Raw genomic sequence first — 72,089 nt, 5'->3', positions numbered from 1 at the left:
ATCTGGATTTCTTCTTTGGAAAATTGTCTGTTCATATCCTCTGCCATTTTTAATGGGGTTATTTGACTTTTGGGTGTTGAGACATGTGAGATCTTTATATATTTTGGATGCTCACCCCTTGTTGAATATGTCATTTACAGACATATTCTCCCATTCTGTAGGATGCCTTTTTGTTCTGCTGATGGTGTCCTTTGCTGTACAGAAGCTTTTTAGTTTGATGTAGTCCCATTTGTTCATTTTGCTTTTGTTTTCCCTTGCCCGAGGAGATGCGTTCAGGAAAAAGTTGCTCATGTTTATATTCAAGAGATTTCTGCCTATCTTTTCTTCTAAGAGTTTTATGGTTTCATGACTTACATTCAGGTCTTTGATCCATTTTGAGTTTACTTTTGTGTATGGGGTTAGACAATAATCCAGTTTCATTCTCTTGCATGGAGCTGTCCAGTTTTCCCAACACCAGTTGTTGAAGAGGCTATAATTTCCCCATTGTATGTCCATGGCTCCTTTATTGTATATTAATTGACCATGTATGGTTGGATTTATATGTGGGCTCTCTATTCTGTTCCATTGGTCTATGGGTCTGTTCTTGTGCCAGTACCAAATTGTCTTGATTACGGTGGCTTTGTGGTAGAGCTTGAAGTCAAGGAGCATAATTCCCCCCATTTTATTCTTCCTTCTCAGGATTGCTTTGGCTATTTAGGGTCTTTTGTGGTTCCAAATGAATTTTAGAACTATTTGCTCTAGTTCGTTGAAGAATACTGTTGGTATTTTGATAGGGATTGCACTGAATCTGTAGGTTGCTTTAGGCATGATGGCCATTTTGACAATATTAATTCTTCCTATCCATGAGCATCAGATGTGTTTCAATTTACTGGTATCTTGTTTAATTTCTCTCATGAGTGTCTTGTAGTTTTCAGGGTATAGGTTTTTCACTTTCTTTCTTAGGTTTATTTCTAGGTATTTTATTCTTTTTGGTGCAATTGTGAATGGAATTGTTTTCCCGATTTCTCTTTCTGCTAGTTCATCATTAGTGTATAGGAATGCAACTGATTTCTGTGTATTAATTTTGTATCCTGCAACTTTTCTGAATTCAGATATTAGATCTAGTAGTTGCAGAGTGAATTCTTTAGAGTTTTTTATGCACAATATCATGTCATCTGCAAACGGTGACAGTTTAACTTCTTCTTTACCAATCTGGATACCTTTTATTTCCTTTTGTTGTCTGATTGCCATGGTGAGGACCTCCAGAACTCTGTTGAAAAAGTGGGGAGAGTGGATTAATGCATACATTTTAGATTTTAAATACTCCATTTTATTTTCCTTTGGACATTTGCCAAATTTGTGGCAAAAATAGTTCCAGGGTCATCTTATACCTCATCCCTGGAATCAACCATTTTTTTAAGGAATCTTACCAGTTTCCTTTATTTGGGAACATCTTCCAGGTGCTTTCTGTGGGAAGATCTAGGGACTATGTATATATGTGTATATATGCTTACATACACATGTGCATATACAGCTGTATTATCCACATTGATCTATCCATCTGTATCTATCTATCATCCATCTTTTTATTCTCTATCATCATCATCACTGTATTTACGCTATCTATTTTATAAACAAGGAGTTTACACCAATATTTGTAATTCCACATCAATGGATTAGAGTCTATTCTAGTTTTTTAGGTAGTGTTGATCTGTAATAGAAATTCTAGAATAAATAGACCTAAGTATAGACTAATATAAATAAATGATATAATAGAGTAATATAAATTAAAATATATATGGATAGGTAGATATGGAAGAAGTGAAAAATCCCTTTTTCAGAAAAATTTTAAATAATAAATGTAAACAAAGTGAGGAAGATAGAAAATTTACCAGTATGACACCAGAGTGGGTGAAGGAAAAATAGGATATTTTCATGTGCTCAGAGTATCTCCTCTAGAATATCTATTAATTACTATGCTGGTTTTAATGTTTGTGCACCAATTCTTTGATACCCCTCTTAATAAGAAATGAAGCTTAATTCCCCTTAGTTCCCTTTAGTATGGGCAGAATTAGTGTCTGATGACTAACAAATGGTCTAGGGAAAGGGAGAGATAGGAGTTTTACAGTGGAGAAACCTGGCAGACACTACTACACCCAAGCAATGCAGGTTAACATCACCCGTAATAAGTCATGCTAGTGTCATGCATCTTTAATATGTGATGAGTAGGGCACTTTACCTTTGTGGTGTTCTTCCCCTAAATCTATAATGCAAGTCTAACTGTGAGAAAACAGTAGACAAACTGAAACAGAGACATATTGTACAAAATAATTGACCTCTATCCTTCAAAAGTGTCAAAGTCATGAAAGAAAAGGGAAGACTGGTAAACATTTTAGGAGACTAAGGGGTATTACACATTTTCAGAGACTAAGGGGTATTACAACTAACTGCCATATAGTATCCTAGATGGGATTCTGGAATGGAAAAAGACATTAGTAGAAAAACTGGTGAAATCCAAATAAAGTCTATAGTTTAGTTAATGGATATTGTATTGATGCCACTCTTTCTTAGCTTTGATAAAGATACCATGTTTTTATAATATGTTAACTTCAGGGAACTCCAGTGAAAGTATATGGAAGGATTCTGTATTATATTTTCAACTCTATTATAACTAGTCAATTCGAAATATTTTACAAATAAGATGTTAAGTACATAGTTAACCTGTTGCAAATCTGTTCTTAAGTCTGAAGTGGATAGCACTTCCAGTGTGTTATAGTAGTCACATAACGTAGTATTTCTTAGTCTTGTAACTGTTTATGCAAGATAGTTTGCTAGACATCTGCCTGGATTTACAAAATAAAAAAGAATCCTCCCATTTTCTCTATGCTAGTTTTTCTCAGCTTTATATAATTTATAAGGCACAAAAGAGGGAACAGTTTATATAATTTGTAAGAGGCTGTGGTTCCCTCAGTATCCATTTCCTGTTGGGTCACGCAGAATTTTCCAAGGGACACAAAATAGTTTTAGGTATTTACATTTTCATGTAGGAAGTGCAACACAACTTTTGATTGATGAACTGAATGGAAATGCAACAAGACAAAAACACTCTGGAATATTCTAAGCAGAATTAGGACATAGGGTTTCTGGACACCTAAAATTGACACGATTAAAAAAAAGACATAGTCAACATAAAGCAAACAGACAAACTCACTCCCTAAAATGAAAAAAGTACACGATTCAGTACATTTTCTTAATATGCCATAAATGCTTTCCTATGATCCTTTTTTCTTTATACAACAAACAATTATCTAGCTATGGACTGATTCATTAAGTGCACTGCGGAGGGAACATAAGACATTGTCCTATTTGTGCAATGCAATATCCATCAGTAGCATTCATTGTTGGTCCTTGGAATCATGATTTTTTTCATCTTGGAAGATAACTTTTAATGATGTATTTAAAATATACACTAACAAGAATAATTTAAGTCACAGTTATGAAAACATATATGAAATTATGTATTTATGCACAGTAAATGAGAATTCTTCTGACCCATGATGCTTTGCAACCACCAACACTTGTATCTTAAACTAACAAAATTATCACCTTGCAGTTGATTATGTATGTGTAGCAGTACAATGAAATGTATAGCACATACTAAACTTTAGGTGATAGTGGTGTATGAAAACTTCGGGTTCACTTTTAAATAATAATGTTTCCAAAGGAACAGAAGGAAAACACAAACCATGTGAATTATAGTGTTGTTGACCTAAGCAAAATATATTCAAAAACAGTCATGAAATTTCCCTTCTTCCTTTTGCAATAAAACCTACACTGACAAAAATCCTTCTTTCCTCACATTGATAAAATCTATGGCTTTTTTAAAAAAGGATAGTTCATGTTTAATATGGATTCTATTGGATGACTTATGCAACTTCTCCATGGTATTCTGTTGATTTCTCAAGCATTACCTTCTGAAAATTTATTTGCTATAGTAAAAGTGTGACTACATTTCAATGATGTTAATAAGATAAATGGTAATGAGAAATTCTGTCCTGAAACTATTTACAATGAGTTTATCAGTAGAAAGAATATATCCATAACTCTAAATTATCTGATAGTCATGTATAGAACAAATAAAACATAATAGGATCAAATTTGAATTACAGTAGTAGATAAAGGAAAGAATTTGACTCCATCTCTGAGAAACAAGGGAACACACAAATACAGCTAATGAAGAAAGGCAATTGAGAATTGAAGGCACTCCTATTGGACAGGAATCCTTTTGCGGACCTTAGCTAGTCTCCCAGATACCATGGTGATGGTGTTTGCACACATATCTTGAAAAGTTTCTGACATTAAAACGAAACTATAAATTCAATACATTAAAATTACCATTCTGGAAGTAGTATTGTAGAATTAGACCAGTTGATTCAATAGTTTTCACATACGAGTTTTCACCCACAGATACCTAAGAGATTTCTAAACACAAGAATGTTTGCTTTATCAGATATTAAGACATATTGTAGATATAATAAAAACCTCATGATATGTGCATGTGACCAAAAAATCTAGAACAATGTAACAAAATGTTCAGAAAAAAAGTGTTCCATGAATACAGGCGAATTTGGAGTGTGACTGGTATGGGTTAGCAAATTTCTGGGGTAAGGATAGATTGTAGATGAGGTGGGATTTAGAAACTGGCTTCTACTGTAGGAGAAAAAAGATTTTCTGGAACTCCAACTTATATGAAAGTGAGCACTAATTAGATGGATCAAAGACCTCAGTGTGAAAGGTAAAATATAGTGATAACAGAAAAAACAAGAGACTGTTTTTGTTACCATTATGTGAAAGAGTACTGTTAAGGTCCTCAAGGAATGAAATAGATTTACTCATGTTTCTGTTCAGTGAAGGAAACAATAGAGAATGCAGAAAGATGAATTATAGATTGGGAGAAGATGACTGAAACCAAGAAATTAGAACCTAAAATAGAGAGGAACTCTTGCCCATTAATAAGAAAAAGACAGAAGCTAGGGAGAAAACATTCAAAGGATATGCCTTTATTAGAAGAATTAATCTGCTGACTAATCTGTTTATGAGATGTTCTTCACTAAAAATTAAATAATTAAATACAAGTAACTAAAATATTAATATTATAGAGTATTTGCCTAGCATGATCTCTGTTTATGATTGCTCTTTTTGCAATTACTACTATTTCTCTTCTTAACTTAAAAATTCCCCCATTTAGATAGGTAAATTACATATTTTCTTATTAGCAATCATGTTATATGCATGCTAACAAGTCAGTTAAAACCAAGTGTTGGTGAGATTACAGTGAATTGAGAACAGGTTTATCTTGCTGAAGGGAGTGTAATCTGGAAGAGCCATTATGGAGGGCAAACTACCAATCCTTACCAGAAATGTCACGGTGTCTTTCCTATGACACTACAATGCACTACTGAGTGTTTGCCCAAGGGACACTGTCAGTATCCATTATTTTACGATTGTGGTAGTGGGAACCTGGGGTACCTGTGTGTCCATAACAGAAAAATAAAAATGAATTGTAATGGAATACCATGTAGAATTTAGGTCAGAAATGAGATAAACATGCTCATAGATCTTCAAATATAATGTAGAATGTAAAAATTGGAGAAATTTTATTTGTAGGTGAATATAATCTATAAAAAAATTAAAGCACATACACCAAACACCACTTAAAAAATAAGGGTACATGCATATTAAAGACATATGCCAAACACATAAGGGTAGACAGCAATGGGAATAGGGAACAGAGGTAAAAAACAATGGCGAAGGGAAAACAATAAAATATAAATTGAGGAGAGTCTTTGCATAGATGATACTATTGTAGCATGAGATGAAAGGAACAGTTAACTCAGTTCTGTCCCTTACATGATCATAACTCATGTACACATAGAGCTTATATGTACACACAAGATTGGCATTCACATGTATGTGCATGCACATGTTTATGCCATTCAAAATTATGCTATATAAAAAGAATTGTTATGCATTTATTTCCTGTATAACTTAGCAATTAGTTTTCATTTTCATTTTTCTTGACCCTTTATCTTGGAGAATTATAACTACCTAAACAGTCATCTATTTCTTTTCTTTCAATTACTTGAACTATTTCCTTAGTATTTAATTCTTCATTGGATAGATAGGAACAGCCAAACAAAATTACTTTAAATATTTGTTTGAATCAATCCCAAAATTTAAAGAAAAATGTTAGTATGGATATACACAGTGAAATCAGTGAATTACTGTGGAGCAACATTGATCAGATAAAAGAATATACCACTTTTCAATTTACCTTTTGGCAATCTGAATCACTTACTGATATCACCAGCAATGACCCATTTAGGCTGACTCTTTAATAGATTCTTCAAACATTACCTTGGCAATGTTTGCATTTTGGCTTTTCTGAAAAGAAAGAACATAATAAAGAGAAGCAAAATTGTAAAAGTAAAAACTTATTGACATTGGAAAATTTAACTCTAAATTCTGGCAAAGCATACAGAGTATCTTAGATTTTGCTTCATCAATAAAACATGTTTACATAAATAAAATACATTCATTAAGAGATATCTCCACTAATTTTTCTAACATTAACTGATGACCAAGCCCTTGGCTCTCCAAACTGCTTTATAATTATCACCCACATTTTATCCACACAATAGCACCGTGAGTTAATGTTTAGTATGTGTTTAACTAAAGATAATGGTGATCTTAAGCAAAGAGAGATTAAAAATAGGGAATGGTGCTTATGAAACTATGGAAAGGATCAATTATTAAGTTGGACTCCCAAGAATCACTTCCAGCAAAGCACCACAGAACCAGCCCACTGAGTGTTCCATCAGTGACAAACACAAATCTGGGGAATCTGATCACTGATTAGAGAATCACACTACTTTTGTAAGTCTTGGAGCAGGTAATATAACCAGTAGAGTTGATGGCTCTAGGAACCCTGCCTTAACTGGAGTCTAGGAATCAGAAAGCTGTTGACCAATGTTTGGGTTATACTTGGTCTACTAGGGATTTACTTCTTGAATCTAAGTTTCAAGCAAATACACTTCTTTAGAAAAATCTAAGTCACTTCCAGAGACATACTTGCAAGGAATCGGGAAAATGTATCTTTTTTGGTTTCCAGCCTATCTACTTTAGACAAGGATGGAATGTATGTTGAGGAAAGTCAAAGCAGGAATCAGACATGGAAGAGTTAAGTCAGTTGTCAAGGTTACATATTTAATTAATTCCTTGCAATCTAAGCACATGTTCCTATTACTGTCATTTTCACAAAGAATATTTTCAATAGGAGAAAACTTGAATGCAAACCACCAGGCTCTTTAAATTTTTTATTTTTTAAAAACTGAAATTGTAAATCAAAATATAGTTAATATACTGTATTATATTGATCTCAGGTGTACAATATAGTGATTCAACAATTATATACATTATTAAATGCTCACTATGATAAGTGTAGTCACCATATGTCAATATATAAAGATATTACAGTATTATTGATTATATTTCCTATGCTGTACTTTCATCCCTGTAACTAATTTATTTTATAATTGGATGTTGTGCCTCTTTATCCCCTTCATCTAATTCACCCATTCCCACTAGGTCCCATTCCTCACAAACTACCAGTTTTCTAAAAGGGGGCAGAGTTATAAGATAACAAAAAATAAAGCAAATTGACAGTTCTGTTCTTCATATGTAGATGATTAATGAGAAATCAATAATTAATATAAGCTCCTAGTTTCTAAACTAGACAGCATCGAGAACGTCCTAGGTTCTTAAAATACTGTAATATATAGCAGTACTTATATATAAAAATGTGTGATTGCTTATATTTAAAAATAGTTATAAGATGAGATTTTAGAAAGTAATTTTGAGTATTGGCTACATCACTATTTCCTAGTAGTCAAAAATGAGCAAGATAATGTTTTACCTTACTCTTTCCTTTGACTTCCTCAGAGTCCTTTGAAGGCTGGTATCTAACTTGGTTATCTTTCTGCTCCCTTTCCCTAGTATTCTGTCAAAGTAATTTCAATTAAAGTAGCAAATTGCAATACAAGTTTAATTTGAAAACTTGAATCATATATTTAACTTAATAACAATTTATGCATCTGTAAAAATTATTGTCTGAAATAAGATCACTTTCATTAGCTCATTGAGAATAGATTACTATTTCAACCTGACTTTTAAAGAAAAGAATTGTATTTATTTTTAGAAATGTAGAATATAAAAATAGCATAAAGTTGTAATTTTCTTATTCATAATCAATTACATAATGTAGTGACTGAAATTAAAATTCTATTTCTCCATATCTCTATGCCCATATCTTTGTTTATACATATGTGTCTATGTATTTTTCTTTGTCTATCACCATTTTCACTAATATCTTCAGTTCATACCATACCTTACTTTTTAAATGCCATAATTATCATTTTACTGTCTCCATATTAATTACAAGATCTTCCCAGAACATAGTATAACAGCTTTTGTAGCATTTAAAAAATTTTTTAGAAAGTTTGTTCAATTAAAAAATAAATCTATTGTATGGTAGAACTGACTTTGAAACTTCTTTCTATAAGAAAAGTCTGTTTCAGAGATACAATAGAAAACATTGTGGTTCAAGATAAAAAGTTCACATATACTAGGTTCAAGAGGGCAAACACCGATTTAAAGGGAAAGTAAATATGGTTTAAAAACTACAAAACATTACACTGATAAATAGAATTGTAATATATAACTTGTTTTATCTTATTGTTTTATGTATACAGAAAGGCAAAAAATGAAGTGCAATAAGAAATTACTATGGTCAGGAACTCTTAGAGTAATGTAAGGTTTCAATAGTAGAGGCAAACTTATCATTTAATAAAGGTAGCTAGTTTATTTTTCCATAAATAATAGTTTGCCATTTATGAGTAACTTGCAGCACACCTAGATATTTGTAAAAGAAGTTTTAAGAAAATATATTCTTAATAATGATGCTCTCTGTTCTCTCAACAATCCATTCTAAAACACAATATTTTATGAGTAAAACATAATAGGGTCAGGACAAACCAGTTCAGATGATAAATCTATTAACCTGTACACTATATACCTACCTACATTTATATCTACATACTCTACCTATCACAATACTAAGATTTTTAAAAAGTTAGAGTCTTACAAAAACAAACAAAAGAGGTCTTAATAATCATAATACAGTCAATAATGTTTAATTGAAAATTAATAATATACAAGAGAATATAATAACATATATTCATTTACAGTTTTGCCGATAGTTAAGAAACTAAAATTCCCTTAGGTACAGCTATGAGAGTGGTCTTGTTCTGCCCCAACAGGATGTCTTTAGCTTCTGATATTGATCAAGTGTTGCTGATTCCTTTTTGTTTATTCTGTGTTGTTCTTTACACATGCTGACTTGAGTTGCAGTGGCTTGTATATAAATCATTATTTTCAGCAGAAAATACCTAGTATCTACCTTATGGGATTCTCACTATTTTTCAAAGGAGGTTTATTAGTCTACTATTCCAATATATTGTACAAAGCATCTGTTACAAAGCTATGTTAAAAAATTAATAGTTTCTTTCCTACTCATGAGATACTGCACTTTGTCTGTCTGTCTCTCTGCCTTGGTTTCCCTATTCCTGCACATACATTCTGCTTTCTGAATTTTTTGTGACACACATCTCCTCTAGCTTCAATGTTTTCTACCCTTAGGATGAAATGAAAGCAGATGGTCAGAGTTCCTACAGGAAACAGATGGCTTCAATACATTTAGATAAATCAAAAATAGATTATTTTTAAAATGCAATTAGAAAAGGGAGGAGGACACAGGAAGAATGTGGGGATCCAGGTCTAACAGTAGTTTATCTATTAGTACCCCTAAGCCCAAATGTCAGAAGGAGGGAAGAAACTGGAATCCAGAAGAAAGAGAGTCATGATAGAACTGATGACCTTGAGAGGAGCATCTTGATGACCTAAGTGACCTTTACGTGAAGGACAGGGCAACTTCACAAAGGGAGACCTATGGAGTTACAGAGCTGGATATCTTTCCTCCTTTCTCTCCCTACCTTTCTCTTTTTAACCTCTCTCTGTCTTTCTGTGTCTCTTTCACCTCCTGCCCTAAAGATTGAATCTAACACAGAACCAGTATGAATGGCGGTCTTATTGATGTAGTCCACTGAGATTAGCCTCTTGAAGAAATAGAGCGGAATGGAGAAACGAAGTGAAGTGAATTTGGAAGGGCAAAGGTACCCAGCACAGTCTACTCTTTCTTCCTTTCAGCATCCTCTTTTGTCTTCCTTCTATGTGTAAAATTTGTGTCTCCAGTGATAGAAAGCATGAAGTCCAATCAGGTACCTTATCATATAAGGGTGTCATTAATTAATTCTTATTCCTACCTACAGCCTCGAACCTTAATCACTCTTATGTTCTCTATATAAGGTAATAGAGAAAAGAGGGAGAGAAGAACTTATTAAGTAATATAAAAATAAAAATACAGCTACTATAGAAATACCACTAGATCCAGTAATTCCACTTAAAGGAATTTACCTGAAATAGCCAAAATATGGAAACAACCTAAGTGAACATCAATAGATGACTCGATAAAGAACATGTGGTACATATTTACAATGGAATATTCTTCAACCACAAAAATAAAAGAAATCCTGCCATTTGCAACAACATGGATGGATCTAGAGGGTATTATGCTCAGTGAAATAAGCCAGGCAGAGAAAGACAAATACTATATGATCTCACTTAATTGTGGAGTATAATAACAAAGCAAAACAAAATTAACAAAACAGCAGTAGACCCATAAACATTGAGAAGTGATCAAAAGGGGGGTTGCTGAGGCAGATTGGGAGGCAGAGTGAGGGAGATAAAAGGGCACAATAATTTTCAATCAACGATATAATTTGGTCAGGGGAATGGTAGTAAAGCATGGAGAATATAGGCAATGATTCTGTAACATCTTTCTATGTTGATAGACAGTAACCACACTAGAGGGCGTGAGGATTTAATAATATGGGTAACTGTTGAACTACTATGTTATGTATCTGAAACCAATATAAGATTTTATATCAATGATACTTCAATAAAAAGAAATAACTACTATAGTCCACTTTTCTGTCATCATTAATGAGGCCGGGGTGACAATTATAGCTGCTTTCCACCACTAGTCCATCTGTCTCTTATCCTTTGCCGCGGCCTAATGATGCTACATGATGGATGATCCAAACCATTTGCTGAAACTGGGTCCTAACTGACCTTATATCAACTGTGTTCTTACAGTTTTCCATGGATGAACCCTACTGGACATGGGAACACTAAAAGGCACCCAAGGGCATCTGCCTGAAGTTGAGCATAGTTCTCATTGACCCCATTAAATAGGAACAACCCAGTCTTCCCCCAGTAATCAGCATCAATCACCCTGCACAGTACAGTGAGCCTTATTTCCTGCTGTTCACTCAGTGGTAAAGGTGATCAAAATGGCCAGCGACGTTCTCAGCTTCCAGTTCTTTGGAATCATGACCAAATCCATGAAAATATTCTTCTACTGGAAAATAATACCTCTGAATTCGTGGAACTCAGGGTCCTGTCAAAGGAAGATATATAAATTTCAGTGGCTTATTGAACACTGAGAAGGTCATTGCTTTGAAATCACAGATCTGTGCACACTGCCAGTGGAGAATTTGATACTATATATTGGCTACTTATTAATGGCATATTTAACAATGTGTAAAATAGATCCTGGAAGCACCTGGTTTAATCTCCCAGGAATCACTTTAAGTCTTCATCTGGGCATTACCTATCAAGCATATTGCTTCTATGAGATGCAACATACATCAAGCCCAGTAAATTTCATGGGTATGAGCTCATCGCTACACTTCCTTTATCATAAAATCTGCCCCTAGCCTGTGATTGTTTTGTGCAGCATAACAAAATAGTGAACAAAGAATTCTGTAAATCACCAATAGTGGTGATTTCAGAAGCTCTGTAGTTCAAGAAAGCAAATCAATATTCTCATAGGTGTCTATCCATATGAAGATACAAAGAAGAGAAAATAGAATCACTCTGGCATAAGTTATTTATTTATTTATTTATTTATCTTTTTGAGAATGGTTATATCACTTGAACCAAAAACATGCATGTTTCTATAGAAAATACTAACTTTTAATTTCTCTAAGTTAAGGCAACTTTAAAAAATAACCCTTCCACTCGTTTTAGTCACATGAAAAGAAGAATATTTTAACACCTAAAAGGAAGGAAAACAACCTCAAAATAAAAGGTAAATATTTAAAAGGAATAACTTCAGCTTAATGAAAAATTTTCTGTAGTGTTATTAGTGCTCTTATTTTGCTGTGAAGTGTTTTAAAAAAGTCAGAGATCAGCACCAGACTGAAAAATTAAAACCACTGATCTGTAACATTATTCAATATCATAGTTTCTGTTGTCAGTGAATTCCATGGTCATGAGCTCATTGCTACCCTTTATCATAAAAGGGCCTTCCTGTAACTAATAGTTCAGAGATGTTACTGATTCATATTATACCTATAAATAAAGTGTATATTTATGTTGAGTGATATGAGAAAAAGAATTATTTAAAGGGTTACTAAGTCCTGTTAAAGAACCTCAAGTGTTACGGCCACTGTTTCATATCAGTCAATTGTTGGATAATTGATAAATTCTGAAGTCTCCTGTTTATATGACAGGCATCCTAATGGAAGAAGAATAGAAGGTTTTAAATATAAGAAGTTCCTCTAGATTGTCAAGTTATATAAAACTTTTGAATGCCTATACACACTATGGGTAATAACTTTTGTGGGAAAAGTTACATTTCCCAACTTTATTCTGATCTCAATATATCATATTAAGATACCTTTGGAATGAATTTACTTTTCCATTTATGTTCATAAGGGAAGAACCATCAATTTTACTCAATTTACATAGGCAATACTAGGCAAATAGAAAGGATGTTTTTTGGAGGGTTATAGTAATGAAATAAAAGGAGCAATTCCTTGAATTCTAAAGTTAGAACTAAATTTGTGTATATCCCCAAACAGCAGGTTTCTTATATTATGGTAGATTTCTTTGTTTAAAACTCAGAAAGCCTTAGGACAAAAATTATATAGAACATTTAGTCTAGAAATTTTAAATGTTCTATGACATAATAAATGACTATGGATATGAAATTGTGTTGCAAATAAGAACTGTAAGGATATCTGATTTAAAACATATCAAAATAACCTCTGCTTATGTGCCCTCAGAAAACAGCAATCTCATCTTTGAAATTAGCCTTACTTCCTTTGGGATCCAAACTAACTCTCATTCCTTGGATTCTTTGATCAAAAGCAAGGACAATCTGAAATAAAAAATTCAATATCCTGTGAGAGAATTCTTCACAAGCTAGTATAAAGAGTATAGACTTCAGAGTTTGACAGATCTGGGTTTTAATTTTGCCTCCACCACTCAATAATTCTGGGACCTCTGGCAAGTTACGTAAATTCATTGGGACTGAGATTTCTCATCTGTAAAATGAAAACAGTGTCAGGTGTGATGGCTAGCTCTAACATTCTCCAGCTGTGTGACTTTGGTCATGCTACCTCAACAGTCCATGGCTCACGCTTATCAGTAAAATTACGATAATGATAGTACCTCCTCCAGAGGCAGACTATCCAAGTGTCTAGTAAAGAATCTCTCCAAGATCCTGTACATAATTACATAATTATAATTCAACAGTATTTTTTAGCCTCCCATATTAAAAATATTTAGGCCCCCCAAAATTTGAATCCTCTTTGGTCCACTTCCTTGGGAATTTCTGATATTATTATTGTGCTTCACAATTACTATTATTTTTCAGGATTAGATGGCATTACTCATTGCATCTAGATCAGAATAAGTGCTCAGGTAAAGGCAGCTTTAATAATATTAGGAGTTATTGTTGTTATTCTATAAAGACAAAGCCATTTCATCCACTCTGATTTTATAATTTTTATGTTTGCAATTTATGATACTTGAGTGGTTGTTTAATGAAAAGTAGTTCCTAGTCCAGTTAATTCTCATTTGCAAAAATATCCTTTAGATATGCCAGGATATATTTTGATAGTTAATAAAAATAATAATGGTTACTTTTAGCATCATTATAGCTAACACATATAAGGCTTACTTCATGCCAAGCTCTCCCTAAGTGTTACCTATAATAATTGTAGATCATACTAGTAACAGTAATTAGTCCAGGCTGACTACATTTAGAATTATATAATTTTTTAATCTTCATGATGACTTCTATGCAATTAATAATGGAGTGCAATGAGGCACAACTAAATTGTGAAATATGCTCAAAGTTCTACAATTTGAAGAGGTAGAGCTAGGATGTGAGGCAGGTCTGTCTGACTGTAGGCCTATATTATTAAAACACTAATGAATAATGGCTCTTCATATTTATGGAGAACCTCAAAGTGTATCTATGTCAGACAGAAGCATTAATTGAGTTTAGTTAGGAAATGTCCATTGTTTTTTCTTTGCCTGTTCAGTGTTTATTTACCCCTTCTTTGGCAACCCTGGTTACTTTTTCAGGTGTTACTTCATTCTCAACTTGGGTGGTCTTGGTGGGCCTGTGGATAACGATGTTCTGTCCTTTAGGGTCAGTTTAAGAAACTGGTAATGCTGTGGGAACTTTCTCATGGGAAGGGTTCTCTATTCAGTTGAGCAGATTTGTCAACCAAGGACTGGTTGGATATGTGACGGGCACAAAACCAGTCTTTAAACAGCTTTCAATGTGGGTGAACAATACTACATAAACAAAATTTGTGGTGTTAAAGGCAGTACAAAGTAAGATTCATGAGACACCTATTTCTGTTAAAGTATTATTGCTTAAAAAAGTAAAAAGTTCCTCTTGGATGAATGAAAAATCCTATGGTTTTCCTTTACAGTAAAAAAAAAATTATAAAACTAAGACTCTAGAATAAATTCCAGTCAGAAAGTAAAACCTGTCTTACACAGAAGTGAACGCTATCCTCTACAATATCGTATAGTTCATTGAGTCAGCCATGCTTAGGGATACACCCCCTTCCTTTAAGTCCCGCATTGTTAGTCTAGTATACAGCACAAAAACTATACAATAATCTCTGAGAGAGAGCATTATCAACTGGAAACATGTAGAATAAAAAAAGAATTCCTCTAAGCAATCTTAGAGAATTCCTATGTCGTGTCTGGCTGACGCTAATGAGCAGGGAAAGGATTTTAATGAAATTGGGCCATGTGTGAGCTTGGTAATTGCTGTGGTCAAATTCTTAAATCACTTCAAGGCTTCTAAAGGAAAATCCAAATGCCCTTGATTAAAGGAGGCATGCTTCAGCAAATCTGCAAGGAGCACCCCACTGTATGGCATTTCATCACCACTCATGAATTATCTTACAGCACATTGTGTAAAAGATTTAGATAGAATTTCTGCTAAAAATAAATTTTATTTGGTAGTGCACAGTGTTGACTTCTGGAAAGATATTAGCACTTTTCACTCTTTTTTTAAAAAACTGTCTGTAATTTCAATTGATGCAATAAATATCTGAACAATATGTAAAATAGAGCAAATCCTTTTTTTTCACCCCTGAAATATCATGTTCAACACCCAGATTGCTTCTCTATACAATGTTCTACTGGCTTTTAATGACCTGGAGAATGCTCAGAAGTGACTGAAAAGCAAACTGCTTCTGGTAGCCACACCTATAACCAATATCTCTGATAGAATAGACCTAATAAGCAAGTGGTAATCTCCTAATGGTGGCTTTTAAGTGAAAGATGAAAATCTATTTCATGTGTGGCCTCAAATATTTCCTGGGACTCTCGAGATTACTTTCTGATTGTGGTAAATGGCAAGTTAGAGATGGTATTGGAGATATGACACAATAGAATGGAAATCACAGGACACTTGAAGTATTTTATTTTTAAATTTGTCTAAAAATAAACTAACATTTGTTTACCTTATTTGTGCCTTTTCTCTATAATATGTGAGTATATGAGTCAAAACCTAATGGGTTCATCATGAATTTTGGTTTGTGTAATTAATTAATGGACCAAATTTGTAGTAGCCATGCATGATAACAAATGGTGTGAAATATGATATCCTCAAGGAAATATTTTATATTTCTGTATCAAAATATGTACTATCGATATCTATATTTATATATCAACATTGTACTAACTTTTCTCTGATATATTACAAAAAAGTTTACAATTTGAAAGTAATATTTTGTTTTTAGTAATTTCTTGAATGAGGGTTTATTTTGTGACCTTTAATAAATACTACACAGAAAGTTATTTATTTATTTTTCTCAAAAGTTTATTTTTTTAAAAGCTTAAAGTAATACATCTACATGGGAAAAAAACCAACATTTTTAGTAGGATGTTCAGCATACAGGCCCCAGTTTCCTCCGCAGAGCCAACCACAACTATCAGTCTTTGGTAAATTTCCAGAGTTATCACAGGAGGTTATTTGACATATCTTTTTATATGTTAATTATGTTTCTAATTCTCCAGTTGCTCTGGTGTCTTATATATAAGATAGCACTTAGATTTGTGGATGAACTTTACATCTTTGTTGCAGATCCTTTAAGAACTTTCCCTTTAATGGATACTGACTGTATCAGCGTTAAGCCTTCTCAGTACATAAGTGGTTCTAAAAAGAAAAATAAAGAAAACCATATTTCTCTTCTGAGAGGACAAACAGAGCCTCAGTGGAACATTATGAAAGAGAGGAGACTATGTTGTTTTCTGGATATCATGGGTATGAGCTGAGAAAACTAAGTTATAAGATTGTTAGAGATTTGTTTTTTATTTAGTCAGTAAATTCTGACCAAATTGTCCCTACAAGTTATATGATTCAGAGCTTAATTTTTTAATAGTATAGATACCTCAAGGGTTATAAAAGAGATTAAATAAAGCAAAGGTTATTTAAACAATTAGATCGACAACCAATTTATTTCTCTAATGTCAGGTTGTCTAAAAGAAATTTAGTATATTTATGTCTTGCTATCCAGCAAGGTATTGATATCTCAAAAATGGAATTAAAAAAAGACTATTTTTATTTTATGAGTTACTGTCACCCCAAAGTGAGAACTGAAATTTCTGAATATAACAAGGGATAGCAGTCAAAAGCCGAAAGGTCTCAACAGTATTTACTTACAGAGAACATCCATAATAATCCAACTCTTTTATTGGTAAGATCATGTGGCTTCCTGTTGCAACTTCTCAGCGTAGGTGAATTATTCCTGGTTTTGAATTGTGGTAAACACAAATGCAGTGTTGCATCAGTAAGAAAAATGACTGTCAGGGAAGTAATAAGATAAGCCAATAGAATATTCGTAGGAATGGGGGTCAGGAGCAGCCCTCACAGTGATACCAAATGATCATTACTTCCATTTTTCTTCTCCCTTGTTGTTGGATATTAATTTAGGACATTTATTCTTCTTTTCTAAACACGTAAAAGTAGAATTTAAAAGACTGTTGTATGTGTATTTAGCTATTATCCTTAAATTAAAGTGGTAAAAATCTTGGTTTTCGAAGTTTTAGTAGACATTTGGGAGCAGCCAACAGCGAATTTTACTCTGAGGAATAAGTCAATTATTAAAGCTATGTAGGTAGGTTGAGAAACAACTTAATCTTTCTTTCATAATATTCAACCATTGAGGCCAAATTTGCCCTCTCAGGAGAGAAATATGGTTTTCTTTCTTTTTCTTTTTAGAACCACTTATGCACTGAGAAGGCTTAATGTTGATACAATATCCATTAAAGGGAAAATTCTTAAAGGATCTGCGACAGAGATGTAAAGTTCATCCACAAATCTAAGCGCTCTCTTATATGTAGGACACTAGAGCAACTGGAGATACTAGGAACATAGTCGACACACACAAAGACTTGGTCGCTCTGTGAGTCTCCCCTGTCATCCGATGAGAGCGCTCCCGGGATCTGTGAGGCTGTGGGGCCACGGAGCCAGCGGCCAACTGCTTCCTCTCACAGCTGATTCCTCAGCATCTCACGTGGCACCGACCACACACTGCAGCGAACGGTGAGCCCTTAATGCTTCTTGTCTTCATTGCCATCATTACTATCCAAAAATATAAGAGAAAAAGTCCAGAACTTCAGAGATACTTTTCTGTAATAATTGTTTTCTTTCTCTAACCTCTAGAACTTTCTAATACTCTTAGAAACAATAAATTATTTTATTTCCATTTAATTTATTTTTTGCTAAAATTGTTGGGAAAACTCGAGAGAGAATTTGAGTTGTTATGCTCTGCAGAGAATCTCCAAAACGACCAAAGCAAGCCTTAATTTGTAATGTAGCAGCAGGTTCTCAGGGTACTGGGAAATAGGGCCTCACAACTCTGAGTGTATGCACCAGAATAAGAAGAAAAAATGTACTGTTTGAGAGAGCAAGACTTTTTCTTTGTCTGAATAGTGAAATTGTTTTTGAGGTTCAGTTGAAAACACAGTATTGAGTTACATATTTTTATGGTGACAACCTCTGGGAATGCCACATTTTACTAAAACTGTTGGAACAAAATTAAAATTTCTATACTGTAATATTTGTGATTTGGGAACCACCATAGAGATTTATGATGTGGTCATGGGAATACAACGCAAAGAAATTTAATAGAAGCAAAACTTGAACAAGCTTAAGATGTAATCAGCTACACTCAGTTTTTCTTTTTTTGTTGAGATGTTTATTGATTACTGCTTAATCAATGACTAATATTCTGTCATGTATTGATATATTCTATTATTTAATGAAGACTGTGCTTGCCATTAATAGTGTTTGAGGAGGCCTAAATTGTTCTTGTGTTTAAGATCATAGTCATTAAATGATACCTTAATAAAAAAGAAAAAGAGATTGTGTGTCATGATTTAATTGTATGGCTCTCTAGTTTTACTTATTAAAATATGAAAAGCTTTATATTTCATTAGTAATATTGATGGCTATGAACATTATACATTTTCTCAAAATGTTACTTTTAAATAACAGTGAATAATATGAGATGCATGGAGGCACTGGGAGACACAGTGTGTAACAGTAGTAATGAAGACTGAGTACCTTAGGGAGGGATATCTTCTAAAAACAAAGGTTACCAAGAATAAATCAAACAAAAGATGTGCAGGACTCCTAAATTGAAAACATCAAACAATGCTGAGAGAAATTAAAAAGACTTAAGCAAATTAAGCTCATGGATTAAAAGTCTCAATATTATTAAGATGTTAATTCTCCCCCACATTGATATATAGTTTCAGTGCATTTCCAATGAAAATTCTATTATGCTTGTGTGTTTATGTCTTAATTGTAAAATTTTATGGAAAAGCTAAAAACCTCAAATAGCCAAATAGCAAAATGGCTTTGAAAAAGGACAAAACTGGAAAACTTGCTCTACTGCATTAAAAACATACTAAAAGCTATAGTAACTGAGATTTCCAGGTACTGGCAAAGATGAATGAGACAGGATATAGACTCTAGAGATACACACAAACACAAATTACCAGTGGATATTGCAATGAAGGTGCTAAGAAATTTGATGGGAAAAGAAAATACTTTCCAGCAGTGATCTTGAGGATATAATAGTACCTACCTTTCAGAGTTGTTGTGGATGTGTTAGTAGTTACCTATTATTGTGTAACAAATTACTCCAAATACAAAACCATGTTATTTCACACAACTGCTGAGGGTTAGGTGTCCAGGAGTGGCTTAGCTGGGTCCTCTGGCTCTGAGTCACTCAACAATTACAGTCAAGTTGTCAGTTAGGACTACAGTCATCTCATGGCTCAGCCAGGGCTAGAGAACCCACTTAAAATATAACTTACGTGATTATTGTCAGACTCCTGACTCTCTTGTTGTTGACTGGAGGCTTTATTTCTTTTCCTTATAGCCTCTCCATGGGGATGCTGACAACCCTGAACCTTGCATATCTCAGACTGAATGATGAGAGAGGGAGAGAGCCCAAAATGGAAGTCTTAGCTTTTTATGATCTAAGTGGGTGCATGACATACCATCATTTCTTCTGCATGCTACTGGTCACACAGAGCAAAGCTAGTACTGTGTGGGAGGGCATTGCACATGGGTGTGAATACCAGGGGTATGAGGCCACTGGCAGCCGTTCTGGAGACTGGCTTTCTTATGTTCATAAAGGAAATTCAATTCATAAAGTAATCAGAACAGTTCCTGACAAAACAGAAACATTAAACAAATGTTACCTATTCCTATCATGACTATCCCAATTATTTTGATTATTTGGTGACTATAATAACACCTATATTCACAGTATTATTATTGTGTCTGTGACATTCATAATTATGATTTTTTTCTTCTTATATCAGTTAAGGTATAATTAGTACTTAGATGTTGCTCTGAATTTTTAAGTTTACTAAATTGATGTTATTAATGAGGAGAAATCATTTTATTATTTGCTATAAAATTCTTGCTATTTAGATGTTGAATGAATACAGGGATTGTCATTTCTGTGTCTATGAGAATTCAAAGAACTGTCCTCAAAATTACATGCTAACCCTGATTGCAATACTTTCTACATTAAACCTTATTCTTCTAGACTTTGATAGATAATGCTAAGTGGCAGTTTCCAGTTTCAGTGTCAGCAACTAAAGCAAGTGTGCCAGGTGCAAGCTGAGATGATGTTTCAATACATACCGATTTGGATGCAGTGTTAGGGCTTTACTTCATCTGTGTCAGCTCATCTTTCTGACATTGAGCTGTTACTGGCTCAGTGCTCTGGTGATATGAGGTCAAAGTAAATGGAAGTCATGGTGGATGATTCTTGCTGCACACATATCATTGTGCAAAAAGTTGTTTATTTGATTGCTGCTTCATATCTTCCTCTTCAAAGTCAGAATCATGACCTTTTGGAATTTTCATAGGTTGAATGAGTGGATTTGCAGCATCTCTGAATATAATAGATCTATTTATAAAGTGAGGAAGCATAAAACTTTATATTTGAAATAGACAACTAGTCCAAAGTTAAGTGAAATGTCTGTCTCCCTTTGAGCTGTAGCTCTATAGGATTTTAATAACTGTTATATGATGTCATTGGCATTTGTAATTTCCTGATCATCTGCAATCCATGTTTCTTTTACAATGATGTCCTGAAGTCTTTCCAGTAAATTACCTCTCAGGGTGTATTACCCTAAACTCCTTAGAAAACAGAGCCTGAGACAAACTTTTATGCTAATGTTTTATTGGTGAATGTCATTCAAATGAAGAAAACATGGGAGGAAAGGAAATGAGGCAGAGAAGGAGGAAACACACATACAAGTATTTTCAGCTACTAAGAAAACCCAGATGTTGGTTCAGTCATGAAGAATAACCCCAGAGGGTCTGTTTTAAACCACTGTTCATTGAGTAGTCCTATTTCCTGCCTCCCATTAGATCAAGTTCAACCTATACAGTGTTAGGTCCCTCACACTTGAGTTATGTTGACTATGTCCTCTTGACTGTATCTTGGGGAAGACAGTTCCTTCACTGGTTTGGTTTCCCTGTGTGGGTAAACTTGCAGTATTTCCAGAATCTCTCAGCTGGCCTTAGTGCATCTCCATATCAATAGATGTCTCCAAGAGGTGGAGAGAGAAATATCCATCTTCATATCAATAGGTAGTTACGGGGGTGGGGGGAGGGGTTTAAGCGAGTGTGCACCTGCACCAGAGAGATTTGGTGGGGCATTGGCACAAGGGTCACAAGAAACATGGGTGACCAGGAGTAGACGACTGCTTGTAAGCAAGCAATAAACTGGTCTCTCCCACTTTATTTCTTGCTTTGAATGTTTTCAGCTTCAAAGGTTTAAATATCCCAGACTGGGAACATATTTTCCTCTCTGAGTCACACACTGGCACTGGATTTTCTATGACTCTTTCAGTGAGACTTTTAATGTTGGCCATTGGTAAACTGTTCTTCAGCCCCAGCACAGGCTGACATAATGGTATGTATTATCAGACTGTGACTTTATGATTCTGGAGACTGTGAGAGGCTATGTGAGGTTACTGGCTGGGAAGCAGGTCACTGAGAAGACCTAAAGGCATGTGGTGCTGAGTTAATCTGTAGAAGACATAAACTAGGTCCATACACAGGATTTCTACTAAGTCAAATAAACTGTCATCCCATCCCCTTGTTCAACCAGAAACAGCAAAAAAAAAAAAAAAAAAAAATGCCCACCTATCAGGATGGCTTGCTTGTCCACCTATCAGGATTTGCAAAAGACTTCAGAAACTGTATTTGCAGGCCTTGGCTTCTCAGCCACTTGAAGATATAAAAGCTCAGTTGAAATGATTCTCAAGACGGAATTGTAAATTTGCTGTGAGGGGATCATGCTGATCTCTTGCCTCAGATATAATGATAAAGGCTTACATAAGATGACTTGGAGAGTTTGATAGATATCTCTGAAGTTTAGGACGGTTGGAACAAATTCATTTATATTTCCTTGTTTAAGAAAAGTAAAAGACAATTTGTGGCAGTGAAGTAATTGTCTGGGGTGGTTTGGAAAAGGACTCCCACTAATTACCTGTCAAAGGGCTGGGTTCATCCTGAGCTATTAGAGAGGGAGAGAGAGTAAGAGAGATAAGAGCCCAATTAAGAGAGTCAATTTGGACCAGAGGCTGAGGAGGGAATCATAAATGTCCAGGCAGATCTATCTCTATTATACTGTACTGCAGATGAGAGAATTCCACTTAAGAAAGATCCTATTATCATTTATGTCTTCCCCAACTATGGAGTTGTTAGATGGGGTGGGAGGAGAAGCAGGTCTGGCTGGAATATGGAGATCTTAACTTTGACTCTGTCTGAGAGTTTTATTGCATCTGTTTGGGTAGATGAATTACAGAGTGGACTCTTTCAGCACTATAGTGAGCAGGGAAGTTTTATTAACTGAGTGAAAAGCTATGGGGCCTGCCCAGCTTTTATCCTGGGCAGAGATGGAATGATTTCATGTAGTGAGTTTTTAAGCACAGTCTTAAGGAAAAACCTTTAGGTTGTTTTATATTGTGTTATGATTGTTCTGCTTGACTCCTATTCTCTCGGTGTTAATGCAATATTCATTTTCTTCTTTCCTATTTGCAGAAATGAGTTAGGGAGCATTCCTCATTCTTATTCTTTAACAGTAAAACCTCATTCCCACAAAGGGCTATCTGTTACACTTTTTTGCTCCATTATTTCCATTAAAGTCTCTCTGAAAATATTTATTTTTTGTAATTTATTGTAAAGGAAGTCTAAAATTAGAGAAAGGCTATGAGATGTACATAAAAAATAACCTACTCTCTATTATCATCTTGTTTTATCTTTCAATAGATATATTTGTATATGCCATATGAATATCTTATACACGCTACATTTTTAAAGTGATTTTAAACATCACTTCTAGTCATTTTCCCCATCATCAATTTAAGAAAAATTCTATTTATTTCACTGTATGGACATTTCAGTTTCTTTATATTTCCATATTTTGTGGCATTTTAGTTGCTTCCATTTAAAAAAAATAACACAGACATGAATATTCTTGAGGAGAAAATTTACTTTGATTTCCACAGCAATAACTTTTATGGAGTTCATATATTTTTAAATTTCTTGTATTTGATACTCATAATTTTTTTAATTCTTTGTTCATATCCTTGTGGAATATTCTCTGGCTAAATTATTAGTTCAATATATTTTTCCTTACTCATTCTTGGATAAGGAGAAATCTACCTGATGTGGGTGGAGTTGTGCTGGGCCTCATGGCCCCAATAAAACTTGAACGCTTTGGAATTCTCTTAGCTCTTAAATTTAAGGTTCTGCTCTTTTTCCAGTGATTCAGCAAGAGTAGCTACAAGGAAGAAGCTGGAGCTGGAGTATTCCTGAAAGGAAAACTTGACCTATTTTTTTATCTCTGAACTTTAGTATTATGGGTCAAAGGTCTATAACTTGGCCTTGCTTCTCATTAAGAGATGTATATGTTTATGGCCTCTTTCTTCCTCTGCTATTAATATCAAAAACTAAATCAATTCAATTACTAGATTCAATTCAATCAATTCTAGCAATCTATCCAAAAGAATGAGAATCCGGAATGATTCATTTGTTTGCTTGTCTGGTACCAACTTTTAAATAGTTAGAGATAACATTTCAAGATTTTTTATTTTTTCCTTTTTTCCAGTGATACTGTTTTCAAATACGGTATCTTAAACTAGGCGATCTATTCTGAAACTACTAAAGTACCTTAAATAATTTTGATAAGTGTTTCATATATTATAAAATACAATGATGTAATTATTTGCATTAACTACATCATAATCTGGCTTTGTTTTTCATTTCTACCTTTCCTAAAGATAGCTGTTTACTAATACATTGTGAATTACACAGTTATCCTTCCGAATTTTAATAGCCATGTCAACCTGGATTAAGATGCTTGTCAATCACTGATCTTAATTTTACATCTAATGTCTGAGTTCAGTTCACACAAATCACAACTGCAAATTGCATCTTGATAGGGGAGATTTTGATCTCCTTACTTCATACACAGATACTATGGATTATATGGCATGATTCCTAGACAGAAATCTTGGCTTAATTATTTATGTTTATAATATAAATTTATATTATCTTTATAATATGCTTACATTTAATCAACATTTTCCAAAAAGAGGCTTTTTTGAAAACAGAAAATAACAAATTTCAGCTACTTTTTTAGATGAGAATAAATGAGAATTTATCAGATAAATGTGCTAGGGTGAAACATTATTAGCTTAAGTATCACACATAAGGACATATTTATTACTGTAGTTTTACAGACCTACAAGTTAGGAATTTGTTTTTTTCTTATAAGGTATCATTGGCATTATCATCTGAACAATTCATATGATAAAAAAACTGATTAATCTACTTAAAGTGTAAATCATGTTCTTGTAATTTTTATCTCTTCCTGAATGAAGAGAGAAGGAACTCTAACCCTTAAAAGAATAAAAAAGATTTACAGTTATATTTTAATGCAGGAAGTCATAGGAATCTTCCAAAGTTTCAGAGACAGGAAAATTATTTTTAATAAATATGATATAAACAAAACAGTTTCATTGAAGTAAATTCTAGATAACTTAAAGGGATATAGTGAGCTAAATTTTTTAAACATAAAAAATAAAAAATTAAAAAAAAATGGGATATCTAGATTTTTAAAAAATGGTTCTGTTTTTGCAATAAAGATTTTATAGAGTAGCAATATGTAATATCAAAAATGAAGGAAATACCGAAAAATACATAGAGCTAAAATAAAACAGTACACTTATGGACATACATGTTAATTTTGCATGTTTAACTTTGATTAGTAGATAAAAAGAGTTGGTACTAGAGCTAAATAATATTGTATTGTTTTATCTTTGGTTCTTCTTTTCTGTTGCCCTTATTTGAGCAATTTGTCCTTATTCCCTCTTCAAAGCCCAGACCTAATACCTTGGTGTTTCTGTGTGATTTTTTCCCTCTACTCAGTTCTTGCAATATTTTTTTTTCTCTGTTTAGCATCTTTGTCTCTGTAAGCCAGGTTTTAGGCACCTGACATAAGAGTTCTCTGTTTCTGATGTCCTATCTTCTACTATTAGGGTGAACTACTAAAATACTGGTATTATATATATATAATAGGTTTTGGAAGTATGATATGATAATGCTAGTATTGATTATCATAAAGATATTGGATAGATTGCAGTTATACCTGGGTTGGAAACTTTATATTCTGGGAACTCCTGAATGTCTGGTCTCAGATTCTTGGCTAAGATAAGGGCAGTGGGATTTATGATGATTTATTTAAATTTCTAAACTTCTCCTAAAAATCCCCCAAACTTAGTTTCTTTACTGATGGTTTGCAACTAGACTAATTAGTTAAGTCAGCCTGGCTGATTATGTAGCTAGCAAGGCATATAAGCCCTGCTTGAGATCTCTGCTATGAGGTCTCTCAAAGCTATGATTCTTTGCATAGATCTTGGTGGCTTAAGCTGGAGATTTCTGGGGAGCTTGTTCATGTGATGTTTCTTGGAACCCCAATGCTTGCCTGTTACTCTTTCACTTGTTTTTAAACAAAGCGACATGAGTATACTGTGTGGAATATGGCAAGTCTTTCCATATACCTGAGTTTGGGAAATCTGTGCAATACATACTTAGAAATTAAACAAAGCCCTCTCAGAATATTATCCTTATTAAGGAGAATTGGGCTGAAGAAGACTTGACCTAATGGCAGATTGATTGTTTCCTTTATCATTCAGTAGATGTATACCATGTATACCATAAACTACAGAAAGCTATGTATCAGGGAGGTGAAAAAATTATAGTTAGTACGAAGATAAGAAAATATTTATGCTGGTATTATTGTTTGGTTTAGCTCTCTTTTTACTCCCATAACAGACCCAAATATTTGGGTATTACAAATGTTTGGAATCTGTATGTAGGTTTTGATTAGCTCTCTGATTATTATTAGGCAAGTATTGTTGACAGACCAAGAATGAACATATTTTCATAAGAAGGCCTTGACGGTCAATGGGCAGGTTGATAGGGTTGTGAAGATTAGTTTCAGGAGGTCTGGATTTAGCCTTAGCTTTCCTACTGAAATTAGAAACACACATGTATGACATTGCCCTCTGGTCAAGGTATGAAATATATTGATTAATAGTGTTGCTTTGTATCCATGGGTCTGAGTTTTGTGGGGGTTTGTATTAGTTTGTCGGCATTCTTTTTTGATGACAGTGAGATTGATGATTTGAATCTGGGTTCAGTTAGTTCCCAGAGGATCTGCTGTTGAGGCTGGCTGCTTAGCAGGAGTATGTCTACAGGACCAGCACTTGCTAGTACATATCAGGCTTCCGAGTTTTGAGGCATTTTATGTGTATCTTCTATTGTCCGATAATGTTTTCCTTTTGCTCTATCTACGTGAAGTACAGCTCTAGCATCTATTACAGTTCTTTCTTCATGCCAAATTCCTACCCACTTGGACCCCTTTAATAACTTTTCTAAAACCTGTGGATCTATCTGATCTTGAGATCATAACTTTTACTAGGTGAACTTTAAAAGATTTCATCTTATGGAGAACAAAATTGTATTTCTTATAAAACTAACTAGAAAGACAAAAAACTAAATGAAAATATTTGCTCTTTTAAGTTCACTTCTGTGCAATACATAACTTCTTAAAGGTGCCTAGAAGTCATCACCTTTGCTATGTTAAAGCATCTGTATTAATATCAGAAACCAGAACCTTTAGATTTGTAATTAGAGAACTATGTTAACTTGGAATCATATAATTTTAAAGCTGGAAGAACCAGTTGTATTAATTATTGCTAAAGTAGCTACTGTAGTGAATTCATTCAGGATATATTTAAAAAGTTGATCTATAAGTTTGTACCTTTGAATTCCATGAGGAGAAAAGAAGGCCTTCATAAAATTTTATTAAAAAGCTAATAATTGTTTGGCTTAATGAATTCAACAGGGAACATATTCAATGCTTTAAAATTGGTTCACAATACTAAATTTAACTTTATTCTAATATCTGATTTATATTTAATTTAAGTAGATCTGAAAACTTCTATGTACCATCACTTCATGTGAAGAAGTCCTAAATTTGTTTTCATAGCCTTAAAATATACAAAATTTAAATTAATCACAATTAATATATGTAATAGTAAAAATAACTAAAAATAATGTGGGAGTATATTAATGTAAATTTTTTTCATAACAAAGGAAAGATGTTTACATTAATGAAAACATTTTTGAACAGAGTAGGAGAAATGTTTAGTATTGAGCAATTAATTAAAAACATGTTTAAAATTCCCCATAAATGATTTATTTCATTTGAAATCATTTTCCTTCTACTTAGTTAAAACTAAGTAGTTTGATTAAGAAAAAGCAAATGATCAAGTTCTTTTTAAAATTGCATGAGTTAAAATACATTGTCTTTGGTCAAATCTACAGATTAATACCAAATGTAAAAGCCTCTTATTGCAGTTTCAAAGGGAACTGATTTAGGCAATGAGGATAACAAGATAGGTTAGCTTTATTTCATGTTATTCTTAAGAACTAAGTTATATTTTTGCAATTTCCATATTTTCCTACATTTCTCAGACTTATTCCAGTTTCTAAATTCTTAGTAAAGCAAGACTTTTAAGGGCAAATATCTTCAGAATTTTGTTAATTCTTTTATTCAACACATTTCAAAGCATGTAAATTAAAGTTCCCTAATTGACATTTGGAACTATTCAAACCCTTAAGCACATTTTAAAGAAATAGAAAAGGAAATAGAGAACACAGTGAGAGTAAGTAAAACTGGATTATAAGAAAAGAGAATTTTTGAAATTCTAGATGTAGTAGAATTGTGCTATATTTGAATCTCAAATTTATTTCTCCTTAAAGTCCCATATATACTAATACCTATTGCTAAACCCAATCAGTCTGAGTTGCATATTGCACAAACAAGATGAAAAAACTTCTAAAAAAGAAGGCATTTTTGTTTTTCCTTTTACAGATCACACACTAAGCACTATGGATTAGACTTCTGATTCCTCCAGAGAGTGGCCCAGAGTAGCCCCTTCCTGATAATTCTTGCAAACTAAAGGGAGATCCACTCACCCTTCACAGAAACTAGAATACTGAATGGCAATAAATGCATTTCTCTTTTTCCTGTATACTCTGCTATACAGTTTAGGCTAGGAATGATTGCATTTACTTCTCATTTTCCTCCATATCCCCCATCCCTTTCTTTCTTTGCCTCCTACTCTTCTTCCTCTTACTGTTATTAGATATGATTAACCATAATTCAACATAATATTTATTGATTATTAGTATATTAAATCAGTTCTGGCCAATAAATCCATGTTTATTAACAAATAAAAGAACTTGTCACAACCTTACTTTATCTGTTAGAAGATCAAATCATCATTAAAGAATTGAACTTCAATAACTTGAGACCAAATGTTGAAAAAGATTTTAGAATTTTATGTAAACAGTGGGCACTTCATCTATACGGCAAAGAGTAGAACCTTCATTCACTTCTGTATTAACTGCACTATAGTAACTGTTGTGATGTCTCCTTCAGAACTGTCCCTGAGGTTCTTTATAACCTGATACCACCTGGTTAAACACCTTGGTATGGGATTCTTTAGAGTAGGTGTATGTCCAGACATGAGCAGGGAGGGGGAGGGGGAGTGGCTGGTATTTACATTTGGCTAGATGTTTGCTTACATTCTACACACTCCTGTAAGCTGTTCTTGTAGAATGAGGGGAGTGAAAATATAGATAACAGACTAGCCAAACTCAGCTGGTTCCAACATGGAGGAGAAGTTGACCCAAACTTCACCCCAAAATGCATTATACACTCATTAACATAGTGAAAATCACACCCCTTTGTTATTAACATAGTAGAGATCCCTATGCACCCTGCACCATGACTGTTCCTATGAGAACCAAATGTAGCTAAAGATCCTCTGCCTGATGTGAGGATGGAGCTAGCCCGAACTAAAAAACTCCACCTGTTCCCTTTAAAACTTAAACCCCACTTAATGAATATTCACGTTTCTTTAGGTAAAAAAGGCTGCCTATTATTTCTTCAGAACAACTCCCTCTGGGTCTGCCCCTGACCCAGTATGGAGCATGCGCTTTTGCCTGTCTCTGTACTCATATACTCGTATTTTTTTCAAACAAACTTTTAATGCTCAATGGCTTTTTGCATCCATTTTTGAATTTTTTCTCTCAACGAGATCAAGAGCCCATCTCTGGTAACAAGATAAGAAGTATGAACAAGGACAGAGGGAGCTTGAGGATATATTGATTGGCTCTAAGTTCTGTCTGGCATACTGCAGTTTATAAATGTAAATAACTTTAAAGCAATTTAATCTTAAATCATTTTTTGGAAATTTTACTCTCACATTAAAAATGAAACAAAACAGAACAAACCCCCCATGTTTCAAGTGGAATTACACACTAAAAATAGGTAATTGTAGGGTCAAGGGTGGTAGGAGACCAAATCTGAATATCCAAGATAATAATGTTGTAAAAGGAAAAATAAAAATTACAAATGCTTTGATTGTCATTTAGCCATACATGTTTTAATTGTCTAAATTTCATTTTTTCTGCAATGAAAACAGGTATTATAATTTAGTATAAATAAAATAAACTATATTGCTCTTGTTAGATGGAAATTTGTGTTTTCCAAAACACAAATTTTTATCTATGATTTTGATCTTGCTATTTGCTACTTAATTTCCTTGTATGAGAGTCCTCATAATTTAAATAAAAATTTTGGTATCATTTATAGCAGCGGTCTGAGCATTCACTAAAGTAGTATATTAAATCTGTGATTATAAACTACTTTAGGTAAACTTACTTATTTAAATAAGTTACAATAAAGACAACCTTACAAATTTATAATTTATAAAAATTCGAATTTTTCATAAGAAACTGTATTCGTCATCTATATTAATAGGAAGCTGAGAAGCAGTTATTGCAAATAACCCAGCACACTCAGAATATCTTTCCTTTTTGAAAGGCTATAATTGAATTGCTCTTGAAAACAAGGCACTTTTCTATATGCATAAGAAGTTGACTCATTGTCAAATCACTTATACTTATCCATATAGTCCTGAATAGCTTGCAGCTGACTATGGATTTTTATGTTATAATCAGTAAGGATGTATTTTCAAAGCCCACAAGAGGAAATACTCATGATACAACACATTTTTAATTGTGATAGATCCAAATCCATATTAAAGTGAACATTAAGCTTTCATCATGTTTCCAAATCCATATTTAAGAAAAAATTAAGCTTTTATCACATAAATATTACATGTACCCTTCAACACGTCTAATCATAAAAAAGCAAAGGACACCATCAATAGAACAAAAAGGTATCCTACAGTATGGGAGAATATATTCATAAATGACAGATCTGATAAAAATTGACATCCAAAATATATAAAGAGCTCACACACCTCAACAAACAAAAAGCAAATAATCCAATTAAAAAATGGACAGAGGAGCTGAATAGACAGTTCTCTAAAAAAGAAATTAAGATGGCCAACAGGCACATGAAAAGATGCTCCACATCACTAATCATCAGAGAAATGCAAATTAAAACCACAATGAGATATCACCTCACACCAGTAAGGATCGCCATCAGTGAAAAGACAAACAACAACAAATGTTGGCGAGGGTGTGGACAAAGGGTAACCCTCCTACACTGCTGGTGGGAATGTAAATTAATTCAACCATTGTGGAAAGCAGTATGGAGGTTCCTAAGAATCCTCAAATAGAAATACCATTTGACCCAGGAATTCCATTTCTAGGAATTTACCCCAAGAATGCAGCACTCCAGTTTGAAAAAGACAGATGCACCCTTATGTTTATTGCTGCACTATTTACAATAGCCAAGATATGGAAGCAACGTAAATGTCCATCAGTAGATGAATGGATAAAGAAGATGTGGTACATATACACAATGGAATATTACTCAGCCATAAGAAAAAAACAGATCCTACCATTTGCAACAACATGGATGGAGCTAGAGGGTATTATGCTCAGTGAAATAAGCCAGGCAGAGAAATACAAGTACCAAATGATTTCACTCATATGTGGAGTATAAGAACAGAGGAAAACTGAAGGCACAAAACAGCAGCAGAATCACAGAACCCAAGAATGGACTAATAGTTACCAAAGGGAAAGGGACTGGGGACGATGGGTGGGAAGGGAGGGATTAGGGCGGGGATAAAGAAGAGGGCATTACGATTAGCATTTATAGTGCATGAGCGGGGCACGGGGAGGGCTGTGCAACACAGGGAAGACAAGTAGTGATTTTATAGCATCTTACTATGCAGATGGACAGTGACTGTGAAGGGATATATGGAGGGGACTTGGTGAAGGGGGGAACCTAGTAAACATAATGTTCTTTCTGTAATTGTAGATTAATGATACCAAAAAAAAGATATTGTTGAAAAATGGATGGTTGAGATATATTAAAAGAAACAAAATGAATTTTAACATGATTTAAACATTATAAACCATAGAGTCAAGAATAGGTCCTATTTCAAATACACATGTACATATCTTTATAAGCCTTATTCTATGTGTATAGATTCTTGTTTTCCTAAAGATAGCATTTAATAATGTATTTCAAGTACAGTTTGGGGAAAAATGCAATGGCTTTTCTTTTTAAAGAACAGTGCTTACATAACTGTGGTATAATATGTATTTCCCTCTTCATTATAGTTCCTAAGGCTGATTATGCTATAAAGAAATGTCCTAATGGGGTTTGGGTATTAGAAGAGATAGAGTAGGTAGGAATGAAAGAGATTTGAAATTCTTATAGGGTTATTTTCGAAAACAAAACACAGATAGCAAAGAATAATGGCATTTCCCAAGTTATTTTATCAAGTGGTTATTTATTTTAATACAACTTCAGAATCTTACAGGAATTTCCAAAAATGTCAAAAATTTTTATGGAAATATGTTATGCTAAGCGGGCAAATAATTTATTAAAATAATTACTAAAATATATTTGTAACTCCAGGGGGAAAATCCTGGGCAAATACCTTTGAAAATGAAATCAGTCAAAGGGAGAAATAAAGTTTATTTCTTACAAGCAGTCGTCCACATCCGCTCCCCCATGTCTCTTGTGACCGGGCTGTAGAAGAAGAGCCCCCCCACCCAACCTCTCTGGTCCAGATAAGCCCTTGCTCGCCGTTGTAATTACCTATTTAAATGGAGATGGACTACTTCTCTCCACCCCCTGGAAACAACTATTGTATGAAGATGCACTAAAGCCAGGTGGGAGATTCTGGAAATGTTACAGTTTTACCTACAATGTTGAACAATTGCTAGAAGTAAACATGAATGAAATTTCTAGGTATACTAACAACAGTTTGTCTTTAATAATCATATTGGTGACTGTACTGTTGGTTTTATTATTCTGACTGCAGTATATTTTTTCCATAGGATAAAGCATATGTATATATTGGCATCATTGAGAACAAGGATTTCAACATAGAAAGGAGGAGATACAGAGGTAAATTCAATGAGATTAAGAATAGTTCAGGTATTGAATTGGAAGCACAAGTATATTAAAACTAATGTGTGTTCTCTATTTCTGTCTTCTAAAATATACTAAAAATAATGATAAACCCAATAACAATCAGTATACCTATTTATCATGATTGTGCTCACTATGATTTCTCACTAAAAGCACACAACTCTCTGGAGAAATAATTGATTCCAGGTACCAGTACCTATTTCCCTGGACAAAATCCACGAAAGGCTCCATTTGGCCTTGTACCATATTCTGCAGTAGTTCATATATATGGGGCAGTGGCTTATATGTGTGGGAAAGGGAAGAATCTGAGGGGACATAAATGGTCTCTTATGGGTTTCACATGTTCTGTAAGAGGATCTGGATGCATTTTCATTCCCTAAGTAGCAATGGTAGGGTGGGAAGGTTTTGAAGGATGGAACATGGAGCTTCTACAAATATCTGTGGATCTAAAGAATGCTGGAATTAGAATAAGGAGACACAGTATATTCATGGTAGCCTACCCAGGGTTGAATAAATGAATAAATGGTTTACAGTACAATAGAACCATTTGAACCTTATTAGATAGTCAGGAACCTATAAGAAAAACCATTCTGCCACACAGAACCGTGGGGATTCAAGAAGCAGAGTAAATGCTTGGACCCAGAAATCTTTTGGAGAGAAGCAAAAGGAAGGAAAACCACAGTGAGGATTTAACCTGGAGAAACTGTCATAACTGTTTGTTTCATGTTTCTAAACCATAGAGTGGTAATATTGTATGACTAACATTTTAGCCCTTTTGTCATATTTGTTCTGGTTTCTTTCTAGTAAATATTTGCTAAAAAGCAGGCAATCTTTCCAAATGACAAATCTATACATGTCACCTCTCCATTGCAAATTCTATGGTTTTCCCTCTGCTCTTATGATAAATACCAAGATTCTTCAGCTGGCCTACATGGTCCCACAAAAATCCAATCCCTACTTTTATGTCTAATCTCATATTTCACTTTGCTGTGTACCTTCATTTCAGCCACACTGGCCTTTCCTGGCAAGCACTCCTTATATATGCCTACATGAGGTTTTTGCCCATTATGTACCCTCATACTGAAATGCTCTTCTTTTTTTGACTGTTTACTTTTTCATCAAATCTTAATCTTAATCCCTTAATCCCTCTGACATTCAAAATTCATTTATTCATTCTGGTGCCATCATTTTAACCATGTACCATGGCATAACAGTTTTATGATTTGTTTTTCAGTATCTATCAGACATCTGTATTATTTTCTCCTTAAAGATCTCCCCTTTAAATTTCAAAAGTAACTGTTAAATTATTATACAAAAGAAAATTCACTTTCCATGAATAGATATTTTCAAAATATTTTAGAAAACATTACTCGGGCATAAAACACATAGAAAAGTCCATGGAATGGGCTGAGAAGAAAGTAGTATCAATAATCCTCCCATAGATTTAGAAACAAACCCCAAATAAATTCATACTAGTTCCCTGGCACACAAATTTATTCAAGGCCCAATATTTCCTTTGTGATCTATCCCTTATCTAATATTATGTCAATTGCCTTTGCTTCACTTTTATGAAAATTGTCACAAACTGTATTAATGTTATGTTGTTTCCCCTATTTTATTTTATTTTATGAATCTAGTGCTACACTTAGTCTATCTTTATACCTCATACATTGTTGAAGAACTTAGATAATAGATAATGGATATTTAATTATTTTGAGTTAAAAAATTAAAATTACTATTGATTTCAGGTCTTTTGAAGAGAGAAATATAGAATTTTTTTTGCATAAGTAGATACTCATATTTTAACAGCATCTTCATCTCAACCTAAATATCCACCATATAACCAGTGTGGAAAATAGTAAGCATATGATAAACACACACTTAATGAATAAATGGCAATTCATCCCTTGTTTAAATGGGAAATTTATGCAATGGTTGTTAAGATGACTCAAACAATTTCATGATAATCATAAGTCATGTCATTCAAATGTTAAATGGAGAAATGATATTTTGTGGAAGTAATTATAACCATAACAATACTGATTCTACTGATCAAAGTTCATTTGTCTGTTTTTAAATTTTAATACCATTATTACTCTAGTGAAAAATTAGCTTCTATTTCACACAGCATATGCACAATTTTATTGAGTGGGCAATATTCTTATTTGTAATAATATAAATACATACCTAGAATGCCAAATTTTGCAGTAGTTTGTGAAGAATTAATGGTCTATCTGTAAGTCTGATAAATATCAATACCTTTCCTTTATCATTAAAAAAAAGTAGTTTAGTATATACAAGCAGTCCAATGACTTTTTCCTGAATTTTAGCAATGAAAAATGTAATATAAAACCCACCCTTGAAAAAACCGTAAGTCAGCATGTCAAATGTAGTTCCTTACTACTCACATAGTCATTATAATTAAGTATACTTCTTTAGAAACACAGTCTATTAAATACAAACAACAAAGTCTATCAGGAACTGTTTTGTTTTTCCCTTACCTCATATCAAGTTGCATTATTATACCAATACAGATTTATCAGCATATTAATAAATGTAATGAATTTTTAGAACCTAAAGCAAAAGACCAAAAAGGTTTAAAATATATATTCATGCTTAGTAATAAGAGTAAGAAGTATAATTAATAAGTAAACACCTTGAGAACCATGCCTTTAAAAGCTGATTCTGAAACGCTGACTGATTTGACCCAGTTATAATTCTGGAAAGAATCATCTATGTAAAATAAAGAAAGCAAATTTGAAATCAGTACATTATTTAAATGCTTAGAAAGGTAAAAACACCTTAACAACGTAGGTTTCCCCTATAGATTCTAGAATTAAAAAAAGTTATCTCAAAGTTACATAAATGTTGCACATGCAATACAAAGGCCTCCCCCACCTCCATGCCTAAACCATTAGACTAAATTACAGAAGTGAAGTCCTGTCTCCTGAAATACTTATTTGGCAAACAAGAACATTCTCATAAATAACTGTATTACAATCATCAGAAGTAGGAAATTAATATTGATACATTACTATCATCTAAAATCATTCCATTCAGATTTTGCCAAATGTCACAATAATGTCTTTTACAGCAAACTCTCCAGTTCAGAATCACAAATTCATTTTGTCACATATTTTTAATCTCTCTTGGTCTTCTGATTCTTCAGTGTTTCCTTGACTCCTTTAACCTTGACATGTTTGAAGATTACAAGGCATTTCTTGTGTAGAAATGTTCTCTTGGTGTCCCTCTGATGTGTCCCCATATTAGATTAGGTTATTTGGCAAGAATACTATAAAATTAATGCTGTGTTCTCACTGCATTCTATCAGTTGGCACAGACTTTAATTTTTCCTATAATTAATGATTCTGTTTTAGAGCAGGCATTTTTGCCTTACTCCCAAATTTGCAGAGAAAATTTTCATTTCTTCATTATGAGTGGTATTTGAGGATATTTGGATGTACATAATCTGATACCATTAAAAGATCACAGAATTTTCATTCAGTTTATAGTATGCTGAGCACTTTGATTCTGAAAGGATATTGAGTTTTTCAAATACTTATTTTATATTTATTGAGTTGATTCTTCTTCTTCATTCATTTGATGTGGTGAATAATATTGATGGAGTTTTCAAATGCTTGACTACATTTATATTATTGCAGTAATCCCAAGGGTTGCGACCCATTGTCTTCATTTAATGTGTTACTGGATTCAATTTGCTAATTTCTAAAAAAATTTATTTTATTTTATATTATTTTATTTTGTTATAATTAATCTACAATTACATGAAGAACATTATGTTTACAAGGGTCTCCCCTACCCCAAGTCCCCCCCACAAACCCCATTACAGTCACTGTCCATCAACATAGTAAGATGTTGTAGAATCACTACTGGTCTTCTCTGTGTTGCAAAGCCCTCCCCTTTCCCCCACCCCCCACATTATACATGCTAATCATAATACCCCCTTTCTTCTTCCCCACCCTTATTCCTCCCTACCCTCCCATTCTCCCCAGTCCCTTTCCCTTTGGTAACTGTTAGTCCATTCTTGGGTTCTGTGATTCTGCTGCTGTTTTGTTCCTTCAGTTTTCCTCTGTTCTTATACTCCACATATGAGTGAAATCATTTGGTACTTATATTTCTCTGCCTGGCTTATTTCACTGAGCATAATACCCTCTAGCTCCATCCATGTTGTTGCAAATGGTAGGATCTGTTTGTTTCTTATGGCTGAGTAGTATTCCATTGTGTATATGTACCACTTCTTCTTTATCCATTCATCTACTGATGGACATTTAGGTTGCTTCTATATCTAGGCTATTGTAAAAAGTACAGTGATAAACATAGGGGTGCATCTATCTTTTTCAAACAGGAGTGCTGCATTCTTAGGGTAAATTCCTAGAAGTGGAATTCCTGGATCAAATGGTATTTCTATTTTGAGCATTCTGAGGAATCTCCATACTGCTTTCCACAATGGTTGAACTAATTTACATTCCCAGCAGCAGTGTACCCCTTTCTCCACAACCTCGCCAACATTTGTTGTTGTTTGTCTGTTGGATGGTAGCCATTCTTACTGGTGTGAGGTGATATCTCATTGTGGTTTTAATTTGCACTTCTCTGATAACTAGCAATGTGGAGCATCTTTTCATGTGTCTTTTCATGTGTTGGCCATCTGAATTTCTTCTTTGAAGAACTGTCTGTTCAGCTCCTCTGTCCATTTTTTTTTTGAGAGGGCATCTCTCATATTTATTGATCATATGGTTGTTAACAACAATAAAATTCTGTATAGGGAACTCAATGCACAATCATTAATCAACCCCAAGCCTAATTCTCAACAGTCTCCAATCTTCTGAAGCATAACGAACAAGTTCTTACATGGTGAACAAGTTTTTACATGGTGAACAGTGCAAGGGCAGTCATCACAGAAACTTTCGGTTTTGATCACGCATCATGAACTATAAACAATCAGGTCAAATATGATTATTCATTTGATTTTTATACTTGATTTGTATGTGAATCCCACATTTCTTCCTTATTATTGTTATTATATTATTATTTCTAATAAAATGCTGAAGTGGTAGGTAGATGCAAGATAAAGGTAGAAAACATAGTTTAGTGCTGTAAGAGGGCTAATGTAGATGATCAGGTGTGTGCCTATAGACTAAGTATTAATACAAGCTAGGCAAGGTCCTCTGCCCATTTTTTAATTGGATTATTTGCTTTTTGTTTGTTGAGGTCTGTGAGCTCTTTATATATTTTGGATGTCAAGCTTTTATTGGATCAGTTTGCTAATTTTTTATTTAGAATTTTCATTTCAATATTTGTGAGACAGATTGGCCTGATTTTTCTTTTAATCTTCTGGTCAGGTTGTGCTGTCAAGGTTATGTTTGCCTTTTATAGTGAGTTCAGAAGTCTTCCCTCTTTTTCTATTCTGTGGGAGAATTTGTATATGATTAGTAGCATTCACTCATGAAACCAGCCTGGAGTTTTTTGTGAGTTTTTAAATTACAGATCCAAATTACTTGAAACCGTACTGTACTGTTTTCCCTGTGTTGAAAAGGGGGAAAAAAAAGGTGGATCCTGAGACAAAGACTTAGATGAAGGTAATTTGATTAGTTGATATTCCATAAAACAGGAATGTGGACATTAAGGGAGAGAAAGATTTGCATAATCAAGCTGTTAATTACTCTGAAGTCTGGGTTTGATTCCCTGGAACCCAAAATGTATATGTGAAGAACTGTCTGCCTTAGTCCTGGAAATGAGTAATGTTCCTTCATTAGTTATACAACATGAGTCAAGGATCTCCCTGTGAGATGCTGACTTCCTCAAACTTGTACCTCTGAGTTGTATATATTTCATAAAAGTTTAACCAAAAGGAGGTAAGGCAGGGCAGGTGGGTTTAAAACAAACAGTTTTCAGATTTTCTATTTTACCTTGTATCAATTTTGTTATGCTACAAGTAAAAAGCTAAACTTTTTGTATAGTTAATTTTCTCTATTGTATTTACTTGGCTTTTCATTAAGTTCAACTTTCATTTTTATCATTTTTCATTTCCTTCTATTTCATAGTGTTTGGTTTTTGGTTTTCTAAGTCTTGACATAGATAATTAGGTCTAATTTTCAGTTTTCTTTGTTCTCGGATAGTCAGTAAAGGTAACACAATTGTCTTTTATCCTGTATTAATTAGGGTGAGTTGACCATTCTGTTTTTTTCTGTTTTTTTTGTTATCATTAATCTACAATTACATGAAGAACACCATGTTCACTAGGCTGCCCCCCTCATGAAGTCCCGCCCACTCCATTACAGTCACTGTCCATCAGTGTAGTAAGATGCTGTAGAATCACTACTTGTCTTCACTGTGTTGTATGCCTGGATTGCTATATACTTTCCTCTTAAGACTGCTTTCACAGTGTCCCACAGAAGTTGGGGCTTTGTGTTGTTGTTGTCATTTGTTTCCATATATTCCTTGATCTCTATTTTAATTTGTTCATTGATCCATTGATTATTTAGGAGTATGTTGTTAAGCCTCCACGTGTTTCTGAGCCTTTTTGTTTTCTTTGTACAATTTATTTCTAGTTTTATACCTTTGTGGTCTGAAAAGTTGGTTGGTAGAATTTCAATCTATTGGAATTTACTGAGGCTCTTTTTGTGGCCTAGTATGTGGTCTATTCTGGAGAATGTTCCATGCACACTTGAGAAGAATGTGTATCCTGTTGTTTTTTGATGTAGAGTTCCTTAGATGTCTATTAGGTCTATCTGTTCTAGTGTGTTGTTCAGTGCCTCTGTGTCCTTACTTATTTTCTGTCTGGTGCATCTGTCCTTTGGAGTGAGTGGCATGTTGAAGTCTCCTAAAATGAATGCATTGCTTTCTATTTCCTCCTTTAGTTGTGTTAGTATTTGTTTCACGTATGCTGGTGCTCCTGTGTTGGACACATATATATTTATAATGGTTATATCCTCTTGTTGGACTGAGCCCTTTATCATTATGTAGTGATGTAGTGTCCTTCTTTATCTCTTGTTTCTTTCTTTGTTTTGAAGTCTGTTTTGTCTGATATTAGTACTGCAACCCCTGCTTTCTTCTCGCTGTTTGCTTTGCCTGAAATATGTTTTTCCATCCCTTGACTTTCAGCCTATACATGTCTTTGGGTTTGAGGTGAGTTTCTTGTAAGCAGCATATTGATGGGTCTTGCTTTTTTATCCATTTGATGTGAGTCTCTTGTAAGCAGCATATAGATAGGTCTTGCTTTTTTATCCATTCTATTACTCTGTGTCTTTTGATTGGTGTATTTAGTCTATTCACATTTAGGGTGATTATTGCAAGATACGTACTTATTGCCATTGCAGGCTTTAGATTCGTGGTTACCAAAGGTTCAGGTTAGCTGTTTTACTACCTTACTAACTTAACTCATTTATTGAGCTATTATAAACACAGACTGATGTTTATTTCCCTCCCTTCTTATTCCTCCTCCTCCATTCTTTATATGTTGCTTGTTTTATTCTGTGCTCTTTTATATTTCCTTTAACTGCTTTTGTGGGTAGTTGATTTTATTTTTTGTGTTTAGTTAGTATTTGGTTGGTCTGCTTTCTTTGCTGTGATTTTATTTTCCCTGGTGTCATCTTTTTAGTCTTAGGTGTGCTCCCATCTAGAGCAGTCCCTGTAAAATACCCTGTAGAGGTGGTTTGTGGGAGGAAAATTCCCTCAGCTTTTGCTTGTCTGGGAATTGTTTAATCCCTCCTTCATATTTAAATGATAATCATGCTGGATACAGTGTCCTTGATTCAAGGCCCTTCTGTTTCATTGCATTAAATATATCATGCCATTCTCTTCTGGCTTGCAAGGTTTCTGTTGAGAAGTCTGATGGTAGCCTGATGGGTTTTCCTTTGTAGGTGACCTTTTTCCTCTCTCTAGCTGCCTTTAAAACTCTGTCTTTGTCCTTGATCTTTGCTGTTTTAATTATGTGTCTTGGTGTTGTCCTCCTTGGGTGTTGTCCTTCTGTTGGGAGTTCTGTGTACTTCCTTGGTCTGATCGATTATTTCCTCCCTCAGTTTGGGGAAGTTTTCAGCAATTATTTCTTCAAATACACTTTCTATCCCTTTCTCTCTCTCTTCTTCTTCTGGTATCCCAGAAGATTTTTCTGGGATTGTTTCTTTGTTTTTGTTTCTTTGTGATTGGTCACACAGTTCTCTTAATATTGTTTCATTCTTGGAGATCCTTTATCTCTCTCTGCGTCAGCTTCTATGTGTTTCTGTTCTCTGGTTTCTATTCCATCAATGGCCTCTTGCATCTTATCCATTCTGCTTATAAATCCTTCCAGAGATCATTTCATTTCTGTATTCTCCTTCCAGAAATCATCCCTTAGCTCTTGCATATTTCTCTGCATCTCCATCAGCATGGTTATGACCTTTATTTTGAATTGTTTTTCAGGGAGATTGGTTAGGTCTATCCTCCCAGATTCCTTCTCATGGGAGGATGTCTGGGTTAGTCTTGTTTGTATCAAATTCTGCCTTTTCATGGAGATAAAGGGAGTTGTATGGAGCTAAAGGTAGTTGTATGGAGCTGGCACCTGTGTCAGCTGGGAGAATGTCCCATCTTGATGGTTTGTGGCCTTCCTCTCCTGGGAGAACAGCGACCCCTAGCAGCTTGTGCTGGCCAGCTGCGTGCAGATGGAGTCTCTGATTCTTGCCCGGCTGCTGTGGAGCTCCACAGTTGCTGTAGGCCTGGCCTGCCTCAAGCGGCTGCTTGAATATGGCAGAGTCACGTGGAGGGGAAATGGGCAGGATGCTGTTTATTGCTGTGAGGGGTCTCCCAGCTATGCTGCTGCCCAGAGGGTTATGGCACCTGGAGTTCCTTTGGTTTCCAGCTGCTGGTCTAAGTGTCATGGGATGCTTCCATCCCGCTGTGGGGTCACTGTCCCTTTAAGACTTTCAAAATACATTTGCTTTTTTTTGTCCCAGGGGCACCAGCTGTAGGGACCACTCCCAGGTCTTACTGTCCTGTTTCCCTAGTATCCAGCACTCCACGCTGTGTGTCTGTGCTCTGGTGTGGTTGGCTAGGGCTGGGTGTTTAGCAGTTCTGGGCTCCCTCTCCCTCCCTGCTCCGACTCCTCTCTTCCCACTGGGAGCTGGGTTGAAGGGCACTAGGGTCCTGCTGCGCCGCAGCTTGTATCTTTCCCCCTTTGTGAGGCACTTGGTTCTCGTAGGTGTAGATGTAGTCTGGCTGTTGTCCTGTGTCTTCTGGTCTCTCTTTTAGGAATAGTTGTATTTGTTGTATTTTCAAAAATATATATGGTTTTGGGAGATTTCCACTGCTATATTCATGCCACCATCTTGGCTCCACCTCGATCCTTCTGTTTTTTTTTTTTTTTGAGAGGGCATCTCTCATATTTATTGATAGAATGGTTGTTAACAACAATAAAATTCTGTATAGGGGGGTCAATGCTCAATGCACAGTCATTAATCCATCTCAAGCCTAGTTCTCTTCAGTCTCCAATCTTCTGAGGCATAACGAACAAGTTCTTACATGGTGAACGAATTCTTACATAGTGAATAAGTTCTTACACGGTGAACAGTACAAGGGCATTCATCACAGAAACTTTCGGTTTTGATCACGCATTATGAAATATAAACAATCAGGTCAAATATGAATATTTGTTTGATTTTTATACTTGATTTATATGTGAATGCCACATTTCTCTCTTTATTATTATTATTTTTAATAAAATGCTGAAGTGTTAGGTAGATGCAAGATAAAGGTAGAAAACATAGTTTAGTGTCGTAAGAGAGCAATTGTAGATGATCAGGAGTGTGCCTGTAGACTATGTGCTAATCCAAGCTAGACAGGGGCAATAAAACATCCATGGATGCAGAAGATTTCTCTCAGAACAGGGGGAGTGAGGTTCTAAGCCTCACTTCTGTTGATCCCCAATTTCTCACCTGATGGCCCCCCTGCAACTGTGCCTGTCTTAGATTGTTCCTCCCTTAAGGAATCTTACCCATCTCTGGCTAACCAGTCATCTTCCGGGGCCATACAGGGAGATGTAAAGTTGGTAAGTGAGAGAGAAGCCTTATTGTTTGAAAAGGTTAGCTTTTTACTTCTTTGCAGATTTATGCCCTGTGGCTTCTATGCCCAGCACTTGTCTCGAGGTATCTTTACCACCTGGAGGAATTATGATACTCGGTAAATTCGATATGAGGCACGAATTCTATTTAAGGGTTGTAATTAGGAAGGAAGAAGAAAAGCTATAGAGGTAGCATATGGAAGAAAACATGGGAGGATTGGTTATTTCTTTGACATATCTTCTTGTAGAGTACCTTAAGTATGTATAGGTTTTAAACTACTAACTAATTTGCACACACATATTAACATAATAGGAATACGGTGACATAAACAAAGCAAATCTATAATTACCATCCATCTCCAGTGAAGCCAAGAAAACCATTTAGGCACCCTAGGCATTTGTGAAAATTAGCCTATGATATGATGGACATTGTCCAACTGTACTTGAACAGTCTGAGAGAAGTCAGACGAATTAAAGCAGCCCATTTCTGAGATCTCTTCACATCCCATATGTTCTTTTAACCGTAGATAGTCTATAGTCGTATAGGTTTTGGAGCGCTACAACTTGCACCCCTCCCAACTCCTGGTTGAGTTCCAACAGTACAGATCCAGTCAAATTCGTTGTCTCACTGTATGCACATGCCAGTCTAGACATCTTCCTCCTCATTCCAATGGCAAGTCCAGGAAATGGTGGGGTGGACGCAGTTACAACCGCAGCATCACCCGGATCCCTGTGGAGACTTTTTTGATGATCATCCCCCGGCACGAGTCCTCCAGAGAGTGCTGATGCCGGAAGCTCCTCCTCATATTGTATCTTAGTTCATTTTCTGGATATCCAAGTTAGGCCTTGATCTCTGCATGGAAACAAACAGACCCTTTGCCCACACTTTGACATGCCCTCTATACCACTGTGTAGAACTCACTGGAGGTCAGCACACAGGAACTGATTATTTTTTTTAATCTTTAATCTACACTTACATGAAGAATACTATGTTTACTATGCTCTCCCCTATATCAGGTCCCCCCTAAAAACCACATTACGGTCACTGTCCATCAGCATAGCAAAATGTAGAATCACTACTTGTCCTCTCTGTGTTGTACAGCCCTCCCTCCCCTTTCTCCCTCCCCCGACTATGCATGCTAATCTTAATACCCCGCTTCTTCTCCCCTTCCATTCCCCCCCTGCCCACCCATCGTCCCCAATTCCTTTCCCTTTGGTACCTGTTAGTCCATTTTTGGGTTCTGTAATTCTGCTGCTGTTTTGTTCCTACAGTTTTTCCTTTGTTCTTATACTCCTCAGATGAGTGAAATCATTTGGTATTTCTCTTTCTCCACTTGGCTTATTTCACCGAGCATAATACTCTCCAGCTCCATCCATGTTGCTGCAAATGGTAGGATTTTTTCCTCTTCTTATGGCTGAGTAGTATTCCATTGTGTATATGTACCACATCTTCTTTATCCATTCATCTACCGATGGACATTTAGGTTGCTTCCAATTCTTGGCTATTGTAAATAGTGCTGCGATAAACATAGGGGTGCATCTGTCTTTCTCAAACTTGATTGCTGCGTTCTTAGGGTAAATTCCTAGGAGTGGAATTCCTGGGTCAAATGGTAGGTCTGTTTTGAGCATTTTGATAAACCTCCATACTGCTTTCCACAATGGTTGAACTAATTTACATTCCCACCAGCAGTGTAGGAGGGTTCCCCTTTCTCCACAGCCTCGCCAACATTTCTTGTTGTTTGTCTTTTGGATGGCAGCTATCCTTACTGGTGTGAGGTGATACCTCATTGTAGTTTTAATTTGCATTTCTCTGATAATTAGCGATGTGGAGCATCTTTTCATGTGTCTGTTGGCCATCTGTATTTCTTTTTTGGAGAACTCTCTGTTCAGTTCCTCTGCCCATTTTTAATTAGGTTATTTGTTTTTTTGTTTGTTGAGGCATGTGAGCTCTTTATATATTCTGGACGTCAAGCCTTTATCGGATGTGTCATTTTCAAATATATTCTCCCATACTGTAGGGTTCCTTTTTGTTCTATTGATGGTGTCTTTTGCTGTACAGAAACTTTTTAGCTTAATGTAGTCCCACTTGCTCATTTTTGCTGTTGTTTTCCTTGCCCGGGGAGATATGTTCAAGAAGAGTTCACTCATGTTTATGTCTAAGAGGTTTTCGCCTATGTTTTTTTCCAAGAGTTTAATGGTTTCATGACTTACATTCAGGTCTTTGATCCATTTTGAGTTTACCTTTGTATATGGGGTTAGACAATTGTCCAGTTTCATTCTCCTACATGTAGCTGTCCAGTTTTGCCAGCACCATCTGTTGAAGAGACTGTCATTTTGCCATTGTATGTCCATGGCTCCTTTATCAAATATTAATTGACCATATATGTTTGGGTTAATTTCTGGAGTCTCTAATCTGTTCCACTGGTCTGTGGCTCTGTTCTTGTGCCATTACCAAATTGTCTTGATTACTATGGCTTTGTAGTAGAGCTTGAAGTTGGGGAGTGAGATCCCCCCTACTTTATTCTTCTTTCTCAGGATTGTTTTGGCTATTCGGAGTCTTTGGTGTTTCCATATGAATTTTTGAATTATTTGTTCCAATTCATTGAAGTATGTTGCTGGTAATTTGATAGGGATTGCATCAAATCTGTATATTGCTTTAGGCAGGATGGCCATTTGGACGATATTAATTCTTCCTAGCCATGAGCATGGGATGAGTTTCCATTTGTTAGTGTCCCCTTTAATTTCTCTTAAGAGTGACTTGTAGTTTTCAGAGTATAAGTCTTTCACTTCTTTGGTAGGTTTATTCCTAGGTATTTTATTCTTTTTGATGCAATTGTGAATGGAATTGTTTTCCTGATTTCTCTTTCTATTGGCTCATTGTTAGTGTATAGGAAAGCTACAGATTTCTGTGTGTTAATTTTGTATCCTGCAACTTTGCTGTATTCCGATATCAGTTCTAGTAGTTTTGGAGTTTTTTATGAACAGTATCATATCATCTGCAAATAGTGACAGTTTAACTTCTTCTTTACCAATCTGGATTTCTTGTATATCTTTGTTTTGTCTGATTGCCGTGGCTAGGACCTCCAGTACTATGTTAAATAACAGTGGGGAGAGTGGCCATCCCTGTCTGGTTCCTGATCTCAGAGGAAATGCTTTCAGCTTCTCACTGTTCAGTATGATGTTGGCTGTGTGTTTATCATATACGGCCTTTATTATGTTGCGGTACTTGCCCTGTATACCCATTTTGCTGAGAGTTTTTATCATGAATGGATGTTGAATTTTGTCAAATGCTTTTTCCGCATTTATGGAGATGATCATGTGGTTTCTTTCCTTCTTTTTGTTTAGGTGGTAGATGATGTTGATGGATTTTTGAATGTTGTACCATCCTTGCATCCCTGGGATGAATCCCACTTGGTCATGGTGTATGATCCTTTTGATATACTGTTGAATTCTGTTTGCTTATATTTTATTGTGTATTTTTGCATCTACATTCATCAGTGATATTGGTCTGTAATTTTCTTTTTTGGTGGGGCAACCCTTCTGTTTTAAACGTGTTCCATTTTAACCATCATTTTCAAAATATTTTCTATTTTCCAGTATGATTTCCTGTTGACCCACAACTTTTCATTTTGTAAATTAAATTTTCAATCTTTTGGATATTTTCTAGTTATATTTTGTTTCTGAGGTCCAACTTAATTCCATTTTGTTAAGATAACTTAGTGTATAATTTATTTAGCACTTGTTAAAGCTTATATTTTAGTCCAGTACTTGGCCAATTTTAGTAAATGTTCTAGTGCTCTTGACAAGAGTATATATTACTGTATCACATAGGTCAATGTGATTAATTTTGTTCCTCAGATCTTTTATTCTCTGAATAAACTTGCTTCCTCAATTCCAGAAGTAAAAAGTGTTAAGTTTTCCAAAGTGATTGTGAGTTTGTCTCCTTCTTGTAAACTATGTCATTTGTCTGCATTGTACATTTAATACTAAGTTACTGGGCTCATAAAATTTTAAGACCCTTTACCATTATTTCACATCCCTCCTTATCACTTTCTTTCTTTGTTTAAGACCTATTTCAATCTGAAATTAATGTAGCTGTATCATCTTACTTTTGGTTGCATGCTGTTTAAAAAAATTTTTACTTTCTATGTTCCATTTTTTGGTATTTAAGGTGTGTCTATATAAACAGCATATGATTGGATTTTGAAATCTGATAATCTTTGTCTTTTAATTGAAATATTTGTTTGACTTACATTTATAGCAGTTACTAAAAAAGTTGTGTTTAAACCTAATATCTTACTATATTTTTTGCTGCTTGACCCATCTGATTTGTATTCCATTTTATCTTCTTTATCATCTTCTTTTACATTTCAGCTTTTTTCTCTATCTTGAATTTTTTGACATCCTTTAACAATTGTAGTGATTATACTAGAGATTATATGTCATACCACTGATTCATTCCAATTTAAATAAACTGGTGCTTCTATCACTTCTTAGAGCAAAAATACTGGAATATTTTACTTCCACTTATCCTTTCACCTTACTAAAATTTATTTTGTGTGGTTTTACTTTTTAATAGTCACTAAAGAGAAGAAATGAGCTATTCTTAATTTATTTGTATTTCTGAATCTCAATTGGGATGCAGTGTTTTTGAGTTCTTTTTTTTAATGCAGCAATAAGTAACTGGCACAAGTTTTGATATTAAAAGTAGTATGATGTGATAACAGAAATATGAAACATGGGATATTGAGTTTGAGGCTCAGCAATAAGAAGAAGCTGTTAGGTCCTCCAAGAGACTTAATGAACTTCTTGGTGAACTTGAATGCAGTGTACAGATTGTTCTCACTGATATGATAGATGGGATAGTGAGTAGACTCTCTGTATATTTTCTTCTATTCGTGTCTACAAAGAATGCTATAATTTCATTTCATTAATTTGATGCACATGAAACTGAACTTATTTTCAGTATCAAATCAGAATGTGTGTAAGGCTTTGACCAGTCAAAAGGAAACAACCCTAAATTGTCCAGTAGCTCAATGGTAGAATTTTCTTTCTCAGAGTACATACTTTGTTTTTGAGGTATCATTGATATACAATTTTATGTTGTTTTTAAATATACAACACAGTGGTTCAACAGTTGCCCATATTATTAAATCCTCACCCCCTCTAGCGTGGTCACTACCTATCAATGTAGAAAGATATTACACAATAATTGATTATATTTTCCATACTCTACTAGCAATGGTATAATTTAAAATTCATCAATAATCTGTTCAAACTAATAGTTATTAACTTACGTCTTTTACATATATCCACCTTTTTAGTTTTCCTTTAAATAATTGAGGCCAAATAATGCCATACAATTAATAAAAATAATGAAAGACTTTAATGAAATAAATGGGCCTTTAAAATAACTTCTGTATGTATGTATTTCATATATTAGATATGTAAATTCTTATAAAATGGAAACTAAAACTGTTCTTAAATTAGATAAACATTTTAAATTGTTCTTTGCAAGCATAATGTGAATACTTCAATTTTTTACTGACATTGGTTTCTTTTAAAGAACTGAATAAATTTAAGTGTATTCATTAAGATAATAAAAATAAAGTGGCTATAGTGACTCCTTATTGTACAGTGAAAAAGTAGTGTCTTGATAGATAACATAAAAGCAAACAAAATAATAAAAGCAATTACATTATTTTAGAAGAGTAAAGAAGAAAGTGCTATTTCAAAAGATAAAAGGTATCATAAAATTTTAAGTGGAAAGTCTATTAAAAATTTTAGAGGAAAGATGTATTGTTTAGGAATGGACTTGTATTTTAAAAGGTTAGTTACCTTCCACTATGTGAAAAAATTCTATATTGTTCTATGTTGAATTATTACTAAGGCAAATCTCTGACATTTTCCTACTCCTTAAATTTCTCTTGTTTAGTGACAGTGAAGCAGAAATTCTAATTAAACTAATCAAAAGGCAGTTCGAGATGATGAATTTTGTTTACAGAAAAACTAGTGAAGCTGCACTGGTCAGAAAATGAATCATTTTATAGTAAAAAAAATTACAGTCAATAGAACAAATTTCTCTGTCGATAATATGCAGAACATCTTTCAATAAGTAAAGTTTCTTCTTTCTATTTCAGTAGATTTTATATATCTGCCATCTGTTTGGAGCAGACATAGTGCTGATGTCTAATTAGCCCATGCACAGCATTTTTCACATGTAGATATTCCTGAATCACAGTGTCTTTAGTTGACAGCTAAATGGTCAGGAGCAGTTCACAAAAAGAGAATTTTGTGACTTGTGATAGTTATAATTGCTATTAACCAAATATACCTATCTCTCCCCTGCCATCTCCCCACTTTTAAGGCTCATAGTAGGGGTGCACTCCTGTCTTTTATATTTGAAAATAGCTTAGTATCTTGTTTTAGCCAATGAGTCATAAGCCTTTAACTGTTGAAGTGAGAGCCTGGCATTTACTTGTGTCAGCACATATTAGAGCTTTCCCCTGTCCTCTGACATAGAAGTCAGCAGTAGCCATTTCATTATCCTGAGTCCCTTAGTGATTGCAATAAGTAAAGGTCCATGGTGGACACAGCATTAACAAGACATAAATCATTGCTGTTTTATGGCCTCTCAGATACTAGGGACTGTTTCCTAGTGTAGTAATCCTCAGCTCTAGCCCACATCACCAATGATTTTCAAAGTGGGTTTCTATTCCTTAGAGTACAGTATTTCCTCTTGCAGAGACACAGTAGCATGTTGTTTTGATGGAAAAAGATTTTGTGTCAAGGGCTCCAATTTCAGGAGAATTTACTGTCCAGAAAGCACCCATCTATCTTTTTTCACACTACTTCACATTCTCGTTTCCTTGCACCAAGAAAAAGTTAAGTTTTGAGTAATAGACTGAGGGCAGTCTTGCTATAAGTGTGGTCTACAATCAATAGAACCATAATTAGTGAGTTTGCTTATTAAAATGCAGATTCTCCTAAGCCTCATTCCAGAACTATTGAATCCAAATTAAAGAAAAGTGGAGGCTATATAGAAAAATCAGCATTTTAAAGAAGTTCTCTAGCTATTTCTAGTATATGTATCAATATTTGAGACAGCATTAAAAAATGTTTTTATACAAAAAAAGATCTCATTTATTAGAGCACTGAAGTACCAGCCAACGCATGTAATTTCTAGTATTAAGAATACTGGTGACTGATAAACTTATCAGATTGAGTCAATAAACAGTATTTTAAATGCCAAATGGGTTGTTAGTTTTTTCATAGTCCTGAAAGTTTGGGATGGTTTTGTGTCTGATTTAAAAATCTTTATAAACTGATTAAGTTGTGCTTATTGTCTCTTTGTATCCAAAGAATTCAAAATGGTGACCATGTAGAGTTTACATAAAAGTATAATCAGATCTGTTATAGAGTGACAATTCAGATTTTCTTCATCTGAGAGCTGCCAAATTCCAAAGAAAATGCTATCATTTTCTCTATATGAGATAAATCAAGTTGCCCCTAACCCTTCTATTCTCAGAGGTACTTTAAGGACTGCAGTATGATGGCATCATCTGGAATAATGCTGGCCTATGATGGCAAAAGCTGAAAAATTATTTTGTTTCTTATACAAACCAAGTTATGATTTCATCACAAGTATACATTGCAAACAATCTACATTACTGGCACATTGATATCAATTGGTCTCAAAGGCATGGTTATCAACTAGCATGAGATTAGTGAAATTTTATTGGTGAGGAAAACAAATGTGCATATATATTTCTGTAGTTTGGTTAGGATGTTGTGTAGACACAGACATGGTCTATATACGTATGATATGTATTGCCATCCTAAGACATTTGAAAGTGAAATAATCAATAGCTAAGCAAATCTAAGTGAATCTGGGAAAAATATCCTCACTAATGACAGTGTTTCTATAAAAAGTCCCCAAATAGCCATCCAGATCGACCTGCCATCCTTTCTTGTGTAACAACATGAGTTAACACTATTTAAAAAAACCATTATGTAAGTTATCTCACATATCCTTCATAATGACTTATGAGATGTGTACTATTTCTGTCTTCATTTAATACATGGGAAAACTGAACCTCAAGGACATTAAGTGAATTTGAAAATTAGTAATTTTTTTCACTGTTCAGCATAGTATGTGACTTTTCACTAACCAGTTTTTAAACTGAAAGTATTATTCAACAGCTAGGTAATCACTGATGACTTATATAGGCAGCTTTAATGTCACATTAAATACATAAAAGTTATACACCTTTTCTATACAAATAAATTGTAGAAATACATCTCAGATTAAAAAAAGTTCAGAAATGTAATTCTGGCCACATCTCCTAGGAACATTAATAATACAGTGTGAATTTATTTTATGATGATTTACTGATGATTTTCTTAGCACTAAACATATTTATGGAGTTCCTGGCATGTACCAATGTATTATGTGCCAGATATACATCACTGAACATACAGCCTTTCTTTCAAGGATTTCGTATTCTAATGGGGCAGTGATCTGTGAAGGCAGACATTAATGGTAAACATAATTAATATCTATTACAGAGTTGGATAATGGTGGCAGCATGAGAAGTGAGGCAGAAATCTCCTCCCAATACCACATTTAACAAGAAAACACAACAAATACAACTAAGCCTAAAATAGAGATGAGAAAGAAGGCTCCAACAGATGGCTTACATTTTGGGAAAAGAGAAGACCTCAAGGAAAAGGGTAAGTTAGCAAAGCTGCAATCCAGCAGGATCCAAGCCCCCCGCCCCATCCCAGCTCACAGGTGGGAGGAAGAGAAATGGAGTGGGGAGGGAGCAGAAGCCCAGGACTGCTAAATACTCACCCCTGGAGTACTACTTTGATAGCAGAAACCCACATTACATGGTGCTTTGGAGATTAGAGGGTCTGGAAAGCAAAGACAGGCAGAATGCATGGAGAGACTGAGATTCCAGCCACTTGTGGAATACAGGTACCCAAAGGTAGCTGCTCTGGGACAAAAGAATGGCAAGTGCTTTGAAAGACTTCCCAAAAGTGAGTGGGCTACTAAAGGGGCAAGGATTGCACAGAGCTTGCTGCTCAGGAGAAAGGACAGGTGGACAAAATCATCCCAGCACCCTCAGCTAGCACATTAGGAACTTTCAGGAGCTTCCCAAGCTCCATCCTCCTGGCTGACAATGCAGCCCTGAGGCCCACCACTGCAATACATAGCCTATCTATCCTTTCTATTGGCCAGTAGTGGCTCACAAACCTACTGCCCCTGCCATTGCACCAAGCCAGCCAGAGGGCAGCCCTGCCAATGAAAGCTAAAGAGGTATAATGCAGAGACTTCCCCCTGTGTGCTAAGCTCACTGGCCCTAGCAGTGGAGGCAGGCACTGTGGACAGGAAGCAGGAAAGAGCCCTTTCCTCCAAGCAGGCACTGGTGCTGCTCACCTGCAACCCCCACCATTGCTCCAGGTGCTGGGCAGCTCCAGAGAGTAGAGCTTCTTGGCACTACAGGGTGCTGCCTACACAAAGTAATTATTCCATATTATTCAGTAGGAATATGAAAAGGCAAAAAAATCTTCTTTGATCCAAAAATCCCTCAAAGACCAGAAGAGGGCTCAGTGAAACTGAAATCACCAATCTGCTTGATAAAGATTTCAAAATAAAAATCATAAACATGCTCACGGAGCTACAGAAAAATATTAAGGATCTCAGGGACAACTTCAAGAAAGAGATAGAAACTTTGAAAAAATACAGTATTGGAAATGAAACATACAATGGAGGGATTTAAAAGCAGATTAGAAGAGGCAGGGGAGATGGCAAATGGAATAGAAATTAGAGAACAGAAACACAAATAGGCTGAGGCAGAGAGAGAACAAAGGATCTCTAGGAATTAAAGAATAATAAGACAACTCTGTGACCAATCCAAAGGGAACAATATTTGCATTATAGGGGGTTACCAGAAGAAGAAGAAGAGAGAAACAGAGATAGAAAGTGTCTTTGAGGAAATGCTTGCTGAAAACTTCCCCAGTGTGGGGAAGGAACTAGTCTCTCAGATTGTGGAAGCACATAAATCTCCCAACACAAGGGACCCAAGGAAGACAACACCAACACATATAATAATTAAAATGGCAAAGATCAAGGATAAGAACAGGCTATTAAAAGCAGCCAGAGAGAGAGAAAAAAATCACATACAAAGGAAAGCCCATCAGGCTATCTTCAGACTTCTCAGCAGAAAACTTACAGGCCAGAAGCACTGGCATAATATATTTAATGCAATGAAATAAAAGGGCCTCAAACCAAGAATACTCTACCCAGAAAGATTATCATTTACATTTGAAGCAGGGATTTAACAATTTTCAGATAAGCAAAAGTTGAGAGAATTTATCTCCCTCAAACCATCTCTACAGTGTATTTTAAAGGGACTACTCTAGATGGAAGGGCTCCTAAGGCTAGACAGCTGTTACCAGAGAAAATAAAACCACAGTAAAGAAAGTAGACCAATGAATTACTAAACAAATTCAAAATTAAATCACCTACCCAAAAAGTCAGTCAAGGGACACACAAGGAGTAAAGAATATGACAACTAACATATAAAGAGTAGAAGATGAAGAAAAAGAAGAGAGGGAAAAAATGAACCTTTACGTCGTGTGTGTAATAGCACAATAAGTGAGTTAACATAGATTGTTAGATAGTAAATGAACTCCCCTTGAACCTTTTGTAACCACAGATCTGAAGCTTGCAATGGCAATAAGTACATATCTACTGATAATCACCCTAAATGTAAATGGACTGAATGCACCTATCAAAAGACATAGAGTCACTGAATGGATAAAAGAGGAAGACCCATCTATATGCTGCCTACAAGAGACTCACTTCAAACCCAAAGATATACACAGACTAAAAGTGAAGGAATGGAAGAAAATATTTCAAGCAAAAAATGGGGAGAAAAAATCAGGAGTTGCAGTATTTGTATCAGGTAAAATAGACTTCAAAAGAAAGAAAGTAACATGACAAAGAAGGACATTACATAATGATAAAGGGTTCAGTCCAACAAGAGAATATAACCATTATAAATATCTATGCACCCAAATTAAGAGCACCCAAATATGTAAAACAAATACTAACAGAATTAAAGGAGGAAATAGAATGCAATGCATTCATTTTAGGAGACTTCAACACACCACTCACTCCAAAGGACAGATCAACCAGACAGAAAATAGGTGAGGACACAGAGGCACTGAACAACACGTTTGAACAGATGGACCTAACAAACATCTACAGAACACTCTTCCCAAAAGCAGGAGGATACACATTCTTCTTAACATTTTCTAGATTAGGCCATAAAAAAGAGCCTCATTAAATTCAGAAGGATTGAAATTGTACCAATCAGCTTCTCAGACCACAAATGTATGAAACTAGAAATAAATTATGCAAAGAAAACAAAAATGCTGGCAAGCATATGGAAGCTTAACAACATGCTCCTAAATAATCAATGGATCAATGACCAAATAAAACAGAGATCAAGCAATATATGGAGACAAATGAAAATAGCAGCTTAGTGCCACAACTTCTGTGGGATACAGTGAAGGCAGTTCTAAGAGGAAAGTATATAGCAGTACAGGCTTACCTCAAGAAATAAGAAGAATCCCAAATGAACAGTCTAAATTCACATAATAAAATTAGAAAAAGAGGAACAAATGAGGCCCAAAGTCAGTAGAAGGAGGAACATCACAAAGATCAGAGCAGAAATAAATAAAATTGAGAAGAATAGAACAATAGAAAGAATCAATGAAACCAGGACATGGTTCTTCAAGAAAATAAACAAAATAGATAAACCCGTAGCCATACTTATCAAGATAAAAAGAAAGTGTACACACATAAACAGAATCAGATTTAGAAAGGAAAAATCATTATGGAAACCACAGAAATACAAAGAATTATTAGAGAATACTATGAAAAATTATATGCTAACAAATTGGATAATCTGGAAGAAATAGATACCTTTCTAGAAAAATACAACCTTCCAAGACTGACCAAGGAAGAAACAGAAAATCTGAACAGACCAATTACCAGCAATGAAATTGAATTGGTAATAAAAAAACTACCTAAGAACAAACCTCCTGGACTAGATGGCTTCACCACTGAATTTTATCAAACATTTAGAGAAGACATAATACCCATTCTCCTTAAGGTTTCCCAAAAAGTAGAAGAGGCGGGAATACTTCCAAGCTCATTCTATGAGGCCAGCATCACTCTAATATCAAAACCAGGTAAAGACACCACAAAAAAAGAAAATTACAAACCAATATCCCTGATTAACAAAGATGCAAAAATACTCAACAAAATATCAGCAAACCCAATTAAAAGATATCCATTATGATAAAGGAGGATTTATTTCAGGGATGCAAGGTTGGTACAATATTTGAAAATCCATAAACATCATCTACCACATCAACAAAAAGAAGGACAAAAATCACGTGATCATCTCCACAGATGATGACAAAGCATTTGAAAAAGTCAACATTCATTTATGATAAAAACTCTTAACAAAATGGGTATAGAGGGCAAGTACCTCAACATAATAAAGGCCATATATAAAAAACCCACAGCCAATATCATACATAACAGCAAAAAACTGAAACCTTTTCCTTTAAGATCAGAAACAAGACAAGGATGCCCACTCTCCCCACTTTTATTCACCATAGTACTGGAGGCCATAACCATGACAACCAGACAACACTAAGAAATAAAAGGCATCCTTTGTAAGGAAGAAGAAAAACTGTCACTGTTTGTAGATTACATTATATTGTACATAAAAAACCCTAAATAATCCACTCCAAAACTATAACAACTAATAATTGAATTTGGCAATGTTACAGGATATAAAATTAATACTCATAAATCTGTTGCATTCCTATATACTAACGATGAACTAGCAGCAAGAGAAATCAGGAAACAATTCCATTTACAATTGTCTATAAAAGAATAAAATACCTAGGAATAAACCTAACCAAGGAGATGAAAAACTAATACCCTGAAAACTACAAGAAACTCATGATAGAAATTAAAGAAGACACCAATAAATGGAAATACATCCTGTGCTCATGGATAGGAATACTTAGTATTATCAAAATGGCCATCCTGTTTAAGGCAATCTACAGATTCAATGCAATCCTTATCAAAATACTAACAGCATTCCTCAATGAACTAGAAAAATTAGTTCTAAAATACATATGGAACCACAAAAGACCCCAAATAGCTAAAACAATCCTGAGAAGGAAGAATAAAGTTGGGGGATTATGCTCCCCAACTACAAGCTCTACTACAAATCCACAGTAATCAAGACAATTTGGTGCTGGCACAAGAACAGAACCATTGATTAATGGAACAGACCAGAGAGCCCAGATATAAACCCTAGCATATAGGGCCAATTAATATACAATAAGGAGCCATGGATATACAATGGTTAAATGACAGCCTCTTCAACAACTGGGGTTGGCAAAACTGGACAGCTACATGTAAGAGAATGAAATTGGATACACAAAAGTAAACTCAAAATGGATCAAAGACCTGAATGTAAGTCATGAAAACATAAAACTCTTAGAAGAAAACATAGGCAAAAATCTCTTGAATATAAACAAGAGCAACTTTTTCCTGAACACACCTCCTCAGGCAAGGGAAACAAAAGAAAAAATGAACAAATGGGATTATATCAAACTAAAACTCTTCTGTACAGCAAAGGACACCATCAGCAGAACAAAAAGGCATCCTGCAGTATGGGAGAATATATTTGTTAACAACAGATCTGATAAGGGGCTTATAACTAAAATACATAAAGAACTCACAGGCTTCAATGCCTAAAAAGCAAATAACCTGATTTAAAATAGACACAGGATCTGAACAGACACTTCTCCAAGGAAGAAATTCAGATTCAGAAGAAATTCATGTGCCAAGAGGCACATGAAAAGCTGCTCCACATTGCTAATTATTGGAAAATACAAATTAAAGCCACAATGAGATATTACCTCACACCAGTTAGTATGGCTAACATCCAAAAGACAAAGAACGACAAATGCTGGTGAGGATGTGGAGAAAGGAGAACCCTCCTACACTGTTGGTGGGAATGTGAATTTGTTCAATCATTGTGGAAAACAACATGGAAGTTCCTCAAAAAACTAAAAATAGAAATGCCACTTCAAACAGGAATTCCACTCCTAGGAATTTACCCAAAGAAAACAAGATCCAAGATTCAAAAAGACATATGCACCCCTATGTTTATCGCAGCACTATTTACAATAGCCAAGATTTGGAAGCATCCTAAGTGTCCATCAGTAGTTGAATGGATAAAGAAGATGTGGTACATATACACAATGGAATACTATTCAGCCATAAGAAGAAAACAAATCTTACCATTTGCAACAACATGGATGGAGCTTGAAGGTATTGTGCTCAGTGTAGTAAGTCAACAGAGAAAGACAAGTACCAAATGATTTCTCTCATTTGTGGAGTATAACAACAAAGCAAAACTGAAGGAGCAAAACAGCATCAGACTCACAGACTCCAAGAAGTGACTAGCAGTTTCCAAAGGGGAGTGTGGTTGGGAAGGGACAGAGAAGGGGATTAAGGGGTATTATGATCAGCATACATAATGTAGGGGTGCACGGGGGTATAGCACAGAGAAGACAAGTAGTGACTTTATAGCATCTTACTCTGCTGATGGACAGTGACTGCAGTGGGGTGTGTGTGGGGGACTTGATAATATGGGTGAACATGCTGTAACCACAATGTTGCTCATGTGAAACCTTCATAAGATTGTATATCAATGATACCTTAATAAAAAATATATCTACTGCATGTTACCAAATGATAAAACTATGGAAAAGAAGAAAATCAGAGAAGGGTATACTGAATTAAGAAAACCGTGGATGAGTGGTAAGAACTGAAATTTCAAATAAGAGTGCTCTGAAGGTATTACTGAGGGTCATCATTTAACAAAGACTTGAAACAGGCTAGTAGGAATTACATCTATGAAAATGTTAAGAATCTGGTCATATCATAATTATTGTGGTGTATCTAAAGATATTTAAGTACTACAATTTATTTCATAATTTTTATATACATTTTCCTTTCCACAATAGTAGATATTCCCAAAGTTTGTCTTACAAGACTATGAGTCCTAAGAGGCAAGGAACTGAGATAGCATGGTTGTGTGAGAAGTTCTGTTAACACTCTGTGATAGGATTAAGAAAGAGCCAGCATGAAAGTATTTCAGATTTCCTAAAATATGTGTATATGAATTGAATTCATGTGAGTTGATACCTTACCACAGCAGTTCAGTAAAGATGCTTTTGGAGCTAAATCTAAGGGTCTGACTTCTGTCTTGGCTGTTTATTTGTTGTGTGATTGCTGTGACGTAATTTAACTTTTGTGTACCTAGTTCCTCAGTAAAAATGAGATAATAATGGTACTTATGTGAAAAGGTTGTTAAGAGCACTACACTATGTATAGATGCAAAACCCTTGAAAGTTGCTGACACATAATGAGTGTTTTACAAGTTCTGGCAGTACTTGCTCTCTCCCACACTCTGAAAAATAAAATCCTCCATCCAACAGGTTAGAATCATGATAATCCTGGGAATATTTTCTCTTCAACTGAAGCATCATTTCATATTAGCACGTTTTGCTACTTCGGGAGATCTATGGATAATTTTTATTTTCTATAATTGTTTTGTAATTTTGTATATAATTTGTCTTTAGTACTTTCATTGAAAGTTTTATGTCCATGTGCATTTGCTTAATGATTGTTTCTTGAGAAGAAGATTGGATCTATCTCATCTACAACCTGAATGATGCAAAATGTTTAATAAAGGTAGAATTTATGGAAGTAAGGTATTTTATGATTGTACACAAATGGCTACCTGAAAATAGAGTAAAAAAAAAACCACATCACAGCAAAATAAGGTATCTGAGACACTAAAGATGTTAGCCATTGAATTTTTCCCTATAACCTAAACATTAACATTTTTTAAAAAATGATTCAACCCAGATTATATAAGCAAATAAAATAAAAATTGTTTCTGAATTTCTTATTCTCTTAGGTATTTTTCCATATTTATGATCCTAAAAATGGGTGGATCACTTAATCGTGTTTGACAGACGTTCCATCAAGAATCTCAATACTTTTAATTGGCATTTATATCTGGAATTTAAAAAGTCTATGACAAGAAAAATATCATCTCCATTAGAACATGTCTGTTTAATAAACCACTATGTTTTATTTTGCCATATAACATGCACTTACTTATTTTTCAGGGGGAGACTCTCAGAGAAATTGAGAAATGATTTAGTCATTTTACAGGAAACCAAGTACTCTTACTGGGAAATTTGCAGACTTCATATGATAATACTTAACATATTAAAAAATTATGCCACACTTTTTCTAGGATTAGAGTATTTTATATATTTCAAATATGTGTAACTTCACTTGCAGAATAGTTTCTGGAACAAAAAGAGAATGGTTATTTTTTAAGTGTTAATATGTATCTTTGACTAATGGTGAAAATATTGCTTTTATTACTCTAACCTTTAGGTTAGGTATTCTGATCTGAAGAGTAAAATAAAAGGCAACCGGTAGCTAGAATTAATAGTGTTTGCAAAATGGTTATAATGCTTTCACTCTTTCAGTGTTTCCAGGAAATAATTCAGCCAATATAACTTGAACAATAATGGATAACTGTATTAATCAGAATGGCATGCATTATTTCTTAAATTAATCACAGAGTGTGATTTCTCTGATAACTCATAAAATAGAGTGTAAAAAGAAAAGTCTCAGGTGTTAGGACTACTTGTAGTGATTTGGGTCTCCTTGTATTGTTTTCTCCAAATAAACAAGGAGATAAGTGGAATTTTGTGCCATGGATTATATGCACAGAACAGTGAAAATCTATGTGCATATTCAGTCTGCCCCAGTTTGTAAAAGTCAGATATGAAATTAAGCAGAGGCAGGTGGGTTGAAGATTTGATAGTGAGAAGCTGAGGAAATTATTGTCTGATTTTTTCTGTTTTCTCCATGAAATATGAGTCCAGGTTATGAGTTGAGAGTGGGTCGGTATGAAAAACTTGAAGACAGAAGAAAAAACATGAAAACATTATTTTTGAGAATCGAAGTGACTTTTACCATGGAAGCTTTGTGAAGTTTCATATCTGAAGACTTGAATTTACAATTAGACCAGCCAGCGTAGTGTGTTCTTTTCCAGCAGCCACACTCAGCTCTGGGGACAGATGCAGGTCAAGTGGAGAGCTGGGGTTAAATTGATTTGGTTTTGGCCAGTGAATGCTGTGGAATGAGAAGGGGCAAGGCAGTGAATAATGTTTAAAGAGCACCGAATCTAAGATGAGCCATGGGAGTGAGGGTACAAGGGAGTGATGGACAATGAGAACATGGCAGACCTGATGTTTCACAGGGTCAACAATGTCGAAGAAATTTGAACTAAAAATACCATGTCATATAAAGTGAATGGGCAAAAAGTGGGATAATTGCAAACAAGATGTTCCAGGTGGAGCACTAATTAAAGATGAGAAGATCACAGAAGGTGGGGTGAGGGTAAAGGTCACTGAAGGGGATGAAGTCAAAGAATGAGGGCCAAGTAATAGGAAGGACCATTCCTGTTTCCCTTGTAATATGTTCCAGAACATGCAAAGCTCATCCGTGGTGTTAGATGTCAAGGTATGGTTATTTGGAGAAGGAAGGACAGTGCCTGGCCGGGCTCATGAGGAGGCTTCTGGAGGCTGGTGTTCTGTGTCTTGATCCAGATGCTCGTTACCCAGGTGCATTCACTTTGAAAGTTCATCAGCCTAGTAATTTATGATTCATATACTTTCCTCTGTATTTGTTATAATTCAGTACAGAATTAAAAATATAAACAACTAAAAATGAACAAAGATTATAAATCAAAGATGCAGATCACCTTCGATGCAAAGTGCTGTTATATTTCTGTGCATTTTTGGATAAAGTGCTAATATAAATGTAAAAGAAATTACCCAGAAATTAATTAACTCCAGATTTTTAAGATGCATAAAATAGTATTATAAATGAAATCTTCAAGAAGTCTTAAAAACATTTGAGGAGAGGAACAATTTTTAAAAGACCATACTACAAATAAATTATATTAAGCTTCACTGACTTTTCTGCATATCAGGAATCTGTTAAGCATAGACTAAAGTTCTTAAGAAAAATCGGAAGAAAATGAAAAGGAGTTAGTGAAAAATTATAGAGATTTATCAGAAGCCTTGAAATAAAAATTGATGAATAAAAATTTCCTATTCTGATTATGTGAGGTAGAATATTTAGGAGGCAATTTCTGCATTTGAAATTCATATTTCAAAATATGATAGATATAACAACAATGATAATTCCACTTTCTAGGGAAGTTTAGTTCTGATGCAACAGGATTCTTATAAGAAATAATTTTAACACCATATATGTAAGATAGAAGACATAAGACTTAGATACCGGGAGAATTAACTAAGAGAAATGAAATAACTCCTTTAGGAGTGTAAGTGTAATTTGATATTATGCAGTCCTCACTGCAAATCTTGGAATGCAAGCACAATGCTATAATCTACAGGTGAGAATTATCCCTGTAGCTAGTAGTTCTTCTCAGTCTTAACCTAGAGTCCACATCTGAACAAGTTGAAAGCTTCCAGGTCAAATCTGTATGTTATACCTTTCTTACCAGCTCTGCAAGGGATAGATATGGAAAACATGCAACATCTCTGAGAAGAAAAGTCATTCCAAGAATGTTCCCAAGTAACTAATGAAACCATGTTATGTGTGTGCACACACATACACTCACCACTCACAGAAAATATTATTGGGAGATTGTCTTTAGTTTTTTTTTACCTACTTCTTTCTCTTTTGGTCAAGTGTTAATTTCATGTTCATTCATTATATTTATTACCCTCTTAATAAATGACATATCACTTCTTTGGACCTGAATAAAAACCCAGATAAATAGAAAGTGTGTTTCTGTTAAAAAGACTTTCGAGAGAGAGGTCTTTATATATGCACACACACACGTATACAAATATATGTAAGGAAAAACAACAAGCAAAATATAATAATAGATATAAAACGTGCAAACACTGAGAATTTCAGAATAAGAAAAGTCTTACTCTAAATAAGGAAGAAGCCTTTTTGGGCATTGGTATTTAAACAAGGTGTTACAGGAAACAAACAGAATTTGGAAGCGAAGAATTTCCAGAAAAAGAGAAGAATGTATTTTAGGTTCAATGACCCATAGCAGCAATAAACAATATTAGGTGATTAGTTTGCAGGCATTAGTTTGCAGGGGTAGATAAAAAGTGAAAATGGTCAATGGAGATCAAGTTAGAGATGCATATGTTGTAAGAAGAGAAATGTTCTCTATCTTTCTTTTTCACCGTCTTTTAAATAACCAGTACGGATAATTTTGATGGTGGTGGTGATGATAGTAATGGATTAGTATCTTAATGGAATTTTCAATTAAAGTTTGGGGCTAAGAAGCAATACATATTGCTTGGAATCTAACACATTAATGGTTTGACAACGTAGAAAAATTAAGAAAACACTGCAAAGTTGCAAGATATAGCAATAATCTACTCCAGGTGATCATCTCTTCACATTTAAAACCATTTTTTGTCTGCAGCTACTAATACAAGTCTTGGAATTTCCAATACTACTCAAAGTGTATTTTAAGAATATATTATCTTTATATTTATAGATACTTAATAATTCTAAATAAAATATCACCAAATGTACAATTTCCCATCAATAGGAAATCAAAAATTCCAAATGTACAATTAAAAGGAAACTATAAGATCTTTTCAGATAAAGTAATATAGCGAATTACTAATAGTGTTTTAGATTCTACACGTAAGTCCTGAAAAAATATCAAAATCACTGAAAAATGTGTGGCTAAAATTGTTTACTTTGTCACATATATTTTAAAAGTCAAAAATAAGGTTATATATTATCAAACTTGATTCTCTGATATCTTACATCTACCTGTAGAACCCATTTCTTCATTGACTTCCAGCCAATGGGTAAGGGTACTTCTGATTTTTCCTGCCACCAGTGCAGAGTGTGTGGTAATAGCCAGTAAAGCTTACATCTGTGACTACTTTCCCGGCAGTGAAACCGTGAACCCTCTACCTCAGTCAATCACATCTTCTATGTTTTATTTATTTTCAGTGAGTATTTAATGGCATCGATTTGGTACCAGACTCTGTTCTAGGAATAAGAGTTTCATTGTAGAAAAGCCCTTACATTTTAGTGTAGAGATAGAAAATGAACAAGCTTTATTTTAAAGGGATAGGGGGCAGTTAGGAAATATGGCAACAAAACCTTTGCCCTCAAGAATTTCGGGATATTTTTCAGATATCACAGAAACTCTTAACACTCAACTCCAACTTTGGAAGTCTTAAAATTTCCAGTCACTTCCTTGCTATCTTTCCTGTGTTTTTCCTAGTAACTCTGTTGATTGCCCCTTCTCTACTCTGCTTCCTTTTACATCTGCCTTTTGCTTGCTGTATCTTTCAGAATTTATGTTGCTTTGCTCTTTGTAACTTGGTATCAAATAGGTTAGCTTCCAACTATCAATAGAGTTTGTGTTTGGGCAGAATTCTCAATGCTTGCCCGGCCAGCTACCTTGGGAATAGGCCACCAATCCCTAGTGAATCAAGCAAATTATATCCCAGTAGGCGTGGCTACAGAGTTCAAAGTGTTAGAATCTTAGTGTCTGGACAGGTGTTCAGACCTCATGATTGTCCAAATAATGGCTCTGGAACTTTTTCAAAATAAGATAAATATAAATATCTTTTCTGTTTTTGGAAAAGGCAATTACCAATGCCAGGACAAAAAATTACAAGGAATTCATAATTTATAAATGAAACAAACTAAAATGTAGCATGATTTTTAAAAGTAGAATTTTGTTTGAGAAGAAAATAGTTTTTCCACATATAACCTTTGTTTGAATAAAAACGTGTTCCCCTCTCTTTCAGTGTAATCACATTATTTATTATAATTAATATGATTTTATTATCATTCAAAAAATAATTGTGTTCTGTGTCTGGTAATAAGATGAATGGCTGCAAGATTCCTAGAATCTCCTCAGGTGGATTCAGTGAGGTTTCTGTATTTGGCTTCGGCCACAAGAAATGAGAACCAGGTCTTTTACTCACTGGGCAACTCTAGTGCAGGAAAAATAAATATAGTTAAGACTTAAAGAACAAAGCCCAGAAAGGAGACAACACTAGATATGAATATCCACCCAAGTAAAGGACTTCTAACTAAAAATTATATATATATGTATTTTAAACTAAATTCTATTAAAGGTGATAAATATATACATTGCATCCCTAGTAATATCTTATAAACAGAAGTTTGTACCTTTTGACCGCATGTACAACACGATGACTATAGTTAACATTGCTGTATACCATACATGAAAGTTAAGAGTAAATCCTAAGAGTTCTGAGGAAAAAAAGTATTTTTCTCTTTTTTAATTGAATCTATATGAAATGATGGAAGTTTACTAAAGGTGTTAGTAATTTCATGGTAAATGTCAAAATCATTATGCTGTACACCTTAAATGTATACTGCTGTATGTCAATCATATTTAATCTTAAAAAAGTGTTTTGTAATCCTAACTATGTTTTTAGCCTACTTAGTTTTTACTGTGCTAATAACTAAAAATCTCTTTCAATAATTTTGACAAAACATTTTCTATGTTAATGCTGAGAAAAATACTAACTTATTTTATAGTTTAAAGTACATATATTTGTTGAAGTGGTAGGAAAGTGTTAGGGATATGTCCAATTTTTATTAAAGCAACAGTATTATTTTAAGTCATCCTACAGTATGCCCAACAGACATTCAGATTTGTACAAGGTCTCCCTGTAGTCTGAATGCTCACATTTTTTTTATGTCTCCTATTGTCCATGGATTTCAAAGGTATAATGTCATTTAATCTTATCTACTTCAACCAAGTAAATGAAATGTTAAATGTCAGCTTAATTCAAGATCCGTCTTCCATGAAAAAAGACTATCATAATCAATGACAATTTCAGGAATAAAAAATATCAAAATGTTTATTATGCAAAATCATTGTCAATGTGGTTTAAAGTAAACACTAATGAATCATAGCTTCCATTTTCTATTTTCATCTGAGATTGAAACTAAACTATTTTTAAATTAGAATTTATGTGGATTATTATAATTTATACTAGTGAACAAATTACAATTGAGATATATTTCAAAGTGTAATCAATTCTTGGCTTTGTATCTATCAAATATATCACATTTACATTTTTCTCTTCATTCTTAAATTTTTAGACTAGTCAAATTAAGATAAAAAATATTCTTTTGTGAACAATAATATTCAAAATCACATAAAAGACAAATATGACTAGAATTACTTAATTTAGCATGTTTATTTTAAAACTTTAAAAACACATATTATCAAGTATGGTTTTCTGACATGATCTCATACCTATAGAGCTCAAATTTTTATCAATTTTCACCCAACAGATAATGGTACTTCTGATTTTTCTGCTACTAACCAACAGTGTGTGGTCATAACCACTTAGGTTTAGTCTTGGCAGTGAAACAGACACTACCCTAGGAACAAGGGTTTCACAGTGAAAAAGTCCTTATATGTCAATATCTATCTAGATAGTAAATGAATAAGCAAACAATTATGTGAGACAATTTCACATGGTGATGACTGCTGTTAGGTGGTTATCTGTATCTTTAATAAAACTGTGAGGTATTGGACTACAGCTTGAATGGTTTATTGAGGAACTATATTTGGTAAGATTGTGCCTTTTTGGGTGGCAAATATGTGGTTTAAAACCTGAATATTGGAAAGGGAATGGTAAAGTGAAGAATAGGAGAGAAGGATCATTCTAGAAAGAGGGACAACAGATAAAAAGGCTGAAAGCAGGAAGTAGCTTTGGAGATATAATATTTAAAACAAACGTTTTTGAGGCTGGTCCATGGATCAATCTTTAGAGCTATATAAGTCTTGAACTATAAGGAAAGTGATTTTGTGCTTAAGAGTATCATTCTTTGAAATTATGGTGAACTTGCTGGAAGTATGACGGACGATCATTAAGCGTTATCATTAAATAATCATTTAGTCAATGATCTATTGACATCTGTCTCCTCTGCAGTGTTTCACTTACATGTGTGCTTGCTTTTCTCCTTCTGTTCCCCTTAGTTGCTATCATCTCTGTCCTCCAGGTGGAACAGTCATGAAGGGACAACAGAACATCAAGGAGACTGCTTGGTAAACCTACCTGTCGTACAGTGCACGGTGAGAAACAGGAGATACGGAGTCAAACAGGTTCGTCAAATTATGTCTGGTTACCCGAGAGAGGTGCCACTTACTTGTATTTTCTTTGTTTATCCATGAGGTAATAGAGAAAGTAGAAAGACCTTTTTTTCTGGCTGTCTGATTATCCATCATCATACAACTGATTTTAGACTCCTACCAAAAGGTTGACAGGGGCAGAAAAATAAAGTGCATTTCAAATTATTACATGTAAAAAAAGTAAAACTTCTTAGTCTCCATGAAGAGGTTAGATGGGGAAAAGGTTATTTGCATAATGAAACATTAGGAATTTATTTTTAGATTCAAACAGATTATGCTATTTTTTACCCCAATTAACATGACTAATCAAGAGTGGACTGAGTTTCTTGTACATATCACACTTTACTGACAGTTTTAGTAAGTGGCAGTGGACATCAGTCATATTTCCTTGGCTTTCAATAAATTCATAACTTTTTTTTTCTGTGTGGTGAGTCCCATGAATTGGAATTGTGCTGCTAAACATGGATAAATCTGCACCTAAGAGTGACCGAGTGGCACCTCTCTGAGGTTGTTTCTTAAAATTTTTGGTCAATTTATTAAGAGATGATTAAATACTTTACACAAGCTACACATGAAAGAGACTGACTTATAAACTAAACCCAGTGCATTTCTTGGTGATGGGGAAAATACAGTTTTTGAAATGAGAGTATTTGTTTCCTCTATTTCGGACTGTTTTTGATGTTGTCAAGTCTAATGTTTCACTGAGGAACAAGGACTCAGAAGCAACAAGTTTAGTAATTGTTTAAATTCATTCTTTCATCTGAACGTGGCAGCACTCAGAGAATTATTTCTTTTCTTCCATAATGTCCATCACTGTAGTAACAAAGTCACATGTATTAATCAATGTCCATCACACTTAAGCTATCTGGGACTGCACTTACAAAACATATAAACAGCTGTAAAAAAAGAACCAAGTTACATCTTCCATCATCTGTTTTTCTTAGTACAGTTAAACTGTATATTTAATGTATTGAAGGTCATTGTATAATTTTATCTTTACTCAGTATTTAGTAAAGCTATTTAGTATTTGTAACCAAGGATTAAAGTGTATAAACTATTTAAATTCTTCATACTTATATTTTATCATGTAATTAAAACATACATATTACTAATAATAAATCCTATATATTGAAAATACTTATTTATAATATTTTCCCCTCAAATTCCAGTAATAGAAAATTTAATGGAGAAATAAAGAGAATATCAATGTCATAATTTAAAAGCTTCTTTAATGTATTTATGAGGGTGTATACATGCAAACACATAGAATTATGAATCCAAGAAGCAATATATAATATTCACATTATTTTCAAATATATTTGAAGTATTCATAATATTTAACATGTAGAAGTAAGCCAAATGAATCTCAATAAATTAAAACTGTTTAATATCATGGTTTATGACAAAACAATAAAAATCAGTGAACTAAGTATACATAATTTACTTGTCATTGGAATTGAAAGAATATATATTTTGCATATATTTCAGTAAGAGAAAAATAGAAATAATTAACTATTTAATATTGAATGATAATATATTAAATAATAAAATATATACAGTACACCAATACAGTTCTCTGAGAACAATATTCTTAAATATCAATTCAAGAAGCTTAAAAATAACAACCAAAATTTAAAACTCAAAAAGACTAGAAGGAAGATAATAAAAAAGATAAGTAATTGATAAAAATTATGAAGTGATTTGATAAAACCAAATGATTGGCAATTTTGCATACACTGTCATAGTCATAGACCAGATGAAATTCTGTGTCATATATTATCATTTTAGAAGGTTAATACTCTCTGATACCAAAAACAGAACAGCATCAAACAAGAGAAATTAAGACTAATCTCATTTCTGTATGTAAAAGCAAAAATCATATGTGATTTTAATATCTCTCCATGTATTTCTTATCTTCATTCTGCTTGGGCCATCAGGCTAGCCAGGACATTTTCCTTTCACAGCAGAGCCAGAAGCACATGAGGATGAGTGAAAACAATATAACTTAAGGTTTAGGCTCCAAAATGGTATAGAGTGACTTCTACCCACTTGCTGTTGATTAAAACTAGTTACATGCACAGCCCAAAGTCAAGAGGTGGAGAAATAAACTTCTGTAATGAGGCCGTGGGAAGAGTGGATATATGGAGGATTGAAAGATCATGCCAATCAATTCCATTAGCTACAGAGCCTTATCATTAAATAATCATCTACTTTGAGATGAAACAAGAGAACATATAACCAACTATTTAAATGTTCAAAAAATTTATTAACATACTAAGCATAGAACAGGAGTCTCTTATGAAGTAGAACACAACTTCATAAATTGTGCCAATCAGAAATCTACTACAGATATCCTAGTTAACATGGAAATATTAGAAACATTCTTATTATGAAAAAGGCAAGGATACCTGCTACCACATCTTGTCAACATTTTACTGGAGTTTAGCCAATACCATAAAGTTTGAGGATTTCAGTACAAATAATGGACAAACGTATAACCTTGTATATTTTTTAAGTGATGTTTCAAATCAGTGGGAAAAATATAGTTTATGTTATAAATGGTGCAGAGCAATGACTCACTCCAGGTCAAGTCCTTTCTGGGGTGGCTGAGATCCAGTGATTGGTGCTGGCACCTGACAAGTCTGGCAGGCCAGTTCAGCTTCAGATTTCCCCAGCAGGGCTGACTTAGGCTTTCGGACCTGCATCACAGCTCTACTTCTCCCTCTGGAAAATTCTGCTTCCTTTTTTTCCCACAAGTGTTAATCCCTGATTAACATTCTGTATACAAACCTTTGCCTTAGAGTCTGTTTTCCAGAAAACACAATCTGCCACATGCCAGAGACTCCAATTACACAATATCAGGGATATTTTCTTACCAGAAGGACAAGAGAAATAAGGAACAAAAGGCTTATGTAATTGAGAATGGCTTGACCATTTAATCTCACCTTTCATAAGCTAAATAATAAAACTGTGAAACCTGATTGAATTCTGTATTTTGGTCTGGTCTAGAGTTAAAATATACTCCCAGTGATCTAATTTACACTTTTCTTCTACACACTTCCTTCATTTTAATTACAAGGGATAAAGGTAAAAAAATAATTTAAGAAAGTGCTTTTTTTTTTTTGACAGGGCACCTCTCATATTTATTGATCAAATGGTTGTTAACAACAATAAAATTCAGTATAGGGGGGTCAGTGCTCAGTGTACAATCATTAATCAATCTCAAGCCTAATTCTCGTCAGTCTCCAATCTTCTGAAGCATAACGAACAAGTTCTTACATGGTGAACGAATTCTTACATAGTGAATAAGTTCTTACATGGTGAACAGTACAAGGGCAGTCATCACAGAAACTTTCGGTTTTGATCACGCATTTTGACCTATAAACAATCAGGTCAAATATGAATATTCGTTTGATTTTTATACTTGATTTATATGTTGATCCCACATTTCTCCCTTTATTATTATTATTTTTATTTTTAATAAAATGCTGAAGTGGTAGGTAGATGCAAGATAAAGGTAGAAAACATAGTTTAGTGCTGTAAGAGGGCAAATGTAGATGATCAGGTGTGTGCCTATGGACTAAGTATTAATCCAGGCTAGACAAGGGCAGCAAAACATCCACGGATGAAGAAGATTTCTCTCAAAGCAGGAGGGGTGAGGTTCTGAGCCTCACCTCTGTTGATCCCCAATTTCTCACCTGATGGCCCCCCTGTGACTGTGCCTGTCTTAGGTTGTTCCTCCCTTGAGGAATCTTACCCGTCTCTGGCTAACCAGTCATCTTCCGGGGCCATACAGGGAAATGTAAAGTTGGTAAGTGAGAGAGAAGCCATATTGTTTGAAAAGGTTAGCTTTTTACTTCTTTGCAGATTTATGCCCTGTGGCTTCTATGCCCAGCACTTGTCTCGAGGTATCTTTACCACCTGGAGGAATTGTAATACTCGGTAAATTCGATATGAGGCACAAATTCTATTTAAGGGTTGTAATTAGGAAGGAAGAAGAAAAGCTATAGAGGTAGCATATGGAAGAAAACATGGGAGGATTGATTATTTCTTTGACATATCTTCTTGTAGAGTACCATAAGTATGTATAGGTTTAAACTACTAACTAATTTGCACACACATATTAACATAATAGGAATACAGTGACATAAACAAAGCAAATCTATAATTACCATCCATCTCCAGTGAAGCCAAGGAAACCATTTAGGCACCCTAGGCATTTGTGAAAATTTGTCTATGATACGATGAATATTGTCCAACTCTACTTGAACAGTCTGAGAGAAATCAGACAAATTAAAGCAGCCCATTTCTGGGATCTGTTCACATCCCATATGTTCTTTTAACCATAGATATTCTATAGTCATAAGATTTTGGAGTGCTACAACTTGTACCCCTCGCAACTCCTGGTTGAGTTCCAACAGTACATATCCGGTCAAATTCGTTGTCTCACTGTATGCACATGCCAGCCTAGACATCTCCCTCCTCATTCCTATGGCAAGTCCAGGAAACGGTGGGGTGGATGCAGCCACAACCGCAGCATCGCCCGGATCCCTGTGGAGGCTTTTTGATGATAATCCCCCTGGCGCGAGTCCTCCAGAGAGTGCTGATGCTGGAAGCTCCTCCTCATATTGTATCTTAGTTCATTTTCTGGGTATCCAAGCTAGGCCTTGATCTTCTGCATAGAAACAAACAGACCCTTTGCCCACACTTTGACATGCCCTCTATACCACTGTGCAGAACTCATTGGAGGTCAGCACACAGGAACTGCTTTTTTTTTTTTATTAAGAGAAAGGAATATTATCAGAAAAGAGTACCTCCATAGCTGATCATCTGACACCCTTTAAGTGATCAATATTAAGGATATTTAAAGCATGCGTTGATCTTTGATTTACCAATAGTTTTATCCTATCAAGGAGTAACCCCCCTTTTCTTTCTTTTTTTCTTTTTTTTTTTTAATCTTTAATCTACACTTACATGAAGAATACTATGTTTCCTATGCTCTCCCCTATATCAGGTCCCCCCTAACAACCTCATTATGGTTACTGCCCATCAGCTTAGCAAAATGTTGTAGAATCACTACGTGTCCTCTCTGTGTTGTGCAGCCCACACTCCCCTCCCTCCCTCCCGCCGCCATGCATGCTAATCTTAATACACCCTTTCTCCTTCTCCCCCCTTATCCCTCCCTGCCCACCCATCCTCCCCAGTTCCATTCCCTTTGGTACCTGTTAGTCCATTTTTGGGTTCTGTAATTCTGCTGCTGTTTTGTTCCTTCAGTTTTTCCTTTGTTCTTATACTCCTCAGATGAGTGAAATCATTTGGTATTTCTCTTTCTCCACTTGGCTTATTTCACTGAGCATAATACTCTCCAGCTCCATCCATGTTTCTGCAAATGATTGGATTTTTCCACTTCTTATGGATGAGTAGTATTCCATTGTGTATATGTACCACATCTTCTTTATCCATTCATCTACCGATGGACATTTAGGTTGCTTCCAATTCTTGGCTATTGTAAATAGTGCTGCAATAAACATAGGGGTGCATCTGTCTTTCTCA

At 34.6% G+C, this 72,089-nt stretch overlaps 1 long non-coding RNA gene across 1 annotated transcript; it reads left to right on the top strand.

The window, feature by feature from the left end:
* Positions 1-17,878: 17,878 nt before the first annotated feature.
* On the top strand, positions 17,879-66,510 carry LOC140844804 (uncharacterized). The gene is made up of 4 exons (XR_012123298.1): positions 17,879-18,082; positions 32,984-33,053; positions 51,697-51,861; positions 66,384-66,510. It is a non-coding gene; the product is annotated as an uncharacterized lncRNA (long non-coding RNA).
* Positions 66,511-72,089: the final 5,579 nt, after the last annotated feature.

The sequence above is a fragment of the Manis javanica genome, chromosome 12 (assembly GCF_040802235.1).
Source record: "Manis javanica isolate MJ-LG chromosome 12, MJ_LKY, whole genome shotgun sequence".
Lineage (NCBI taxonomy): Eukaryota > Metazoa > Chordata > Mammalia > Pholidota > Manidae > Manis > Manis javanica.
Note: the sequence above shows the minus strand (reverse complement) of the source record. Positions and strands in the feature narration are given on the sequence as shown.